This window comes from Cydia pomonella, chromosome 6 (assembly GCF_033807575.1).
Source record: "Cydia pomonella isolate Wapato2018A chromosome 6, ilCydPomo1, whole genome shotgun sequence".
NCBI lineage: Eukaryota > Metazoa > Arthropoda > Insecta > Lepidoptera > Tortricidae > Cydia > Cydia pomonella.
Genome location: NC_084708.1, coordinates 23,679,816 through 23,751,904, shown reverse-complemented (window position 1 = coordinate 23,751,904; position 72,089 = coordinate 23,679,816). Strand labels below are relative to the sequence as shown.

The 72,089-nt window shown below is 38.4% G+C and overlaps 5 protein-coding genes across 6 annotated transcripts in view; 1 reads left to right on the top strand and 4 right to left on the bottom strand.

Annotated features, from left to right (window-relative positions):
* The window catches only part of LOC133519329 (adenylate kinase isoenzyme 6), a 9,466-nt gene extending 107 nt beyond the window's left edge, over positions 1–9,359 (bottom strand). The window contains exons 1-4 of the mRNA XM_061853369.1: positions 9,172–9,359; positions 4,603–4,754; positions 3,620–3,765; positions 1–116 (exon numbers count right to left, since the gene is read on the bottom strand). The exon at positions 1–116 is cut by the window's left edge and continues 107 nt beyond it. Of these exons, the coding sequence (XP_061709353.1) occupies positions 1–116; positions 3,620–3,765; positions 4,603–4,754; positions 9,172–9,214 (457 nt within the window). The 5' untranslated portion in view covers positions 9,215–9,359. The remainder of the gene's footprint in view (positions 117–3,619; positions 3,766–4,602; positions 4,755–9,171) is intronic.
* Positions 9,360–12,754: 3,395 nt separating this feature from the next.
* LOC133519328 (elongation factor 1-alpha) lies at positions 12,755–15,238 on the bottom strand. Of its 2 annotated transcripts, none has more exons than XM_061853367.1 (2): positions 15,114–15,238; positions 12,755–14,487 (listed from the first exon to the last, which is right to left on the bottom strand). In XM_061853367.1, exon 2 carries the CDS (start codon positions 14,474–14,476, stop codon positions 13,085–13,087), a length of 1,392 nt encoding a protein of 463 aa, XP_061709351.1. In that variant the 5' UTR covers positions 14,477–14,487; positions 15,114–15,238; the 3' UTR covers positions 12,755–13,084. The 2 variants fall into 2 exon arrangements, with proteins under 2 accessions (XP_061709351.1, XP_061709352.1); XM_061853368.1 differs by having other exon boundaries at positions 15,075–15,173.
* A 2,143-nt stretch (positions 15,239–17,381) lies between these two features.
* Positions 17,382–47,524, top strand: LOC133519341 (FERM domain-containing protein 5). The gene is made up of 12 exons (XM_061853378.1): positions 17,382–17,884; positions 17,965–18,069; positions 18,150–18,192; positions 19,010–19,186; positions 21,452–21,552; positions 23,301–23,441; positions 24,459–24,611; positions 27,817–27,905; positions 32,827–32,962; positions 34,405–34,477; positions 37,525–37,683; positions 44,085–47,524. The coding sequence occupies exons 1-12, from the start codon at positions 17,801–17,803 to the stop codon at positions 44,408–44,410; spliced, it is 1,587 nt and encodes a 528-aa protein (XP_061709362.1). The 5' UTR covers positions 17,382–17,800; the 3' UTR covers positions 44,411–47,524.
* A 6,478-nt stretch (positions 47,525–54,002) lies between these two features.
* On the bottom strand, positions 54,003–62,782 carry LOC133519342 (STE20/SPS1-related proline-alanine-rich protein kinase-like). The gene is made up of 3 exons (XM_061853379.1): positions 61,795–62,782; positions 61,039–61,381; positions 54,003–60,280 (listed from the first exon to the last, which is right to left on the bottom strand). The coding sequence occupies exons 1-3, from the start codon at positions 62,780–62,782 to the stop codon at positions 60,109–60,111; spliced, it is 1,503 nt and encodes a 500-aa protein (XP_061709363.1). The 3' UTR covers positions 54,003–60,108.
* A 35-nt stretch (positions 62,783–62,817) lies between these two features.
* Positions 62,818–71,560, bottom strand: LOC133519346 (acyl-coenzyme A diphosphatase NUDT19-like). The gene is made up of 5 exons (XM_061853382.1): positions 71,211–71,560; positions 66,805–66,949; positions 65,103–65,300; positions 63,492–63,699; positions 62,818–63,017 (listed from the first exon to the last, which is right to left on the bottom strand). The coding sequence occupies exons 1-5, from the start codon at positions 71,504–71,506 to the stop codon at positions 62,818–62,820; spliced, it is 1,047 nt and encodes a 348-aa protein (XP_061709366.1). The 5' UTR covers positions 71,507–71,560.
* Positions 71,561–72,089: the final 529 nt, after the last annotated feature.

Here is a 72,089-nt window from a genome sequence, read left to right as displayed (position 1 = left end):
TCTCGTTCTGAAGCTGAATAACTATTTCCGGTTTGTATGATGACTGCGCTTCTTCTAATAGAATCTCGAATATTTCGCATTGTATGTTGTCTTCTAACTTCTTACCAGTGTATCCCCTGCAAAAAAAGTTATACTTTGGACCATATTTTTTGAATGTACCTAGTAACAAACCAAATAAAAATTGTGTAGTATACTAGACAATATAGAAAACTCGGGAGGCATTTTCCTGCAGTATAATATAAATACACCTACTTCAGCTGATATTGATAGAGTTGGCAGCGATTTTGCTAGCCCAGCAAGTGTTACATCATAATTTCATAAAGTGACCTGACCAGTAATATATAATATATATATATCTTATACCTTTAAACGAGCAGTTCTTGTATATATATATGTATATATATTTCCGGGATCTCGGAAACGGCTCTAACGATTTCGCTGAAATTTGGTATATGGGGGTTTTTGGGGGTATACAATCGATCTAGATTAGTCTTATGAGTGGGAAAACGCGTGTTTTCGAGTTTTCATGCGTTTTTCTTTCGACGCAGAATATGGTCGCTAATTTCGTGTTGCCGGCAGGGGCGGATTAAGAAGGCGCGGGGCCCTTAGCACAATAGCTCGCGGGGCCCCGTGGTTTGAAAAAAAAAGATTAAGTCCTAGTCGGACTCGCACCCCGAGGATTCAGTACCATCACAATGTTTTTACGATGTCTTAATTTTTTTCGACCCGTTCTCGATTAGTTTTTAACATGTTATGCAGTGTATGTTTATAAAATCTATACAAAAAAATTAGGGTACCTCCCATACAAAATGTTTTTAATTTGATTTTTTTTTGCTTTGATGATAGTGTCATAGTGTGGCGTATGGTTGGATGAGGTCTTTCAAAACGAATAACGGTCTCCAAAAATCTTTTTTTATAAAGTTATTATTTTCGGAAATAATCGCTCCGAAAGAAAAAAAATATGTGACCCATGGGCCCAAAAAATATGAAAAAAATCGTGAAACAAAAGCTTAATAAATACTTTAAATGAAAACTGTAGCGAAAATGATCGGTTTAGTCGCTTTTGGGTTATTACAAAAAATCTTCTCTTCTTACTAAAAAGACGTACAAAGCGCTGCAAAGGTTACTCCCTTATGCTTATAATGTTATGTAAATGATACTTACAAATAGGCTTTCATCATCATATCAGGTCGATTTTGCCAAATTTTGACAAATGGTCAAAAAAATAGTTTGTAAGGAAAGCAGAGCCTAGAATGAAACCAATGCCATAGTGTGAAGGAGGCCGTAGGCCGAGCTCCGTATAAGGGCGGAGACCCGAAGCGTTCTATCGCGGCGCGCCACCATGCAAAGGCTGAATTGTAGGAGAACAGAGTTTGGAATTGAACCAATGTGAACTCGGCGCGCCTGCTGTTCGGCCTTAGTTCTTGCTCGAAAGTGCGACTTGCTGGGATGCTTTGGGTATAGATCATATGTATCACGGCTTTGCAGCAACTCGGCATATATTATTTTGGGCGCCCGGCCAGCCGTAGAGGAGCGAGTCATTTGGCCTCCTACGGGCTCAAAGCTGATCATCATTAGGCATTAGTTGTAAGGTGCAATTTGTTATTTGAAATAGTAATATAAATAAATCATCCTTCCTTGCTTTTCACTAATATGTTTTTAAACACAGTATCTTCTTTTGTTCGTTTCCGAGCTATGCTGTTTCCTGCAGCTGCCATGCACCAAAGTTTTGGGACACTCTGCATCTTCGGTTTTATGCTAAACTCTGTTCTTGGTCTTTGCGTAAGCCAAAAAATTCTTTAAATTTGGTATCGTCATAAAGAAAAATAGACAGGATAATAACAAATAATAATAATTGTTACCGACTTACGAAAAAAATACATTGTAAATAAAATGTGGTGGTACAGGATCTGCGGAGTGCGAGTTCTACTTTTTGAACTTGGCCGATTCCGCATGCCGAAATCGCATGGTCAGGGTCGGAGCGCGGGGCCCCCCCCTAGGCGCGGGGCCCTTAGCATATGCTTTTTCTGCTGTTCGGTTAATCCGCCACTCGTTGCCGGCCACTGTCCGTCTGGTCCAGCGGGTTAAGACGCGGACTGCTAAACGAGTGTTATGGGTTCGAATCTCGCCCGGGTGACTAACTTTTGTTTTTTTTTATATGTTCAAGTTTATATATAATGTTTGAATTTTTATTGTTTTAGACAAGTTTAATTTAGTAAAAAAATGTAGTTAAGATTATCACCTATACACCACCATATTACAATAAATAGTTATAACCGAGCAAAGCTCGGTCGCCCAGGTACTAAATATATATATATATATATGAGTAATATATATATATATATATATATATATGATCACGCGTCATGTTGCGGAATTTCAGTGGAACTAATTTTTCCATAGTTAACTGAGCTGTCACCCTATACATGAGAATAACTGTGCCCTCTTGACAATGATCATATATTTGTGGTCGGGCTTTAGAAGTTTGTCGTATGAAATAACACTTGCACTGTCTGGGCTGCCAAAATCGCTGCCAACTTATATTGGTCTGACTTTATGATGTTTTTAACTAAATGTTCAAAGATGATGATGATTAAAGCTTATATTATAACACATCAATAGTTGAGGAACTAATTATTTGTATTAGTACTAGATATTAGATTGAAAACCAAGGTCTGCAAATTATGTTTTTATATGGTTTATTCATTATGAAAAAGCGCTGGTGGCCTGCTAGCGCTAAGAGCGTGTGACTTGCAATCCGGAGGTCACGGGTTCAAACCCCCGGCTCGTACCAATGAGTTTTTCGGAACTTATGTACGAAATATCATTTGATATTTACCAGTCGCCTTTCGGTGAAGGAAAACATCGTGAGGAAACCGGACTAATCCCAACAAGGCCTAGTTTACCCTCTGGGTTGGAAGGTCAGATGACAGTCGCTTTTGTAAAAATGAGTGCCTACGCCAAATTTCGGGATTAGTTGCCAAGTGGACCCCAGGCTCCCATGAGCCGTGGCAAAATGCGGGGCAACGCGAGGAAGAAGAAGATGGTTTATTCATTATAAATGTTATATATATATATTTAGACACACATTCGGCATATGCCTCCAAATTTCGATAACATGTGACTTATAACACAAACATCTTAGAAATTGATGGAATATGATTCTAATGAGATGGGGACACCATAGTCTAGAAGTGAGGGCCTACTGCGAAAGACGAAAATCGAAAAATTGTGCAGGCTGTTTTTTTTTTATACCACTTGGTGGCAAACCAGCAGTGGTTGATTGTTATTCAAACTTTTACTGTACAACTACATGCATTAAGGCATTCCACGCCAGTAAAAGAAATGGCTAAACTGCAGGAACTTATACAAGGTAAACTAAAACTATCAACAAAATAGGCGGGTCCACACAGAGCGAGCGAGCAAGTACGTGCGAGGCAATTTCCTCACGCACAAACCGGCCAGTGCCCGAGCGCGCCGCCTCCGCCAAGGCACGTCTACACTAGCCGTATTGTGCGTTAGGAAATTGCCTCGCACGTATGCTGGCTCTGTGTGGACCCGGCTAATAGTGTAAAATATAAATAAAATACTTAAATAAATGTGTTGAATAGTGTATTACCGAGCAGAAAGTCTGTCATACAGCACTGTATTGCTAGTTCTGATGACGAAAACTGCATCAAACCAACGCTCGGGGAAGAACTCGCAGCCATGGTAGTCCACAATGTTGCCGCCTTTCGCCATCAACCCTTCCATCATGTCCAGTAACTGAAAAAGTAATGAATGTATAGTTAGGACAGGATAACACAGGCATTCTTCACGGAAAGGCGAAGCTTAATAGTAGTAGGATTGCTATAGGATGGCTATAATGGTGTATTCGTATAGATCGTATAGATGTGCGCCCATGAGAAACAGAACATATTATTCAACATGACAAAATTAAAAACACATTCTTGACAACATACTAATAACCTATGTAATTTGGTTGGGTTCATTGCTACCCATTAATGCATTCACTGCCAGGGGGTGCGGCCTAGGAACAAACTTGTTTAAAAAAAGGTTGGCAACGAAAAAACATCTACATCACTTAGGACCTTATAGAAGTAGGCAGAAAGGACAAGTGACACTATGTCAAGGACAAACGATGATAGCGCTTTCTTTGCTACTCCTGCCGAAAGATACATAAGAGTATCCCATTCTGTCAGTTCCCCCCACCATTCATTTCTAATTGTACTCTTCTTTGTTTTTAAGACAAGACTATTTTATAATTTTACTCCCTTAATTTAAGACGCTTAATACCCGAACATCTGGAACAAATTCTGGTCGTTTACTTTAACAATAGTAAATGGGACATTCACGAAGAAAAAAATTGGGATGAGTAAAATTATAAAATTGTCTTGTCTTAAAAACGAAGAAGAGTACATTGAGTTATTATTTAATTATTATTTTTACTCTTAATAAAAACGTATTTTTACAAGCAAACCCTTGAGTGATCACTAGTATATAGAACTAGCATTGATAATCGAGTTTATCGATACAGGAACTCCCTACTTGTCAAACAACTTTGCCCCACGGATTCCTATGTCTGCTGATAATCAAATTTACCTTATCCTCGTTGAGATATGGACACTGGTAATCGGGGTCATACTCGTCTAAACAATGGTATTCTTCAGCCAGTTTGGAAACTTCTCTCCAGGTAAACTTGGTCCTATCTGCCACCAACTTTGACAACGTGGATTTGCCTACACCAGGGGTACCTAGAACATAAATTTAATAGAATAATTATCTGATACTCCTAAGGAGTCTTAAAGTTTTGTTTATTTTATATTTCCACGTGATGGTGGAAAGCAGTGACGAAATAATAGGAATATATTGATGCAATATTGATTAGGTTTATTCAGAGAGAAAATCAACACATGTTACACGATCGATATAATGACATCAAAATAGAAACCATGTCAAGAAAACAAATTCAAATATTCCCGCGATCATAGACAATATGAACAGCCAGCACTTTCCAACACCTTCTCCTGGTGGATGCTCATGTGGCTGCAGTATGGCACTATCCACACATTAACGTCTCACAGTGTCCAGCAAACTTCACTTTACCCAATGGCTTTGTCATTATGTCTGCTAACTGTACTTCGGTTGGGCAGTAGCTTATGTTGATCAGCCCTTGCACAAAGTGTTCGTGTATGAAATGGTATCGCACGTCTATATGCTTAGATCTTTTGTTGCAGGAACCAGATTTTACTAGCTGTATCGAGCTTTGGTTGTCGACATGAAGATTTATTTTTGCTTCTATATCTGTTATTTCCTTTAAAAACGATTTTAAGTATAACGCTTCTTTACAGCATTCTGCTGCAGCAATAAATTCAGCTTCTGTAGATGAAAGGGACACTATGGGTTGTCTCTTGGATGCCCATGAAACAGGTCCATTTGCTATCATAAGTACTGAGCCAGATGTGCTTCGTCTCGTCTTCGGATCTCCCGCATAGTCAGAATCCGAGTAGGCATTTATAATTTCTAACGGGCTATTTCTTTTAAACAGTATGCCCTTCTCTTTCGTTCCAACTAGATATCTGAATATTCTCTTCACTTTTACGACATCTTGTTTAGTCGGATTTTCAACATTTCTGCTAACTAAATTTACAGCCTGTGCAATGTCAGGTCTCGTTCTGGTCGATAGATACAGTAGACTCCCCACTGCCTCTCTATAGGGGTATTCCTTCTCCTGAGGAGTTTCCTGTGTCGACTTGGCATCGTTGCTTCCAGGTGTGTCACAAGATTTAGCATTTTTCATATTATATTTTTCCAGAGTATCGTTAATATAGGTCTTCTGTGTCAACCTTATTCCTTCTTTGGAGTTATGAATTTCCATACCCAGGTAAGTATTTGGATTTTCATTTCTTTTCATCTCGAATTTTGTTTCAAGTTTTTTCAATAAGCAGTCTATCTTTTTTCGGTCTTTTCCTATGACCAGTCCATCGTCAACAAACAATCCAATTATTATTGACTTGTCTTCGTTTACGAATACGCATCTTTCGGTTTTTATTGTCTTGAACCCTAAATCAAACATCGCTCGGGTAAAGGTTTTATTCCATGTGAACGGAGCTTGTTTTAATCCGTATAGTGATTTTCGTAATCGACAAACTTTTTCCGTTCCATTTTGGCCAATGTCATAGCCAACAGGTAGTTTCATGTAAACTGCATCTGTCAGTTCGCCATATAAGAAAGCGGTCTTGACATCAAAAGTCATGAAGTAGTAATTTTTAGATGCGGCAACGGCTAATAATGTCTTTAGAGCAGATTGACTTACAACTGGGCTATAAATTTCTTCAAAATCCAGGTTACCCTTCTGCTCGCAGCCACGTACGACTAATCTCGCCTTGTACGTACCGTCATCTTTTATTCTAAATACCCATTTGTTGGACAGAATCTTGTGTCCTTTGGCTTCTGACTTGTCAACTATTACCCACGTGTTGTTCTTTTCGAGTGAATCCTTCTCAGATTGAATTGCCTTCTCCCAATTTCGCTTGTCCGTGCTTGTCACAGCTTCTTCATAAGTAAGTAGCGAGCAGTCAGTTTTATTTTCAGACGCAGACATAGTAACACAACTACTTAGCTCGTAATCTCGTGTCCATTTTGGCGGCCTCACTACTCTCTGTGGTCTTGCACTTGGAGCAGGGTCAGGTATCTCAAATGGCTCTGAAATTTCTGGATCAGCAACAACAGGTTGGAAAAAAGACTCTGAATCAGAAGAAAATTGATTAGGTTCCTGAAAAGGTAAGTAATTATTAGTTTTACAAGGTTCTAATTCAATTTCAATTTCTTCTTTTTTAGATTCTGGACGTGCTCGTTGAATATTTTCATATTGTTCATCAGTATTAATTTTGAAATGCATCTTCTCCATTATTCGTACATCTCTGCTGATAACAATGTCATTTTTCGCCGGTATGTATATTCTGAAACCTTTTGCGTTTCTCGCATATCCTATAAACACTCCTTCAATAGCTTTCGCAGTCAATTTTCCTCTGCGATTTTTATTCAAAACAAACGCTCTGTTTCCGAATACATGTAGGTGATTTCCTGATGGTATTCTTCCTGTCCACTTCTCGTAGGGCGAACTTCCTTTCAGAGCTCTTGCTGGGCTTCTGTTTATCAGGTAATTAGCAGTGTTCACTGCCTCTGCCCATAAATATGGAGGGACATTGGAGTCAAGCATTAGACATCTTGTTTTTTCCATCAGAGATCTGTTTTTTCTCTCGCTACACCCGTTCGATTGAGGTGTGTAAGGAGTAGTCAGTCTTCTGTTTATACCATACTCTTTGAGGAGGTTGTCGAAAGATTTTGATCGGTACTCACCACCATTGTCTGTATGGAGGTTCTGTATCTTGGTTTTATGGAATAGTTCGACGTTCTTCTTATACTCCTTGAATTTTTCGATAACAGTATCTTGTGAAGTCGTCTATGAACGTGACGTAATACTTCGAACCGCCCAATGATTGATGCTCGAAAGGACCGCATACATCACTGTATATTATCTGTAGAGGCTCAGTAGAGAATATTTCACCATAGCTTTGAAATGGTAGAGTTGACATTTTACCTTTGATACAGGTTTCACATGGTTCAAGAGATTTTTCTTTGAAATCAAGTCCTCTTATCATCTCATTTCTTTGCATTAGTTTCAGGTCTCTCTCATTAGCATGACCTAATTTTTTATGCCACTTCATAATTTCGCTTTCTACTACAGGCGTGAAATTTGCTGTCTCCGTCGACTCTTCAAGTTCAAGGTAGTATAACCCATCTCTTCTCTTTGCTTTTAAGATTACACTTTCGTCTTCTAGTACACTAGCTTGATTCTTTTCAAATAAGACTTTAAAGCCATTATCTGTTATTTTGCTTACTGACATTAGATTATTTGTCAAGTCCGGAACGTAAAGCGTATTTTTTAAAATATATTCGTACTCATCAGCATGTAGTACCACTTTTCCTTTACCTTCTACATTTGCAGTATGCTTCTCTGACGCCAATCGTAATTTATCAGACACAGGGATTAGGTTTGTCAACAAATCTTCTTCTCCTGTCATGTGCGACGTACAGCCGCTGTCTAGACACCACGATCCATTTTTGAATTTTGACGTATCAGTACTTTCAGTTGTCAGACATACATTGAAGCTCTTTTGTTGATTTTTGTTTACGTTTTTCTTTTGTTTTATCTTCGACCAACAATCTTCCGTTGAATGCCCTTTTTTATTACAATTGCTGCACATTAAACTCTTTTTCTTTGCTTTCACGTAGAATGCCTCTGAAGTTTGGGACTTAGATTGCCTCCTTGCTTCATGTTCTTCGATTATTTTTACCTTGAGAGTTTCAGGGCTAGGCAAAGTATCTCTCGACTCAATCGCCGTTCTAAAGCTGTCGAAATTTGTAGGCAGACTGTACAACATCATTATGCTTAGCAGCTCTGAGTTGATAGTGACTTTCATGTCTTCTAGTTTACCTACGACATCCATGAAGTTGTTGAGATGGTCTCTTACATCTTCTTGAGGTGACATTTTTTTCAAAACTAATTGTTTTAATAGGGTAGCTTTTCTGGCTGGTCCCGAGCTTTGATAGATGGATACTAATTTATCCCATACCTCTTTTGACGTGTTGCAACCTTTAATTTGCTTAAGTTCTGCTGGAGATATTAGCAGTAATAACTCAGACCTTGCTTTCCTATCTTCTTTTTCAAAAACACTTTTTTCATCAGTAGTCGCGGTCTCCAATAACTTTTTTTCGCCGCTCGCGTATTCCCACAAGTCACTTCTTATTAAGATTGCTTGTGCTTGTAGGCACCATGTGTCGTAATTAGATTTCGTTAATGTTTCGATGTTACGAAAATTCGAACCCATTTTTCTTTTCTCACTTTTACACTTTTTTATTCTTCCATTTTATTTATCACTTTTATTTTACTAACCACGCTCTGCTACCACTGATGGTGGAAAGCAGTGACGAAATAATAGGAATATATTGATGCAATATTGATTAGGTTTATTCAGAGAGAAAATCAACACATGTTACACGATCGATATAATGACATCAAAATAGAAACCATGTCAAGAAAACAAATTCAAATATTCCCGCGATCATAGACAATATGAACAGCCAGCACTTTCCAACACCACGCACCTGTTATTAAAATATTCGGGACCTGCCTTGGATGGGATGCCATGCTGCTATTGTTATCTCATTAATGTAGCTTAATTAAAGTACCAACTGAGTTTTGTAACAGTATATTAAATTTATTATAATTTCCCATTTACACTTCAACGCCGAATACCCACGTTGAGATACTTGATTATAATTATTATTGTCAAAGTGACATTGACGGATATGCTACGTTTAGGAACTCACGACTAAATATTTTATTTTTTTTTTATTGACAATAACAATATACATAATGGATATATACAGATGATTACTATAACTAGCTTATATCTAAAATAGGCCCTTGAGGCATTGTACCAAGGATGCTGGCGGCATTTCCTCGTTGTATCGCAATACTGATACGTTGTGCGAGGAAGCCGCCAGCTCTTCGGTCACCAGTTACGTCAACCAGACGTTTCGCGATTTCTCCAAAAAACTTGTGCGCGCTGGGACCCCATGGACCTAGAGTTTCAACGCCAAAATTATGTTACGATATATCTTTTTTATTCACTTAAGGGTTTGTTAAACGCTATGACACAATAATTTAAAAAAAAAGGAAGCGGCGGAGCAGACGGGCAGCCGCGCCCCTAAAATTTACATAAAATTCAGAATTAAAATGTAATGTCAAAAAGATACTTCCGGTTATAAGATTTACTAAAAACGCCCCAATAAATTTTGTAGGTTATATTGTGATATAACCTATAATAATTTTATGTTAAAATGTTATTTATAGACTCAAAACATATTTTGCGCTGAAAAAATATTAGTGAAGAATTTAATTAATTAGTGTGAGAACGTTAATATGCGAATCTATAGACCAAGAGGCATAACAAGAAGTCAGATTATTCTCGTATCAGTTTTGGGTGTTTTTGGCGGGGTTTATATCTGGAGACCGCTTTTTGAAGAGCATTTCCCCAAGAAGAAGCATACCTCACAGCCTGAGCCAGTTGTGGAAGTTAAATAACTATGGAGGCCGTCAAACGTTGGTTCAAGACTTCCAGCCCGCTGGTGAAAACTTTGATGGCTGTATCTGTCACATCTGGCCTGGTTGTGGTCCATAGGCTAGTGTACGCGCCCCATGTGCAAAAGAAAAGGTATCGGCAAGCCGAGGAATGGGCTAACATGATCATAGAACAAGAAGAGGCGGCTGAAGCCGCGCGCCTGGGTGAACAACGTAACTCTTACTAACCTGATATTAGTTTACTTTAGCTTAGTATTTTAATTAATATATTTAAATGTTGTAGTTTCATTTTGTTTTATTTACCTTCTTCTACCTTAGAAATATCATTTATTGGGGTTGTATTGGCTACTCTCCAGTCATCATTCACCGGGAGGTAAGGTCATTGACATTGCACAGAGTAGTCGCGGGCGTTCACGGTCATTGATTTAGGTACATCTAATTAGATAGTTCGCGTAGTTTCAAGAGATAAAGTAGGAGATAAATGGATTGTTCAATTAACCCTTTTGTCAGAAACACTAGTTTATCTAACATAATATTTTTTTCTATTTTCATATTTTATCTATGAATAGGTTTTATGTTAGTTCCTTTTTTTACGAATGCGGAAGTACCTAACTATTGTGTGTAACTTTTTTACGGTTATACTGCTGAACTTATTTTGATGAGATTAAGCTTGTACTTATAAAGCTTAAAGGTAGAACATGTACTACTTAATCTTTAGAAATCCACCCTCTGGACAGGGAGGGTATATTACTTCAAATTCCACACGGACGGAGCGCTGCGGGCACAGCTGAAATTTTAGACAGGTCCTTCACAGTTCACACAACCTGAGTAAATAGGTAATAAAATAATGTAAAAAATCTCAACACGAGCTAGGCGCGCAGGACCGGGTAAAATGGCGTGCTCTTGTGTTGCAGGCAGACTCATTTTGGGTCATTGCGCCAAATTAGTAGTAAGCAGTAGCTAGAGCCCGTTATTTATTACCCTTACTATTAGCCTATAACATGTTATGTTACATAGTAGTTTTATTAGATACAGGTGGTGCAAGTGTTATGTAAACATAATCTCATAGAAGTTTGACGTTTAAAATAACACTTACACCACCTGGGCTATCAAAATCGCTGCCAACTTAGCTTGGTCTAATTCTATCAAAATTAGTTACTTACCTATACCGTTGGCAAATAGTAATTTAATTTATTTATATCAACTTAATCAATTTTAATCATTATTAAAATTGGCATTGAGATCATGACTGTGTGTAACAACACTAGTAAACCTATGATTTGCAACCAAATTCTGAAAAAAAAACTGACCTGAATATACAATATAACGCCCCAAAAAGTTTTTGTATAAGTGCCCATGGACACCCGCAACACCAGAGTGATTGTAAGTGCGTTGCCGGCTTTAAGATTAGAGTACGCTCTTGCCACGTGGCCGTGCATATGAATTTCATGAACTTGTTGGCAAAAGGTTACATGGGCGTAGGCAGGTACAATGTATGCTCCTCGCGGCGTCTGCCCACCCCCTAGGCTTCCGGCAATATCAACTTGCCCCCCCCCCCTACCCAGTTCACTGGCTGGCTACGCCCTTGAAAGGTTATCAAATCTGCTATGAAATCATGTAAGAATCTGGGAATAAGGATATAGGTATTTTAAAACGGGTTTCTTACGTCCAGCAGAGGACTGAAACGATACAGTTACGAACAATAATATCACTAGGTGTTCAAAACTGTGCAGTAATAATTACTGCCGACTACCGTGCCTGTTTATTACCAGCGGCCTGATTAAGATTATTCATACACTGTGATTAATAGTTCGCCAGAAGATGATAGGCAATTCCATTTGTCACATACAATTCAAAATGATGTAAGTATTTAAGCGAATAATCAGAACAAGAGGTTCAAAAACATCAAGCATACATATTTGTTAGATAAATAGTGTAATTATGAACACTTGCAATTATATAGGAAATATATTTTTGTCTAATCTTGCCTACTTATTTTCCAGATCGTTTTTATCAGACACTTACCTATAAAATCTTATCAGGCAATGCATCTTTCTAGATACCTACACATATGTTGCACTCACCAACCCCTACCTGGGATCCCAGCAATGTTACTTTTCGCTAATGCCAAAAATAGACTACACTACTTGACATGCGCGGGCCGAGCTCCTGAATGACCTCGGGCTAGGCTCCAGACACCCCTCTGTACCTACTACTACCTATCTAGAAAATCCAGACTGCGTATTGATTATTTTGAGTGTCCTGTTTTGATGTAACAGGTCGGTTATACATTTTGTCAATATATACTTTCTCTTCGTTTGTGAGAGGACAAGAATTGGGCATTCACATTTATGTACTGACAAATTGATAGAGTGAAATCAATTACTTTTGAATTTACTTTGAAGAGATTCCTTTCACAAAGTAAAAAAAAAAAGGAATTTAAAATTTTCAATTAGTTTGGACTATTTCAAAAATTAACTTTCATATGGGTAATTAATGATGGTTAAATTCAAGTATTGAGTGATAATAAGGTGACAAAACATGGAGTACCTATTATATCACTTGATACTTGAAAGTCAGGCTAGATGAAATAATATGGAAAGATGTCTGGAAATTTAAATTTATTTGTGTACCATTACTTAAAACAAAAATAAATTATTTACTGCATCTATTTCAAGGTCTTAAAGAAATGATACAATTCTGTACTGGAGGCTACCTTTATTTCTATGAATTTACACTTTCAGTTGCAGTCATAACAAAATATTTCAGATATATGTATAACCACCTTATATAAATTATAAAATAATGTTACAGTATAAGCCTTGTAAAAAATATAGAAAAGGAATGAGTTTGTAGCCCTTCTTTCCTTCTGAACACCTTTCGGTGAATGAAGTATCGCAGTTGGATGAAAAATTGTGCTGTTAAAAGGCCTAGCTACTTCTTGCCCTTGGTGGCCTTCTCGGCAGCTTTGGTGACCTTGCCACCACCAGCCTCCTTGAAGTTGACAGCCTTGATGACACCTACAGCGACCGTCTGCCTCATGTCACGCACGGCGAAACGACCGAGAGGAGGGAACTCCTGGAAGGACTCCACGCACAGAGGCTTGGAGGGGACCAGGTTGACGATGGCAGCATCTCCCGATTTGATGGATTTGGGGTTATCTTCAGTGGATTTGCCGGTACGACGGTCAACCTTCTCTTTGATTTCTGCGAATTTGCAGGCAATGTGGGCTGTGTGGCAATCGAGCACAGGCGTGTAGCCGTTTGAAATCTGTCCGGGGTGGTTGAGCACGATGACCTGTGCGGTGAAGTCTGCGGCACCCTTAGGGGGGTTGTTCTTGGAGTCGCCAGCGACGTAGCCACGACGCAGCTCCTTAACGGACACGTTCTTGACGTTGAAACCGACGTTGTCGCCGGGCACGGCCTCCTGGAGGGCCTCGTGGTGCATCTCCACGGACTTTACTTCAGTGGTGATGTTGGCGGGCGCGAACACGACGATGGTGCCAGGCTTGAGAATACCAGTCTCGACACGGCCTACGGGCACCGTACCAATACCGCCGATTTTGTACACGTCCTGCAGGGGCAGACGCAGGGCCTTGTCTGTGGGGCGGGCAGGGGGCAGGATGGCGTCAAGAGCCTCGATGAGGCACTTGCCTTCAGCCTTGCCTTCCTTGCGCTCAATCTGCCATCCCTTGAACCAGGGCATCTTAGTGGACGCCTCCAGCATGTTGTCTCCGTGCCAGCCAGAAATGGGTACGAAAGCGACGGCAGCTGGGTTGTAACCAATCTTCTTGATGTACGAGGAGACTTCCTTCTTGATTTCCTCGAAACGGGACTCACTGTATGGGGGCTCAGTGGAGTCCATCTTGTTGACGCCCACGATCAGCTGCTTCACACCAAGGGTGAAGGCAAGCAGGGCGTGCTCGCGGGTCTGGCCGTTCTTGGAGATACCGGCCTCGAACTCACCAGTACCGGCGGCAACGATGAGCACGGCGCAATCAGCCTGTGAGGTACCAGTGATCATGTTTTTGATGAAATCCCTGTGTCCAGGAGCATCGATGATGGTCACGTAGTACTTGGCGGTCTCGAACTTCCACAGGGCGATATCGATGGTGATACCACGCTCACGCTCAGCCTTAAGCTTGTCCAACACCCACGCGTACTTGAAGGAGCCCTTACCCATCTCCTGGGCCTCCTTCTCGAACTTCTCGATGGTACGTTTGTCGATACCACCGCATTTGTAGATCAAGTGGCCGGTGGTGGTGGACTTGCCGGAGTCGACGTGTCCGATCACGACGATGTTAATGTGAATCTTTTCCTTGCCCATTTTTGGTTAGTCTAAAACAAAACGAAAAGATAACGTTAATAAAGTGCAATAAATTTTAAGACGACGATAGGATGCACACAAGGTCGGATGGTGCCTCATGTACAAGATATGCGACCGGCAATATGGCGGCCGCATGGCCGCCTCGCCCTATCTTGACATCTCACAATGGATGTCAGCCATTACAGCTTGTGGAAAGTTATTGATTCAATTAAATTATTTTCACAAACAGTTTTAAACATACGATTACATTGAAATACTTGAATGCAAAACGAGTATACAGAAAACAAATCTTTTCCACTACCACGTGGTGCAACGCATGCCGGTGCGCAAGTGTGACGCGTAAGCATATTGAAAGTTATTGAAATTGGAATTATTTAACGTGGTTTACAGTAATAAAACATATGAAAGCTACAAAAGATCAATTTAAAACCGAACAAAAGAATTCCACGTTGTTAACTTGACAAATCGACAGGTTTTGAATTACACCACAGTGGCAAACTTTCCAGCGAAATTGGAAAATAACTCGTTTGCGGAAAATTAAGTCGCAGCCAATACGGCCTAAATACTAACACTATTTAACAAAAGTTTAGATAATTACACTTTTCACTGCACTTAACTATTTTCTTCTGACACTCACCACGGATTACTACGTGTAATATCCGAGATAGACTCCAACAGAATGGCCGAGAAATGATTTTTCCTTCAGCTGGAAGGACGAGTCCCATTTCCGGTTCTCCACCGAATGTAGCCATAATATAAAAAACATTTACCCTATTTCTCTACTGCAAACCATAATATGTCAAATTGAACAGATATGTCATATAAAAGTAAAACCTCTACAGTAAATGTCATGTCAAAGTATTACAATAAAAACGTAGAATTTGTTTTGACCGATGTCAATTGTGTGTAGGTTATTTTAACTTTTCAAGACCAAGATAACTCTGCAGCGATTTTTATAGCACAGACGTGCAAGTGTAATTTAAACGACATTATTTCATAGAAGATTGACGTTTATGATTAAAATAACACTTTAGCCGACTCACCTTAGTCTCACGTTACTATACTTACCAACTTTCAAAAGTTGTTATTGCAAAAAAATATATACTTACATTGGTAGATGTTTTCATTAAATGTATACAAATATTATACTTATAGTCCTAGTGTTCGCCTGATATTTATTTGTTATAGTAAAAATAATACAGTTAATTGCAAACCATGTTGCTAGGAATTGGTATAATGCATACATGACATCAAATGGCATCCTGGTATGGTTATACGGTATGGTAATTTTCCTTTAAGCTACATTAACTTAACTCACCTGAACCTGATATAAATAACTAAAAAACGTCTGTTTACAGAAACGTCTGTTATTAGATCCACATTATCCTTACTTGCGAACGGATCAGATCCAAGGGTCGTTTTCCGTTTAAATAAATATTATAGGACATTATTACACAAATTGACTAAGTCCCACAGTAAGCTCAAGAAGGCTTGTGTTGAGGGTACTTAGACAACGATATATATAATATATAAATATTTATAACAGGAACAAATATCCATGCTCATCACACGAATAAATGCCCTTACCAGGATTTGAACCCGGGACCATCAGGGGGCCTACCGGGAAAATCGAAATTCGCAAATTGCGGGGATCTTTCTCTTCACTACGACGTAATTAGAGTGACAGTGAAAAATGCCCGCAATTGACGAACTTCGATTTTCGTGGTAGGCCTCCTGCTTCGTAGGCAGCGTCACTACCCACTAGGCCAAACCGGTCGTCAAAATACGGCCGTTTCACGAAATATCTGCACATCCGTAACAATATATGAAATTAAAAAAAGAGTCCAAGTGCAAAAATATTAAACATTGAATTCACATTTTTGTAAAATCGAGACAAAGTATTTTTTACAAGTCAAATACGTGAACGATGGTCTTATATTTTGTGGAACGGAAAATGACCCTTGCTAGCGCCCGACATAATCATAAATCATAAAATCAAGTATGAATATGAACCTGTAGTGTAATGTATATAATAGGAGCCTCGTCTGCCAACAAACCACACTGTGGTTTGGCAGAAGAATATTGTAAATAGTCGTAAGCATGATATGTGAATAAACGTTTTTTTTTTTCATACTAGCGACTAGTAATGCGCAATTGCGATATATTGCGGAATTTGATCGATCGTTTGTACCTATTCGTTGGCCCTATGTCGCGTCGGCAATCATGTAGTCGGGTATCACATACTATTTGTTGCAGGGTCTGTATATAAATAGAAAACGATAAAGATATTTCGTCTATCATTCTCCTTAAATCAATAGGGATAATAGTAGGTAATTTTTGATTTATGGATTTTCTTTGTTCTCAAACATATCCTTGATTAAATTTAAAAATCAAAATTATGTATTTTAATCAAAATATGATTATTATGTTATGTAAATTGTAAATAAAAATAAGTTTTTCTCGAAAAAAAAAATCCTTAACTCTAGAGTTAGTATAAGAACATTATGTTTTTATTTGCATGATTGTTAATGTTAATTTGTTGTATAAGTTTAACTGCTCTTTGTAAAACAAAATTTAAATAAAATAAAATATGTAAAACTTCTAAATTCGAATAAAGCAAATTTTTCATATTTTCATACATAGGTACATAAATATTTATCTAAAGAAAAATTATCCGTTTCAGCTGGAACACGGACCAAGTACCTATATATTTCCCTTATACTGGGTAATAATTTTTCACACTGGTAACTACAGAACGTTTATGACGTCACTACCTGTAAGAGGCAGGTTAAATCAATACGTTCGGAAATAACGATTAATAATATGTTAAAATTAACACATCGAAATGTTTAATTAATCCACCTAATTACATTATTTTAACTACTTTCTAAACTTACAATCGATTTAATGAGTAAGAAATGACACATCCGTGCCATTAACGGTCATAAATAGAGATTTTTTTAAATTGAACTATATTGATAAATTGAAATATAAGCATATAAAAAACAGTTTTATTCTTTTTTTATTTCACTGCTTCATGGAATTACAATACATTATTGTCTCGAGGACGTTATTAAAAAAAATGCTCTCCTTTTTAATTCTGAACGAGAGCCATCCAAGAAATGTCATCATCTTCCCCTTCCCCGCCCCACACCTCAATCATACAAAAAAATTCTAATGCGAAAATTGTGAAACAAATGAAAATAACCACTAATTTATAAATGGAACCAAAACAAAGTTAATGCAGTGGATTTAATTAAAAATGTTAAATAATTAAATGTAAGCTTGTATAATAAAAAACACGTGTAAACAGCGCAAAACGACATGTTCAAAAGTCGAGGCGATATTGTTTATAAATGTACGGTGCGACTTTTAGAGGATACCGAGATATTAGAATGTGAATTCCACGTAAGTAATACTTCACTAATATTGTTTATTCTTAAGTAATATTAAAAATGTTGTGTACTGATGGCAGGTTTACGTTTCAGCCGAGTTATAAGGGCAAGTATTTGCTAGAGCATGTGTGCCAACAATTGAACCTCACGGAGACTGATTATTTTGGGCTCCGATATGTAGACGCCGGCGGCCAAAGGGTGAGGCAACCACAAACACTATCCTGTAAATATTTTGTATATTTAAATTATTGATCATTAATTAATCTACTGTTTTTCAGCACTGGCTGCATATGGCAAAGTTAATATTAAAACAAGTTAAAGGTACCTGTTGTTTATATTTACAAATACAATAATAAAGCTAATATATAAATAGCTTTAAATAAGTCCCCAATTTAATGTTAACTTCTAGTAGTCCACCTTACAAGAAAAATTGGCAGTTAAATTTGAATTAATGGTACTAGAAAATATTTATTTATTTATTTTATTTATATTAAATTTGTTAAAAAAAAGCAACTCTTGAGGGCTTACCGCAAACCATGTTCGACGTGTTGCCTCCCTGTCACACTTACATACGCAATTATAAGTGCAACAGAGAGGCAACACGTCAAATGTGGTTCGCGGTAGGCCCTCTGTTCCAATAATGACTTAAATTAAATTTTAGTTAATTTGTACTAGTATTAAAACTATGACACTAGAGTGGGCATCACTAAAAGGTGAATCACGGTACACATCGGGACCGCCAACCTTTTTTGTGCTACATATTTATATTATTATAGCTTTATTTGCTCAGTGCATTGCACTGATCCCTACTGGGTGAAAGCCTCAATACCATTCCGTTTCTCTCTGTTTTTTGCTGTTTCCATCCAGTTCTTTCCAGCTAGTTTTATGATGTTGTCTGCCCATCGTTTCTTAGGTTTTCCCTTTCCTCTTTTTTTTTTGTGCTACACATTACATTTGCTTATTTAATAAACTGAGACCGCGATGATCATTTTATCTTTTAAACCAGACCTCTGAAAAAACTGATTGGTAACCCCTGCTCAAGAGGTTAAAGATAACATGAAATTACAATTACCAACAGTTCATGGACTTTTTACGTTCAATAACTTTATTTGTTGATTACGATTCCCATGGTTCACAGATGCCTCGCCAATATTATTTAGTTTCCGAGTGAAGTTCTACCCGCCCAACCCACTGCTGCTCAAAGAGGATGTGACCAGGTTCCAGATCTACCTCCAGCTGAAGAGGGACCTCCTGCATGGGAGACTTTATTGCACTTCAAACGAGGCAGCTATGCTTGGAGCCCTAATTATACAAAGTATGAATTCACGGTTCTTTACTTGCATATTTAACATTTATTTGAAAAAACCTTGCCTCTAGTAACTAGTTGAAATAGGTTTTGTCTCTTTTTAATACAAGACGGACAAGGAAAATTTAAATTTAAAATCATTATAATATAAGTTTGTTCTGTGTTTATGAATTAAAACCATAATAGTATTTTGCTAAATTGTTGAGGTAAATTTTAATAATTGAGGATAATATACTTATAGAAATTACTTAAGAATAGTGAACGGGTGGAAAAGGTACTGGTCCCTGAAAGAAGTCTTCAAAGATAAACAACTCCACTCTAAGACAAAGGGTAAACTATTTAACACATGTGTTCTTCCCGTCCTAATGAAGTTTTTTTAACTACATATATTGTAGAGGTCATTCATTAATTACGTCACACGATTTTCTAAGTAGGTGTTTTGATCCCTCCCCACCTCCTTGTCACACTTGGTCATATTTGGCAAACCTCCTCCCCTCTGGTGTCACGTCACATTTTTGGCAATTTTGTTTTCAAGGAAATCGGCAAATCGAATTAGATATTATTAATATTTTATCAAAATATTTTTGATAGCAAATTAGACAAATAAAAACGCTGATCGTTCCAAAAACTTGTTATTTAACTGTATAGCGAATATATATTTTTAAATACATTTTCGGTTCCTGATGAAGTTAAAGTGACTTCACACAGTTTGTGACTCCCCCCTCCCCCTTGTCACAACATGTCGCACTTTTTGACCCCGTCCCTCCCCCTAAATGTGTGATGTAATTAATGGATGAGAATAATTTAAGCATTTTCAGTTAAATAGTGCAGCAGGCATAATATTATTCTCTCTTAACATATTAAGTATTACTGTTGAAACGCTTACCCCGTAAACAAGTTAGGTAAGTCTAACAAACCCTTACCCTAACAAATGGTTAATTTTGGAACGGCTTAAGCCCCAAAAGCGCTTAAGGTAAAGAAGGGGTTATCCAGTCCCTGATTTTAACATGTTTGTAATTTTCATTTTGTACCTTTTTTTTTTTTTTTTCTAGGGGGGAAAATGCATTCCGCATACCCCCCGGGTGCGGGGGGTGACCCGAGTGGTTATGTGGGACTCCCGTCTAGGCTAATGAGGCCCACGGTATTCCCACTAAAAACCCCCCATATGCCACCTCGCCGCCTTATTGGTGGGGTTACAGGAACGCTTGCGTACTCATCCGCGACCCCACCGGCGGCAGCCGCCCGCGAGCGGCTCCTTCGCGAATGCCCGAAGGCCCTTCACGCGAGGCGCGCCAGATGGTTCGACGCGCCTTCCTCCTCGGCCTCCGTCCTGCAGTGTAGCGCACCCTCCCCCCCCCCCGAGCCCGCCACAAGGAGGCCACGGGCGCCAGAAAACTCCCAGCGCCCGGCGGAAGATGAGGTCCATGGTTCTGCCGCAAACCACAAACTCGGCTGCAGAGGACAGGGAGAACGGCACACCGTAATACCGACACTCCTCTTCCTCTGCAGCCCCACCAACGCCGCTACTGCGGAACGGCCCCGCCAAGGTCGCAGGGGATAGGGAGAGTGGCGCATCGTGATACCATCACGCCTCTTCCCCTGCGATCCCACCTCGGCCGTCGAGGATAGGGAGAACGGCTCACCGCAATACCGACACTCCTCTTCCTCGACGGTCCACCTCCAGCGCGTCACAAGCGGGCTCACCAAGCCCACTTGGAGCGTCCTCCTCGGGCCAGCCCGCACCTCAAACAGGCCGGCCCTGGTTGCCTCTTCGCTTCACCGTGGGTGACCAAGCCACGGCTACTAAGCCCCTCCACCACGACAAGGTGGGCAACCCGCGGGGGGTTTCATTTTGTACCTAAGCCAACGCTCCTCAATGTCAACCAATATCTCTAAGTTCTTTCTACATCCAAACTAACCTTATTTTTGTTTATTATTGTATTGTTCTTCCCTCATTACTGTGACGGTAATTTATAATCAGTGTTTTGACGGTTATGTTGTCTCTCGCTTAGTTTTAGTTGAGATGTAGCATAGTTTTAAGTTAGGTACACACTGAAAATCAGCGCCATGGCTTGCCGTGGAAATACGTTGATTGGGGATCCTGTTTAACATCTATGTAATTTGTGTTGTGTGTGTTATTTTACAGTTTTGTCAAATAATGACGTTAATAAATGTATTTTCTTTCTTTCTTTATTTGAAAAATTGGTCAAAGTCGAAGGTAATTTTGATGTTTAATTATAGAGTTAAAAAATGTTAATTTCGTACTTTTTTCAGTTGAGCTTGGTGACTATGACCCGAACATCCATGTGGGTAATTACGTGACAGAAATGAGACTGCTGCTCAGACAAACAGACGCCATTGAAGCTAGGATACAAGTAAGTTCCTTTTTATACACATTTTCAGGTAATAGGTGCATTACTGTTTAAATATTTAGTGCAGTGCAGTTTTGACTAGTGATAAACATTAACTGCCATTAGGCCTGCCCGCCTTTTTCGGACTGTTCGTTTCGTAGGCTTTTCACTCATTTTTCTCGTGTTATCGATTACGCTCGTGGCTTGCGCTGGCACTGAACGTGTTCAGTAATATTTGTTAAAATAAAAGACCCAAGTCTCAATTATGTACGTGTTTTTTTTCTTCAAAACTAAAAAAAAAAAATGGTGACAGTTGATTCCTTACATTTGATTGAAAAATTTATTGTACGCCAAATATTATATGTATAAGTGTGTATATAGGTACTAAAAAGATATTTCACAGTCCAAATAGCAATTTTAACCTTATTTTAAGACTGCTCCTACTCAGGGGTGACGTCACGTCTAAGAGAGACCCCTCACTAGCGTCTTTTAAGCGTCGGCGACTATTCAGTGCTATGGAATTTGGCTGTTGTATTTATAAATATTGCTATGTATTTTTTATGTCACTATATGATGTTACTATAATGTTGTACTGACTTGTAAAAGAGCCCTAGAGGCCTACTTGCAAAAAATTTTTTTGAATTTTGTATTTTGAAAAAAGCGTCGCTGCGCAGTTGCGCCAACATTGCGTCGAGCAGCGGCCATAGAGTTGGCTAGGCGCCGACGCTCGGGAGACGCCATTGTAGGGCGTCCCTAAGTATTATATTTCTGACTTTCGCATTGCTTTAATGCCAAGGGCATTAATATAGGCATTAGATCCTCAAAACAAATCGGACTGATTATTGACTATACCATAAACCCTTTGAACGCCAAAAACCCTTTAAGGCGTTGTAAGAAATGGTGCCTGTGGTGCCAAGAACGCTTATAAGTGCTATGGTGTACGTTGTCAAAATAACCTTCAATGTTGTCAAAGTAACCTGGAACATAATTTGCAAAATGCGCTTATATAACTCATGTGTATTATATGTATGTGCACCTCCTAGTTTTAAGTTAGTTTTAAATACTTGCTGTGCCCTAATAGGGTTCATGTGTGAGCCTACCCTATATTATGCAATAAATGAATTATGTTTCCAATACGGTTTATATTTGCGGGCTTATTCCAGACATATTGGCGTGTGCATGACGTGCTTGGGTTCGAAAGGTTAATAAAAACTTGTCACCTAGATTATTAATATTGTATCTCCTTGGATTTCACGGGCCTATAAATCCTGGTCTTTTGATAGGCTTGCGTGGGGATATAGATACAACACGTAGAGGCCCCTTGGAGAGCTTTAATGTCATGTAGAACGCCTGATTGAACCCGTTCACAGGTCCAAAAATAGACACCCATGAACCGGTCGCAGCAGGCATTGGGACTATTGTAGCAAAAGTGAACAGTATAACGGTCTATGGATTGAAGTTTGGGTGGAAAATGAGACTGGTATTGCAAAGACGTCCGGACACCTGCCATAACAATGTTTTCACTAGTTATCGAGGCAGGCGGTGACTCGCCGCCCACTAGATGGACTCCTGAAACTGCCGTCGTGAAGACGACCAGGAGCAACACCGGTGTGAGCGGCTCAGTAGTGTCGAGAGGTGTGCGCCGCTTTCTTCCCAGTGGCGGATAACTTCCACTGTGCCAACTCGCGTCTTATGCAAGTTTTCACTTCCACCCCTGGAGCATTTAGCTCTTTATTAATATTATTATTAGTATAATTATAATCTGATTGCAGGAATTACATCGGGAGCCAGTGGAGGGTACTCCGGGGGGCAGCGGGGGCGTCAAAGGCATGTCCACACAGGAGGCCGAGCGCACTTTCCTCAAAATTGCGTGCCAACTTGATACTTATGGTGTCGATCCACATCCCGTCAAGGTAAAATATATTGTTTTTCTGTCAAAAATCGTACGAAACTTAAAGTGAGAAACATACCTATTATACTAATTCCATATGGCGTTATTGAGCAAAGGAAGGAATACTAATATACGACCTTCACTTGCCGTTCGCTCCGGTCGCTAGCATTAAGTGTAACAGTGTAATTTTTTTTTATACTACGCCGGTGGCAAATAGGCATACGGCCTGCCTGATAGTAAGCAGTCTCCTAGCCTATGTACGCCTGCAACTCCAGGGGAGTAAATTGTGTATGATGAAATATTCGAGCAGACTACTATTTAATGCTTCGCAATCCATCATGAACCTTGCTGTAAAATTACGTACCTATGTAAAACGTAAGTTTTTCTGCATGTACCCAGTGATATGTTTAAATAGTGGCTTCCATATAGTGTATATTGATCAATGCTTTATGGAAATCACTAGAGTTTCACCAAGCTAATTTGGCAAAGATATTGATAGCACAGACTGTACGTGTTCTTTTAAACGTCAAACATCCATGAAATCATGATATTCACAGTCACAGTCTGTGCTATCAAAATCGTTGCCGAATTAGCTTGGTCTGACTCGATCGACCTATCTAATAAAAAAATCGGCCAAGTGAGAGTCGGACTCGCCCACCGAGGGTTCCGTACTTTTTAGTATTTGTTGTTATAGCGGCAACAGAAATACATCATCTGTGAAAATTTCAACTGTCTAGCTATCACGGTTCATGAGATACAGCCTGGTGACAGACGGACGGACGGACGGACAGCGGAGTCTTAGTAATGGGGTCCTGTTACTCCTGTTTTACCATTTGGTTACGGAACCCTAAAAATCAATGATATGGAAATACGTACATACCTTATGAAGTTTGAGTCGCTTGAAAACTTATTGGAATAATTGTTTAATCGTTTAATTCAATTCATATCATCGGTGCTTCACTTGAAGTAGCTGAAACAACGCCAATGATTGACTCATCTCCCTTTACCCTAACTAAACTATTAACTTCTTTGTCGCCAGGATCACAGAAGCAACCAGCTTTACCTGGGTATCAACCACAGCGGAATCCTCACGTTTCAGGGCAGTAGAAAGACGCACCATTTTAAGTGGAACGAAGTGCACAAGATCAACTTTGAGGGCCGGATGTTTATTGTACACCTCAACTATCCGGAGGTAAGATTATTATATAAATAATTATTTAGATACATTTAAAAAATAATAAGATGCCATGAAATAATATGAGATTACCGATCACGACTAAAATTGCAGTAAAAAAAAACCGGCCAAGGGCGAGTAGACTCGCGCACGAAGGGTTCCGTACCATTATCTATAAAGACGGCAAAAAAAATATGTTTGTTGTATGGGAGGACCCTTAGATATTTATTTTATTCTGTTTTTTAGTCTTTGTTATAGTGGCAACAGAAATATATCGTCTGTGAAAATTTCAACTGTCTAACTGTCACGGTTCATGAGATACAGCCTGGTGACAGACGGACGGACAGCGGAGTGTTAGTAACAGGGTATGGAACCCTAAAAAGAACTATTTTAAACGCTATGAGTTTTTTTAATTTATTTATTAAATAAAAAATAGATTTCTTTATTACAGTATTTTCATTACAGTAATGATTTGAATTAATGAACAGCCATTAGGGGTCATCCATTAATTACATCACACGTTTAGGGGGTGGGAGGGGGTCAAGAAAATGTGACATGTTGTGACACGGGGGAGGGGGGAGTCACCAACCGTGTGACGTCACTTTAACTTCATCAGTAACCGATTTTTTTTATACGCTGTATATTTAAATAACAAGTTTTTAGAAGGATAATAATTTTTATTCGTTTAATGTTCAATCATAATGGGTTGTGATATATAATTACTAATATTTTCTTATCTAAAATATTTCGATAAAATATTAATAAATAAAACCTAATTTGATTTGCCGAATTTTTTGAAAACAAAATGGCCAAAAATGTGACGTCACATCGACGGGGTATGGGTTTGCCAAATGTGACCAAGTGTGACTAGGTCGACAAGGAGAGGGAAGGGGTCAACAAAGCTAGATATTCGTGTGACCTAATTAATGGATGACCTCTTACTGTAATAAACATAATTTTCTATAAATAGCCCAGTTAAGTATATTAAATAGATGAAACCTATTTTTTATTTAACGCATTCTCTGCCTGGGGGCGTGGCCTAGGAACAAACTTGTATGACGGTGAACGCATATATGCGTCGGTGGCAGTGAATGCGTTAATCTCCGAGTCTCATTTTGACGTTTGTATAAAACTTGCAATTTTGAATTGAATTATTTGAAACCATAAAAAATGTCATATCTTATGACGCGTGGCACGTGTTCAGACTGTCCAGTGTTGTGAAACTACTAAATAATAATTTACAGAAATGTTATGCAATATTATTGTTGTGAAACATGCGTAAATAGTAGAGTCATGATAACATCTCGAGAATCGTAGGGTGAATCATGATTGTTTGCATTTCATAACATTAACAAAATTAAAATCTTGCAAGTTTCGTTTAAAATAAATAAAAATAAAAATCATTTATTTCAGACAACACTGTTACACAGGGTCCATATGTTACAAAAAAAAAAACTAAAACTATGACCTAAGCCTATACTTATAAAATAAATGGCCTCCTTGGTCCCCACCCTCCCTGCCCGCCTCTCCGATTAGGTTGTACATGCAGATCAGTGAACCGGGCAAGGACGGCAGAGTCCAGCCTATCTGCTATCATCTTTAGGATCCCGTTTCCGCTCGCCCACATTCGCCGTACAATGGACGCCGACTTTTTCCGCATTATTGCATAAAAATCATCAACCGCTGCGTCAGCGAACATTCCCGAAGCGCTACAAAAGCGGGGGAGCCGAAACAGGGCCCTAAAGACATTATTATATTGCACTCTCAATGCGTTATACGCTCTCTGACTAAAGTGTACCCATCAACCACTTGTATAGAAACTTTGGCAATAAGCAGTAAAAGAGTTAGTTTTACAGGCACAGAACAACGCGTAAATCTATGAGCCAACATATTTCCTCGCACAGACAAAGACCTACGTTCTCGTTCCAAGTCCTTGTCATCTTTGAGATCATCAGTCAATATATGGCCCAAATATTTGAACTGTGACACCTGCTTGATAGGCATATTGCTTAAGAGAAGTGGTGGAATGTAATAAGAAAATTTATTTTTACCTTTAAAAATCATGAACTCACTTTTCCTAACATTATACTTCAAGCCATGTGTCTCAGCATATTCCACACATACATTTACCAACTTTTGTAAGCCGTAGAACGACGGGCTGAGCAGCACCATGTCGTCAGCATAACTTATGTTGTTTACACTTACATTATCTATACGGCATCCAACATACATGCTGCTCAACTCCCCGATCAGCTTATTGACATAAGTTAAACAATCTTGGCGATGTTAATCCGCCCTGTCTAACACCACAGTTAAGTGTGTACTCATCTGAATAAGCATTTGCCCATTTAACCTTATTCCTTTGATTACTATACCAATATGAAAAAATATCAACAACCTCTGGTGCTACGCCTGTCTCCCTTAGCTTGTCCCAAAGTAAGTCATAGGATACTAGATCAAAAGCTTTTGTCAAGTCTAAGAAGCATGCATATACATTTGATTTACTCTTGGTATAGTAGTCAACGGTGTGCTTAAGTGTTACAATTGCACTTTCAGTAGACAGACCTTCCTGAAATCCAACATGTGCATCACAAAGTTGTATATGTTGGCTAAGATGCTTATCCAATATTTTTTATATTTTTTATTACATTAGTTTAAGAATACAATCAATCAATCAAAACGTAAACACAGGTACATAATAAATAGGTCTTATAATTATAGAAGTGTATAACTGGTCCAAGATCCCAGAGCCGCCAGACCTTACTAATTTTCTCATGAATAAAATGTATGGGATAATGTTAGTATGTACTTTTAATGTCTGCATACTTGCTATATTGGCCCGACGGCCATTTGTACAAGGTGCTAAAGGTAGGTAAAATAATACTAACTTTTCTTGAATTCTGTTTTGACGACCTGTCTGGCCTAGTTAGTGACCCTGCCTATAAAGCCAATGGTCCCGGGTTCAAATCCTGGTAAGGGCATTTATTTGTGTGATGAGCATGGATATTTGTTTTGAGTCATAGGTGTTTTCTATGTATTTAAGTATTTATAAATATTTATATATTATATATATCGTTGTCTAAATACCCTCAACACTAGCTTTATTGAGCTTACTGTGGGACTTAGTCAATTTGTGTAACCATGTCCTATGTGTCCGCGACTTACATAATATATGTGTAGATATGTGTAGTGTGCAAAAATTAAAAAGCCCTTTTGTTTTCAGAAAAAGCACACAGTGGGTTTCAAATGTCCGAACGGTCCGGCGTGCCGCCACGTGTGGTGCTGCGCCATCGAGCAGATGCTGTTCTTTACGTGAGTCTAGTGCATAGTCGACTCTATTGAAAAGTAATAAGGTTTATTTTGCCTGTATTAGGTTAAAAACTATTAAAACCTATTATATACAAGAGTTTGTGATTGTGACTTATGGGTAGTTTTCGTATACAATAATATTATGCGCACGTCAAAATGCATGCACGTGCGAAAATATCGTATCATTTTTTTTTAGCTTAGAACACCTGCATACTTATTTACTGTACTTAAAATAACCTAACCGAAGAAAGAGAACCGACTTCACAAAAGAGTAAAAATGTAAAGAAATTAATAGAATTAAAAAAAAACCATTTGTATAAAAAGCAGGGTTTATATCCCGGTCGATTTAAGTGTAGTGAAACTAACCGTGAATCATTCAAAACTGCTAACAAAGATCCTATCGAATTGAAAACCTCTTCCTGCGAAATCTTAAGGTGGTTCGATTTTCATACAAAAAACAATCGCTATTTATTAATTAATTACACAATATTATTACATAAATAGTTGCGCATCTATCTACTTTCGAATATTCATTTGCGCTAAATTAATAGAAAAACTTTGTTTCATACAGAAATCATGGAATAATCAACGTTATATTTTTATAAATTTTACTCATGTGTGTGTGACAAATGTCGTGTACAAATACATTGCGGCGTTGCCACCCCGCCTCGGACGGCCATCGGCGCGACGTTGCGATGTTTGACGCGTTTTTAGCTGACTCTGTCGACACTGACACTCAGTGTGACCAGGCGTACGATAATTGTCGTACATGTACGATAATTTGGGCCCCGGTATGACGTAATGTTCCAAAGAGCATTATCGTACACTAAAGTACTATAATTTCAGCCCTTGGATGATGCCACCTTAAAAGTCTAGTAATTTGAAGCAAAATATGATACTTTCTCTCAGAAATAGGCTAAAATTAATATCTTTTGGGTGTTCGGCTCCTTGGTGTAAGTTTAAAGTTTAAAATGTCACAATTTCCTGTATACCGTTTGAGTCTATCCCAAAAATACACAAACATAAACAGATTTTTTGTGCAATTTAGACGAAAATTGTCTTTTTTTTATTATTAATTGGAAATTTAAGCTTATTTTGCTAGACATTTGTAGGAGCTGCCTTTTTGATTGGCGTACGATATTTTTTTCAACGGTACAATAATATTGACACTCAAGTACGATAATTCTCTTCCGCTCACCTGGCAACACTGCTGAAACTTGACAGGACCTGGGGGCCTACCGCGAAAACCTAAATTCGCAAATTGCGGGGATCTTTCTCTTTTACTCTCACTAAGACGTAATTAGAATGACAGAGAAAAATGCCCGAAATTGATGAATTTCGATTTTCCCGGTAGCCGCCCTTCAGGTACTTGATAGAAAACAACGCTGCCGCATGTTCTGAATTGTGATTTTATGTGTTTTTGGATTGAAAATGATAGCAACGTCTAAATCAAGTTACAAAAATCATCGATATTCTGGTCCGCGAAAAACCAGGAAAAGTGTAACTGTAATTGGAGTCTACATGACCAATTCATAGAAAATATGAACTAGAAATTAGTTCACTTTTATAAAACTCAATTTTGCCCGAGATTGTACTTAGGCGAATACCTAAGGGAGCTAAGTGTATTGATCTTGAATAATTAGTTGGCTAATACATATATGACTCCAACATGATATGGACATTTACATCATAACTATTATACCTAGTTGGTTACTAAGTTCTGTTACTCGATTTCTTTCTTTCTTCCTAGCGTTGTCCCAGCATATTGCCACGGCTCAATGGAGCTTGGGGTCCGCTTTGACAACTAATCCCAAGATTTGGCGTAGGCACTAGTTTTTACGAAAGCCACTGCCATCCGACCTTCCAACCCAGAGGGTAAAACTAAGCTTTGTTGGGATTAGTCCAGTTTCCTCACGATGTTTTCCTTCACCGAAAAGCGACTGGTAAATATCAAATGATATCTGTTCTGAAGTTCTGGTACTCGATTTGCAACCTCTTTATTTCCGTTAAAACAAATGCTACCGAAAAAATAAAAAATGACATAATGTGGTGGATTTGTGACCTATAATTATATACCACACATAACGCTTATCTCGTCGTATCTATAATGAATTGGGGCCTAAAAGAGAATCGTATTCCAATTTTTTTAAACGCTTGTATTACTTTCTGTATTAACTAAAAGTTGCCTTAAAATTCAGCTTTTATACTAAAAACGGCTTTAAATATGTTAAATTAACAAAATATATTTTGACAGATGCTTTCGCGCCCAAAACGCTCTTTGAAAATTGTGTGACGTCACAGTTTATGGTTTGACACATAACTACATACACACGTAGAAGATACGAACTGTCAACTGATATTTGTCATTTGTTGTTAATCGCCTAACTGTCAACAGTGTCAATCCGAGAGTTGTGACGTCATCAGAATCTTCAATGACGTTTCGAGTTTGGTCACGTGACGTGTGCCAAAAGATATTTTAAATTCAATATTTACAAAAATATGGTCATTACAGGTCCCCTAAAAGTAGTTTAACATGTTCTTATAATCCAAAAGAATTTTTTGGGATACAATTATGCCCTAAGATTTGTAGATGGAAACAACCCTATTGCGTTGCACAAATGTGGGCACCCGCCAAACATGATTTTGAGTGTGTCATACTCAGGGCTAACACAGATTCATTTCTGTGAAAAAGGTGTGAAAACCGGAAACTGGAAACCGTTCTCGAACCAATAGTGAAGCCCTTAAGCCACACCCTATTTCAAAACCAGCCATGGATCTTTGAACAGGACTCAGCTCCTGCACATAAGGCAAAAACAACTCAAGCCTGGTTTCGAAGGAACAAAATTGACTTTATTGCCCACGAAGACTGGCCGTCCTCCAGCCCGGACCTTAGCCCCCTGGATTATGCCATATAGCAGGTTATTGAGGAGAAAGCCTGTGCTAAACCCCACACAAATCTTAACTCCCTCAAGCGGGCCATAGTTAAGACAGTGACGGAATTAGGCATGACAATCGTGCGTGCCGCTATTGATGACTGGCCTCGTCGTTTGAGGACCTGTGTCAAAGCCAGAGGAGGCGATTTTGAATGGTATTGTCATATGTAATTCCTGATTTTGTGTACTTCATTTTAATATATACTTTATTAAACTTTCGTTGGTATATTTTATGTAGATAAAGATTATTGCAGTAACAGAATTTAATAACCAACTAGGTAGAAAACAATGCAATACATAAACACATAAATTGGATATGATGTGATCCGTTGAATGAAATTGACAATAAATAAAATAAATAAATAATTTTCTATCTCTAGGCATTGTGTGAAATTTCTAGTTGTGTCAAAATATCGGGAAATCAATAATATAAACAAACATGGTAAATATCTCATTTCTTTTTATAATGGTTATAAATAGAAGGCCATGCAATTTTGTAACTCACTGTAATTTAATTAAATGTATCGTAAAAAAAATGTTTTAATTCTACTGTAAAATAGTACCTACTTTTTTAAAGGCTGGGCAGTAAGGGATTGCTTTAATTTTAGAACAAAACAGCGTTTTTTTTTTTTGAAAAAAATTCCGGAAAATCTGACTTACAAATTTGGACTTTCTTAGGTTCATTCTACTTAGAATCTTCTCCACCCTAGCATTAAAAAAAGATATCCTAAAATATCCATACCATTACGTCACATTTTAGTGTGAAAGAAATTTCAATGTAAAACTAAAATTTCAATACAAATTTTCGGGTTTTTTTAGCACGAGGACTGATTATGCTAGTGATTCTGAGTTGGAAGAACCCAAAAATATCATGATGTGTGAGAATCAGATTTTTAATATTTTTATGGAAAATGCTCATATTTCTCATAAAATAATTTTACAGTACATATGGGGCTACTTTATAGCACTAGTGCGAGAAGTAGCATATTATGTTACTGTGTCGAACATTTAAAGGGCCATATGTACTGTAAAACGTTGTACGATACATGTGCGAATAGGTAATTCGCAACTCGTGTCGATTTAAAACACTCCCTTCGGTCGTGTTTTAATTTATCGCCACTCGTTTCGAATTTCCTATTTTTCGCACTTGTATCGTAATGTACTATATTAATAATAGGTACTTGATAATACTGATAACAAAAAAAAAATTGAGTCTCGAACCCACATCCTCTTGCATGTATTTCCACGTACATACCGCAACGCTATTGAAGCCTACTCACGCTGTGCCAAATTGTCTACTACAAGGATCCCAGTAAGACTGTTTGAATGTGTGAGTGATACTTAGAAATAGAGTCAAGAAACATTCTGTCGACATTAAGGGGTAGTTTTTGTACAATGAAGTGTTCAATGTTTGTTGTAATAGTTCAATATTTATTTAAAGAGTGCGCTAAACATAATTTACAGTATAGAAATACCAAGACTACTCCACAAAAAAATTAAAACTCAAAATTTGCAATTGTGGCGCCATCTAGTGAGGTTTAAGCTTTGGGTAACCTAGTCGAACCACCTTAAAGTTGATTAAAAATTACGTATTTTAACATTTTTAACACTGTACTTATATCAAAACACACATTGCTAATCCACGAAATAATAACGTGCTAGGCAATTAGTGGTGAGTTGCTAACCCGCTATACCTTCTTGGCGTATTTTTTGCATGCAATAAATGTAAATAAAAAAAATACGCAAATAAACAAAACAAACCACCACCAAAAATACAAAACTCGACACGTGTTTCGCCTCTAGGCATCACTGACTGAGACTATCTATTAGGGAATGCAAACCGGTTTTTAATTGTATGGGAAAACCGGTTTATAACCGAAGTTTCACACCAATAAACACCGGTTTGCATTCCCTTTCTATCTATTTCACAAGCTTACGCCTATAATTTTAGATTGTGAATAACGCAAAGTTTTTTTTATACATTTGTTCAGGTTGGCGTCATCATCAGACGCATGTGTCTACTCCGGAGGAGGTCTGTTTTCCTGGGGTACTAAATTCAAGTACGTAGGACGTACAGAGCGAGAAATATTGGAACGTGATGGACTACTAGCGCCAAGGGACTCACAGGTTAGCTTAGTTATTTATGAGAATTTCTGGATAATTTTTTCATGAGATCTACTGTATGAATTTTATGAGATGATTTTTTCGGCTCGACAAAAGGCATTGTTTCCTTTATGTTGTCTGGACAAATTAAGAAAACTGGATTATGAGCATTTTAAAATTTGTATTAAAGCTGTTTTTCGCTCCTAATTTTTACAATGATCGAAAAAATTAATAAAGTCGAACATAGGGGTATAGTTATGGTTAATATACATTAAATTATGTAAAAATATTTTCCATTATGTCGATATCCCGAGAGGAAAATGAGGACTACGTTTGTATGGAGAAACGGCCGTCTCCTTTCCTCGTGAGACGGGAGCTGACCGCGCTGCATAAAAATAAAAAAAAACTTGTTTAACAGAATAGGGCCGAAAAAAAAAATTATCTCATAAAATTCACCCTACTAACAATTCACCCTGTTTTTATGCCAATTCGGTACTAAATTCACAGATTGGTCGGACAAATTGAGCTAATATCCAACAAGTTTTCATAACAGATAACATCGAATGATATCTTATCTGACCTGTCTGGCCTAGTGGGTAGTGTCCCCGCCTATGATTCCGGGTTCGAATCCCGCTAAGGGCATTTATATGTGTGATGAGCACAGATATTAATCCCTGAGTCATGGGAGTTTTCTATGTATATAAATATGCATTTATCTATATACGTATGGATATCGTCGTCTAGTACCCATAGTACAAGCTTTGCTTATACTCTGTATCTTTAGGTATTAAAATAAAATTTTATTGGTTAATCAACCAAATACAAAACCGCCCGGATCTGTCACCGAACGACCTGACCTTAACCTACATTATTTAATCATGTAATATTTTCATCTACCCTCAACTGGCTTAAAGAGCCATTTGAGGGTAGATTTTGTTTACTTTTATTTAAATACTCGTACCTAAAGATACAGAGTATAACAAAACTTCCGCGAGACACAGACTTATTATAGTACATTACGATACAAGTGCGAAAAATAGGAAATTTGAAACAAGTGCCGATAAATTAAAACACGACCGAAGGGAGTGTTTTAAATCGACACGAGTTGCGAATTACCTATTCGCATATGTATCGTACAACGTTTCACAGTACATATGGCCCTTTAAATGTTCGACACAGTAACGTATTATGCAAATTTTCGCACTAGTGGGGTAAAGTAGCACCATATGTACTGTAAAATATATTAAAACGGGTCATTCACGTATTTTAAGTCGAAAACGCTCGGCATGTTTCACTCCGTACCGAGGAGTGTCGTCAGGAGCTTGCGTTGAAACAAGTCGAGCGTTTTCGACTTAAAATACGTGAGTGACCCGTTTTAACATATTTAATATACAGAGTATAGTTTCGGGCTAGGTCGATCTTTATATAAAATATTTATTTATATTTATTTACATACGTACATTCAGGAGGAGGGCGGCGGCAAGCGGAAAGCGTCAAGCGTCCCCGCGACCCCGTCCACTCCCATGACGGGGGACTTCGGTAAACACACGATACATGTCGTCATACACAAGTTCTATGTCAGCTCGCTCACTGAACCTAATGGTGCTGCCTAAACTTCCTTTTATATTAGAAGATAAGCACGCTCCATATATGCTTACATAAGTTCTATGCCAGCACGCTTGGGTCAAACACATTTAAATGTGTGTAAGGCCTGAGTGGACGCTCGCTCGGCACGGCGTGCAGCGTGGCGTCGGGCTCACGTGCTGCGAGCAGCGCGCAGTGCGGCCGCTCCTGTACGTTTGCATTTGTTGAATATGCACGCCGCACGCCCCGCTGCACGCCCAGCTCGAGCGTCCACTCAGGCCTTACACTTGGAAAAAAGGCGACTTCTGTGAACAATGCAATAAACATTAACGACTCTGGGCCCTGGACGGAAAGTGCCAGTACATATGGTGCTACTTTAACGCACTAGTGCGATTAAAGCATATTACGTAACTATCTTAAGTTTGCGGTGTCTACTGGAAATTCGCGAACGTGTTAAGCATAAAATGTGTTTGGCCCGCTTTACTCAACCTAACGAGCATATACGACCCCACTCTTAACAGTCCGGCTGAAGTCTCTGGTTCAATATCGTTTTATGCCAGCACGCTTACTGAAACTAACACGGTTGTTTAACTCTATAAGGCCCGCTGTCAGGGCCGGATTTCTGCCTAGGCCCACAAGGCCCGGGCCTGGGGGCCCAGGCAATTTAGCAATTTAGCAATTTCAGATGGAGAAGGGGGGCCCAAATGCGATATACCTAGTGCCTAGGGGCCCTCTGTCTCTAAATCCGAGCCCGCTGTTCAATCATTGTGGCGAAATTCTAGTAATAATCATAACCATCACGAGGTTGTTTCGGAGAAAATTAGACGTTAACAGTAAAATCAGAAAGTCCTCTTTTCAAGACATTGAGTTCTTATTTTATGTCTTTAAATGCCACGCCTATCGAGTGCGGTGCGTTATCGTGACCGTCGCTGTACGCGAGGCGGGGACTAATGGGGCGCCAATTCCCACCTGGGCCTGGCGGGAACAAAATGGGAATACACCGAAGGTTGATGTTGGGCTGTACCCGCACGCGTCAGTTGACGTTTTTGGCCTTTGTCCGCTAAAAATCGTTATAAATGGATTGGGCGTTACGCGGTTAACATTTTGATCGCCAAAAACGTCATATGACGCGCGCGGCTACAGCCCAATATCAACCTTCATGCGTACCGACAAGGTTCACGATTACGCGCCGCTTACGATAGGCGTGGCGTTCAAAAGGTTAACGCGAGTAGTTCGTCATATATCTACTATCTGAATTCTTAACAAAAAAACGTAATGGACTACAAAGAAAGACAGTAATTCAGAGCAGTATTGCATGCGACCAAAAGTTTCATTGGTTTTGATGTTAATTCTAGTCAGAATGTCTTATTATAAGCAATATTTTTGCGTTGATTATAGGATTCTGTTTTGTGAATTTAATTGCCATTATATATCTAGTCATTTTTTTGTAATGCTTGCCATTCGTGCATTCTTTTATATTTTTTATAAATTTGACGTTCTTAAGAAAAATGTACCACATTGTCGCATGCCATAAGGGCGCTTTTACAGGTTATTCGTATGAATGTACAAGCAAATATCCTTTCTTTCCTTATGGTAAGTGACAAAGTGGTACCTTTTGCTTAAACGTTAAAAATAAGTAGATAACAAATTTCTTGTAAGCTTTAATAGTTATTAGAAAACTATTGCTTTATTATTATGTCATAAATAAAACACTACAATACCTTAATTTCTGTATTATTTTCTATTTTGTGTGATGTTTCTATTAAGTCTAGATATTTGTCTCAATTTTATAACCTAAAAATAATTAAACTTCTATTATGTTCTAACTTTAATTTATTTTGAATAAGTATATGCGCTTTGCACCATCTCTATTTGGAATCTACCACAAAATTTTCTTTTGCCACATTGTTTCATAAAATATTTAATTAGCACCTTTCAAGATTCTCTGGCTCTACTATTTACAAGCATGTTACATCTACTTCATCGACATTTGTCATAAGGTAAGATATTGATCAATTGCTTGCTTATATAGTAAATACTTTAAGAAAATTCATCGCCTGGCAGTGCAACCATTACTATTTAAGTTTTTTTGCAAATTTAATTTCCTTTATTAATTTAACTTATTTTGCTTATTAGCTTTAACTTTAGTGTAAAATTAATTGTAGTTAAGTAGTTTTGGGCTTTCCTTTTAAGAGGGAAGAATAGCTTTGCGATATAACGGTATTTTTTCCATGAAATTCTATTTTTGGAGAAAACGTTTTCCACTAACTAAATCTTAACAAATCACTTTGATTTTGATGTCGATCGCTTCAGCATAATATATTCTAGGTTTATAGGTTTTGTAGCCGCCGTGCAGGTCAGGATCTTGACGACTCAAATAAAACTTAAATTTATAATGAAGTGTTAGGTATTATCTTCCAAAAGGTACTGGTTTACAAGGGTTCTTGCCAAAACGGTTAAATGTAGAAAGTGGGTGTTGATAGTATGGAGGATGATGAAAGAGTGATCTTGCAATATTTGATCGGTAAAAAAAGTGGTTTAAATTTAGGTGCTTCCAATTGGCCGCGATGCAGAATATGTGAAGCGCTCCTATTGGTGCTTTTGAAAAGCCTCCGAATACTAGCCGAGCCCGACGGCTGCGTTTAGCTACTGCATTGGGAATATTTGTATATAATAATAAGTTGCTTTCGCAACAGGTTTCAATAAAAAAAATTGTTTTGACAATTTTGAAAAAAAAAACCTATAAACCTAGTTTTTCATTGTGTCAATAACATAAAATATTTAGAAGTGGAAATAACGTTTTCTCTTTTTGTATCACGTAGTATACTTCCCTCTTAAGGGTAAATTAAATAAATTAATAAAAAACGACAAAATCAAATAAGAAAAAAGAAGGTTCTAAGTTCTAAACTACTAATATGACTCTGGACTTAGGGTACATATTTATTTACAGTAACATACTTAACTATCACGGGTTTTCACAACACTTGTTCATAAACTTATAGGGTACAGCAGCCTACCTCGATCAACGCATAGTGCGCCTTTAGAAGAAAGTGGGGGCTTAGCAGGAGGGGCCGAGATGTGCAACGGGGCTTGCCTACTGGCTGGTCCTGCCGTGGACATAGCACTGGCCCCACAGGAACTGAGGACTCAGGAGAAACAGGGTGAGTTGTAGGGATTGTAAACCGGATTGGTTTTCAATCCGGCCGGATCCGGCCGGATTTTGGCCGTAGTCCGGCCGGATCCGGCCGGACCGGATCCGGTTTGGCATAGGGATATAAAAGTTAATTACATGAGATATTTTTCTAGTTTTTTGCGTAATACGTATTCCTAAATCTAATAATTTGAAGTTAATAAATAACTTCTTAACAATAAAATAGAACTTGGTAGTAAAAAGTGTCACAATCTCAATATCACTTTAAAAATAAAATTTGTAATCGGTAATTTATTATATTTAACCGTGATTTAACCATTTAAAAGTGCTCAAATTTTCATTTACAATTATAAATTTGATTAGTTTGCAAAGCCTGATGATGGGATGTGGGGTCACGGGGGTGGGAATTGGAGCTCCTTGAAAGGACAAGTTTTCGTAACTGTTCTTTGATTGAATTCTTTGTAGAGTCTGTTCGGAAAGAGAAGTCGTGGAATGTATTGGGCCCCATACATTCCACGACTCTTCTCTTTCCTCACAAACACTAACATTGACATCCATTCTAGCATAGAGAAATAAGAAGTACATAGAGTGCTCACTCCATACATCAGTTTTGGTACCAAAACGCTTATTATTTTTATAGTCGACATCTAGCATCGAGTAGCGGAACTCTCAGTACTGCTACTCGACAATAGATATCGTGGCAAACAAGAGTAACCGGAACTCTATTTTCAACTCCTACGCTTACTATTATTTATTACTTTTAACGAAGAAATTTTACTTTTAACCAATTATGATATTAAATGCGCTCTAGTATTATCTTGCTCTAATTTTTTTATCCGAAAAAGTAGTAGACTGTATGATTTAAAAAAAAAAATTACTTTTTTAAATTTATAGAAAAGTATATTGGTCAAATTATAGGGAACAACACACGACACGACGATCTCATGCGAAAAATAATAGAATGCAGGATTGAAAACCATCGCGGAAAGGGACTCCGTAAGAAAAGTTACATAGATCAAATAAAGAATTGGCTAGACGTAGAGTAGCATGTACCAGGAGATGAAGGAAATTGCATAAGATTGGATGAAATTGTAAAGACAAAAGATTCTCTCTTAAATTTGAATAGAAAATAATCTATATTTTATCATATATATAGATATATCGGAGAAAACTAAAGATTATCAATATTATCATATATTTTTCATTCACACATATTGATGAGCCCAACTGTAGTCGGTTGAGTACCGCCGACTTAATCCTGCTCACTTGTTTACTTTTAATCTCCTATCACAACATTACGACACGACATTAACCTTGTCTTTAGCATAAATTACAAATGCCTTCCATGGCATCTCCATCCTTTCATTTTTCCTTCTATTACAGTATTTATGTAATCGTCATATCGTGCCACCAACATGAAAGAAGAAGAAATCCTCTTCTGTTCCCAGTCATCGTCATAATAAATATATTTTTATCTTACTAAATTTAAACTTTTTCATTTGTTTTTTGTTCTGTTCAACTTCATACCTTGTATCCGTTGCCTTTTCCTCATCTGAAACGCACAGCGCGTGCTGTATTTAGGCGTTTTTTTATTTTACCGGATCCGGTCCGGATCCGGTGATTTTTAACGGATCCGGTAGCTCCTGAAAAGTGCCGGATCCGGCCGGATTACCGGATCCGCCGGACCGGATTGCAATCCCTAGTGAGTTGCTAGCAGGGACCGGACCCGCTTACCCTAACCCGTTCAAAAACCCGGGTTATTGTAAAGCTGTGTTCCAAAAACCGCTTCATTTCGGTAAGCTTTTGATTGGCTTACCGGTTAAGAAACTAATCCTTTTATTTGAATTAATTCAGGTTAGCGCTTACCGATATTAAAAACCCGGGAAAGGGTTATCGCTTCAAGCGCTGATTAAATACGAACAAGCTGTTTTAGCTTTTACGTAAATTGCATATGGTCTATTAACGTAGCGCCCGACGCGAAACACGGCGGTTCCTTTCCCTACGTGCGCGTGCGAGTGCGCGGCGCGGCGCGGCGGCAGTCGGTATTTGTCAAAGGCTTTGTAATTTGCCGACCTAATATTGCTAATTCAAACAAAAGTGTACGTTAAGTCAAGTAGCGCACAACGTAGATTTCAAAACACATGATAAGGTTTAAGGCAAATTACCTAATATGGTAAGGCGTTGCATTGATTTTGGTATATTTTTGTTTAGTACCTATTACTCCTATTATTGTCACTTTCTTTATCGTTTGCTGTCTGTGCACATCTCCTTTGTCAGTGGAACTCATCAATGGCTTCTAATAATTTTATCGAGTTAGGGCTCATTTTAAAGGTCTTGACGAGTTCTTTACGATACACATGGTGGAGAGGGTCTGATGGTGGAATCGGAAGGTGTCGATGGAACTCATAGATAACTACTAGTAATGCTATCGAGCTTGGGCTCATTTTAAATGTCTTGACGAGTTCTTTATGATACACATAGTGGCGAGGGTCTGATGGTGGAATCGGAAGGTGTCGATGGAACTCATCGATAACTACTAGTAATGCTATCGAGTTTGGGCTCATTTTAAAGGTCTAGACGAGTTCTTTACGATACACATGTTGGCGAGGGTCTGATGGTGGAATCGGAAGGTGTCAGTGGAACTCATCGATAACTACTAGTAATGCTATCGAGTTTTGGCTCATTTTAAATGTCTTGAAGAGTTCTTTACGATATACATGGTGGCGAGGGTCTGATGGTGGAATCGGAAGGTGTTGATGGAACTCATCGATAACTACTAGTAATGCTATCGAGTTTGGGCTCATTTTAAATGTCTTGGAGAGTTCTTTACGATACACATGGTGGCGAGGGTCTGATGGTGGAATCGGAAGGTGTCAGTGGAACTCATCGATAACTACTAGTAATGCTATCGAGTTTTGGCTCATTTTAAATGGCTTGATGAGTTCTTTACGATAATCATGGTGGCGAGGGTCTGATGGTGAAATCGGAAGTTGTCAATGGAACTCATCGATGACTTCCCATAATGCTATCAAGTTTAGGCTTATTTTAAATGTCTTGACGAGTTCTTTACGATACACGTGGTTGAGGTTTATCATTTTTGAACACATTCCCTAAAACCTATAAAACGACATCCATGACGATTTTATGACATAGTACATGGTCACCATCTTGGACTCCATCCATGACGACTTTTATGACAAATTACATGGCCGCCATCTTGGATTCCAAAACAGTCATGATTTTCGAAATCTACACTCCCTAAAACCTATATAACGACACCCATGACGATTTTTATGACATTGTACATGTTCACCATCTTGGACTCCAAAATGGTCATCTTTTTCGAAATCTGCACTCCCTAAAACGTATAAAACGACATCCATGACGATTTTTATGACAAATTGCATGGCCGCCATCTTGGATTCCATAATAGCCATGATTTTCGAAATCCGCACTCCCTAAAACCTATAAAACGACATCCATGAAGACTTTTATGACAAATTGCATGGCCGCCATCTTGGACTCCAAAATGGTCATCATTTTCGAAATCCGCACTCCCTAAAACGTATGAAACGACATCCATGACGACTTTTATGACATAGTACATGGTCACCATCTTGGATTCCAAAACAGTCATGATTTTCGAAATCCGCACTCCCTAAAACCTATAAAACGACATCCATGACGATTTTTATGACATAGTACATGATCACCATCTTGGACTCTAAAATGGTCATCTTTTTCGAAATCTGCACTCCCTAAAACGTATAAAACGACATCCATGACGACTTTTATGACAAATTGCATGGCCGCCATCTTGGATTCCAAAATAGCCATGATTTTCGAAATCCGCACTTCCTAAAACCTATAAAACGACATCCATGTAGACTTTTATGACAAATTGCATGGCCGCCATCTTGGACTCCAAAATGGTCATCATTTTCGAAATCCGCACTCCCTAAAACGTATAAAACGACATCCATGACGACTTTTATGACAAATTGCATGGCCGCCATCTTGGATTCCAAAACAGTCATGATTTACGAAATCCGCACTCCCTAAAACCTATAAAACGACATCCATGACGATTTTTATGACATAGTACATGATCACCATCTTGGACTCCAAAATGGTCATCATTTTCGAAATCCGCACTCCCTAAAACGTATAAAGCGACATCCATGACGACTTTTATGACAAATTGCATGGCCGCCATCTTGGATTCCAAAATAGTCATGATTTTCGAAATCCGCACTCCCTAAAACCTATAAAACGACATCCATGACGATTTTTATGACATAGTACATGGTCACCATCTTGGACACCAAAATGGTCATCTTTTTCGAAATCTGCCCTCCCATAAACCTAAAAACCGATTTACATGACGACTTTTATGACTTACTGCATAGCCGCCATCTTGGATTCCAAAATCGTCATCATTTTCTAAATCGGAACTCCCTAAAACCTAAAATGATGATTTTTATGACAAAGTGTGTGGCCGCCATCTTACTAAAACCTGTTATAAACCGGATACAAATAAGCATCTATATAGTAAGTCAACATTAACGAAATAGTACATTACGATACAAGTGCGAAAAATAGGAAATTCGAAACGAGTGGCGATAAATTAAAACACGACCGAAGGGAGTGTTTTAAATCGACACGAGTTGCGAATTACCTATTCGCACATGTATCGTACAACGTTTTACAGTACATATGGCCCTTTAAATGTTCGACACAGTAACATAATATGCTACTTCTCGCACTAGTGCTATAAAGTAGCCCCATATGTACTGTAAAGTACTTTTACGTCGGTAGTTACAATATAGCTATCGAATCAATTACGTAATGCCCATCTCTGCCGCGGTGCCGCAGCGGTGGGGGAAAGGCGCGGGAGAGGGGTAAGGCTTACCCTAAACCGAAAGGTTACCGGTTAGTACACGCAAAACACAAACCGAATCAGCTCCTGTAAGCGGTAACCACTTGTTACGATTAGGTTAATCTGAATAATACGGGTTATCATTATTGTTGGGTAACCGGTTGAACGGGTTACCCAAACGATTAGCTTATCATATGAAGGGGTTACCCATTTGAACGGGTAAGGCAAATGAACGGGTTTTCCGGTCCCTGGTTGCTAGTATACATACAGAAATGTAAGGGGGCTTAGTAGGAGAGAGATGTGCAACGGGGCTTGCCTACTGGCTGGGCCTGTGGGCTCAGGAGAAACCGGGTAAATTATTAGTATATATTCTAAAGTTTAGAAAGTAGGGCAAAAGCGTAGGCCATAGATAACTGGACTAGCCTTTTAGTAACTTACCTCTTTCAAAAACCTTGCACAATGTGCGTTTGCATGCGTCAAAACGAGAATGTGTTAATTTTTAATAATATGCGCGTGTGTCGCTTCGTGTTGCGACACATTCCACTATTCCTGTTGTATGTTCTAAGAGCAAAAGTGGTTGCAATTACTAAATTTATTTATTTTATAGCTATAAAATCTTGTCTGTGTCAAATCAGTATGGACACTTCGCAAATTCTAAATAAACAGTATATAGTAGACATTTGTGATGAAGATGATATTCTTTTAATTTTTTAAATAAAAGGTCATGAACATTACAAACTTCTCCTTCTGATAGAAGCCATGAAAACAGCAAAGAACCCTTGTAACTACGAGTATCATTAACTGCTGAAATCGATCATGGCCGACCTAATCAAATATGGATCAGATTTTTTTTGGGAATGTTTCCCAATATCTCCAAAACGAAATTAGACTAAGTATTCTAGTTTCGCTTTTCTGTAAAGGATTTGTGATACATCAGTGATTTATCTTATATATTAATCTCAAAAGACTCCACTGTTATAATTCCATTGAAGGTTATTAAATGTAAAGATAGTTTATATTATAGATAGCACATATTACTATGTGCTTATGAACGTCAAATAAAGCTATGCCGGGTCTAGCCCTACATCTATGACCCGAGAAGATTTAAACCCCTCCTAAATTGTAGGAGGGTATCCCAATATCTACCGGCAAGAACCTCGGCGGGACAAATCTTTTCGAAAGGTTGCATCTTATAATTAACATGCATTAAATAAGAAAAAAAACAAAATTTATAGAAATTTGAAATCACAACATCAAAGCTTTCTATCAAAAAACATATCGCATTTTCACAAAAAAACGAAACTAAAATTATTTAAGAAAAAGAAATGAGAATATATATTATATAAATCTGACTGATGTTATGAAAATACCTACATAAATTATTTGATGTGCTTTTTTAACTGAGCTGTGTCACCTAACTCTACACATAATACAATGATTTTAATTACTACTTGTTTTTATTACAGTTTCTGGTTTGGACCATGCATGTTTTTCTGTCAAGTAATTCTAACCTAATATTTCGTTTGTTCCAGCCCCCTGCGCCGCCGAATACGTCCTGCGCGACTCGTGCTCCCCCTCCTCGTCGTCGTCGGGCGGCACGGGGGCGCCGCCCCCCGACGACTGGCGTCCCCCTCCCGCCCTCCAGCCGCCCCCTCGCCCCTTCTCCCTCTTACGAACCTTCATACCCTCCTTCCTCTTCGTATGGCTGTCGTTGGCTTTAGTCGCCTTGCTCGTGTTCGAGACGGATTGGGCGCTGTTCAGACCGTTGAAGAGGAAACCGGAGTTGGTTTCGTTGAGGCATCATTACTATGCGCCGTTGAAGGAGTATTTCAAGAAAAAGGTGTTGGAGTTTTTCTGATTTTATCGAGGTAGGAGGTTGAATTTGCGCGTAGTAGGGTACTAATATTAACCCTCGTCGTAGCACGAAGGTTGATTGGCTGTAACCGCGCGCATCTTTTGAAGTTTTTGACGGTCAAAAGGTCTCTGATTAGGGATGGCAGCTTACTAGGCTAAAAGCGTAAGTTTATAGAGGTGATTTCATAGTTCTACCCAGTTCGTGTCATCCACGATGACGCGCAGATCTTTCGCGTCATAGTGAATGACACGATCTATAAGTAATAATAGGGTCGCGCGGTCTAACCAAGTGATATAATATACTCTAGCAAGCCAGCTTTGCGAATAACGGCAAATTTGAAAAGTGTACACGCGAAGCATCGATTTCCGATACTGAATATCGCGCCTTTTTCTGCCACAAAGTTCGCTTGCCAAAGTAGGAATAGTAGCGTCATCTTGTGCGCAGTTTTTTGACTTTCCTTCTAATCATCTTGCTTGAATGATATGTAGGTACCTAATACAGTTTAATAAACAATGTAAATAAGAAATAACTCACTTCTATAAATTTATACTTTTGTTAACAATTTTTTGCGTAAATAAGACCAGTCAACGGAGACTTTAAAAATGAGGTTGTCATTTCCAAAAAAATCCATGCCATGTGAGATTTGTACGATAGGATAAAAGAAGTCGATTGTAAAATATAATATAGCACGGAGATATTTTACTAGGAGTACGTATTTTCGAACGCTGGTATGAGAATGTCGGAAAATCTAACGCTTTTGAGAAAAAATGTCGTGACTTTCATTTGTGTTTAAGGACGAATGTCAAATTTAAGTCAAGCTGCAAATGTGACGGAATCCCGGTGCTTTTAAATCTGTTGAGTCTGTCTGATAATTTTCCGTTATTAGGAATCTTTTGTTCCTTGTGATTAAAAAAAAATGTTAGTGGTTTAAAATAATAAAAATGCACAAAAAAGTTAGATACTAGATAAAACACACAGTTTAAAGTTAGAAATATCTTAGTAACCTCAGGATAAATAATAAATATATGGCCGAAAAAATTATTAATGGCAGGTTTTGGCCAAAATGGCCGTTATGAAAATATGCTTTATAATTATACGACAGCTTTTAATAAAATAGACTCAGATTTAAAAACAAACTTAGTATATTGCCTTAGCCGAGAGAAATGAAAGTCATTTTATTTTTTCCTAAAAATCTCTAACAAATCTTTCATCGACCTTCTATTCAAGCTTTTGCCAAACAAGAACCATGATATAGCAAAGAAATTATACTCAGTTTTTTTTCAGTTTAGTAATTTTATAACCTCAAATATAGTGGTAACTTTATTCCTCCAAAATTAAATCTTAATAACTATGCACTGAATTATAGTGTCGTTTATATATTATTGAAATGCAATATTAAATATCATAGGAACATAGCATTTCGGAAGATAAAGTTAATTTAATTTACTTTTGAGATTAGAAAAATTGTATTTAAAAAAAACTGTCCCGAAATACAATGTTTTAAATGTTCGAAGAAGATTCCGGAAGTGATTATATAGGCTTTAATAAGTACCAAATTCGAATCTGACTGGCCATGTGACTATACTCCTATTATAACAAATAAAAAAAACTACACATTCTCTCCTTAGAAAAAACTAATGGCGTTATTCACAAAAGTGCTACAAGTCTCAATTAGCTATTCATCGTTTATCTTTATCGGTCACTTTGACTTATGTATTAGCAAGAGAGGGATGAATAATAAATTCACTAATTACTACTACTACTACTACTACTACTACTACTACTTAATGGCGCAGCGACACAAAATGAATCTTGGCCTCCGACACGAGTACACGCCAGTTGTCTCGATCCTGTGCCGTCTCCCGCCAGTTATCGGCCTGGAGATCGCGCAAGTCCGCTTCAACAGCATCGCCCCAGCGATATCTGGGACGTCCGATAGGCCTCCGCCCTACCGGGCGTCCCTTGCCCTTGCCCTTTTAGCGCCGCGATCCTCCTCCATTCTCAAAACGTGGCCAAGCCAGCGGAGACGGTGAGCTTTTGTTTCGCCGACAATATTGGCCGATAATTTGAGTATTGAGGCTTGTAAAGTTTTATAAATAAAGCGCGCGGTTGTTTTGTGCGATAAACGCAGCGTTCAACAGTAGGGCTAAGATGGTCGGCTCTTTATCATTTGTCACCATGCCTGTCACGTTCTAACAAGTATGTAAGCGCAAAAGTGACGGGCCTAGTGACAAGTGATAAAAATGGAACCATATGCCACCGCTGAATGTAGGAAAAATGACAATGCGCTTACCGCAATTATCTGATTTAAATGGGTGTGTGGCAAACGCATCGCGTTTAACGCTGCATTTATCGCAGAAAACATCCGCTCGTTTAAGAGGGTAAAATTATACAAAGTGACTTGTAATTCATCACATCTCCGCTCAAAAAACAAAATGTTTAAAAATACTAAAATTAGACCCCCAGTTGACTGGTCTAAAAACCTTGCATACAAAACAAATCTATATAAATCTAATATATATAGCAAATACGTCGAATTGGTCGTCAAATGAATGTGTTTTAGGATTCGAATTTGGTATTTGACTAAGAAAAAGAACAGAGTAACGTTTTGAGGAACGGAATGATTCCAAAGTGTCAAATTTTTCTGACACGTTTTGACAGTTTTCCTAGTACTTATATAGATTTATAAGACTTGATTTTCAAAACTTAAAATAGTCTGCAAAATAGGTTAGGTCACCGCTATACGCTTTTTTACAGTACAATTAATTATATTAAAAATAGCGCAAACATTTTAATCTAAGCACAACCTTTTGTGATGGTCGCTTGTTTATTATCAGGTCATTGTTATGTGTATTATGTTTAAATAATGATTGAAATGTATACATGTTAACACATGCGTAGCGTAGCCGATAACATGGCTTTTCCGCTTTGTAGCGAAAAGCGACTACGAACAGGGAACCCGCTGACAGCGAATGAGTTAATGCTTTCCATTGTACGTCTGACTTTTTTTTTCCAATCATGGCCTGGATGCGAGTCCTTTAAGCCAGTACGTCTGACATGCAATAGGTATTTTACTGTTGTATGGTAATTTTGTTGAAATCGACCCTTTTGTGTGTAGGTAAACAATATAAGACGCACACAGTAACAGTATAGTAGGGGGGATAAGACGAACATATTTATTTATTTTGCTCGGGGCAAGACAAACCGTATGAGGATTCCATATAAGTGTTTGTCTTGTCCTCGAGACAGTCTTACCCCACCTTACCTACAAAATACTTGTATCTTTATTTTTTGTAATTGTTGATATTATGCAGGTTGTATTAGAATCTTGATGATATGACTAAGATCATAATCGGTAGTCGGTACCTATCTTATTTAGACTACGAAAAATTAGTAGAATGTTAGTGTAAGTTTTTTTTTTCTGGGAGTTCGCATATTTTGACCAATAAAACCAAACAAAAAAAGCGTAATTAATTGTACACCTGTGTGTCTATTTTGTGTAACTGTCATGTAACCTATTCATTTAATGATACGTTTAAAATACACAATCTCAGCTTTATCGCAATTCATGAAGGTTCATTTTTAACTGGACACGTCATGTACTCATGTATAGCGGTGAGTGGGTTACTATAATTGTTAATTATGTTTATTTAATTCTAGTTTAGTATATTAAATTAAAGGAAACTCTAAATATAAAAAGATCACAACCATTAACTAAGTAAAAAAAAATCTTAATCGCACAAATTTTTGAGTTGTGACACTTTACATTGGAAATGCATTGACTATGAATCTCATGCTTGCTTTTTTGTTACATTCCACTTGGCAATAGTCTTCCAAGTTTTTTTTTATTAGACATAATTTACGCAGAGCATTTATTTTGTATTAACGAAATCCTACTTAAAATTTATTGAATAACTCAGGATTTAAGTATTGTTAAGTCAGCCGGGACAAGTGCGTCCATAAGGTTCATCATGGTGCAACTTAACCTAACCTTTTGTTAACAGGTAGGCGCAGTTGACCCAACTGACTTTATCAATGTGTAAAATGGGGTTTCTACACGGTCAATATTATTGTGCCATAAGGAATTTCACGCTAGTCATACTGAAAATATAATATAATTGACAAATGTAGGTATAGATCTTTTTAAACGTTTCTCGAGGTTTATTTTATTTTTATAGCATTTAAGCTTATTATTAATAAAATAAATGCACAATTATTGACATTAAACAGTTTTAATAACTGAGGAATTGTAATGAAAGTACTTATTATTTTTATTTGTTGTTACTTGACTTGCTGTGTTTATATTTTATTATTTGTTTATTGTTAATAACGCCTTATTAGAGTGAGTGTTTTAGAGTAAAGTGTAAGACTTCGCCTAGTCACGCGGTTTTATAGAATTTCTGGATACTGGCTGAGCAATGCAATGGTAGTCTAAAAAAAAAAAAAACTTTCCAGAGATGCTCGAAAAAACTACGGAAGGTAGAGGCAAGGAACAGAAACTCCTTAGGCAGAATTGTTGCAAAAGTGTCCAGCTGTCAGCTATAAATAATAGTTCCAAATCTATCCAGAGGTGCTAAGAACCTAGGCGTTATTGACAGAGTGAAGCGCGCTGTCTATGATTCGATTTTTTTCTCAAGTATTCTAGGTATTGTAGCGCCACCTATTTATGGTTTTCTGTCGGACACTTTTTGGTATATGGAGATTTTGTTCCTTGCCTCTACCTTCCACAGAAAAAACATGTTTACATGACTGCTAGAGTCAGACTAAAGCTAAGTTGCAAGCAATTTTGAGTTTTAGGTAAACGTCATAATTTCATAGAAGTTGACGTTGAAAATAACACTTGCACTGTCTGGGCTGTCAAAATCGCTGCCAGCTTATCTTGGCTTCGTATCTCTACAATCGTAAAATCACAATTATTTAAATTAATCAGGTAAAATCTTTTTAATAATAAATAAAATTCGGATAAAAATCTACCATGGCGTTGCTGATCCTGTTTTTCAGAAAAAGTCCTGTACGCACACAGTAATACTCGTCTGATTTTCTCTCTGAGCTTATGCCGATAATCAAAGTAATTTGATATTGTTAGTAAATTAAATATGGACATGTACCTATTAATATAGTTGTTGGAAGTTGAGCCAAAATGTTTTTTTGGTTTGTAGCATACTTTGGATGTTTTACCCTACAAGTAAAGAATCTCGGACAGGTACCTGATTCTCTCAGTTCTTGACTTATTAGATTCTCACTATTCAGAATCCTTGATCTAATGCTGAATGGCTTTGACGACCGGTTTGGCCTAGTGGGTAGTGACCCTGCCTACGAAGCTGATGGTCCCGGGTTCAAATCCTGGTAAGGGCATGTATTTGTGTGATGAGCATGGATATTTGTTCCTGAGTCATGGGTGTTTTCTATGTATTTAAGTATTTATAGATATTTATATATTATATATATCGTTGTCTAAGTACCCTCAACACAAGCCTTATTGAGCTTAGTGTGGGACTTAGTCAATTTGTGTAATAATGTCCTATAATAATTATTTATTTTAAAAGAGAAATTTTGTTTAAAAATATCCACTACGTAAACCCTTGCAAATGAGAAAAGTTCAAAACGCGACGCAATGGATCTGACGAATATACCTAAGGCCTAAAAAGGTGTCCCATTTCAATTTGAATCTTTACTTTGACAAATTTAAATTCCATTTTTCTTGGCAAGGTTTGATGTCGGGTCTAGATGAAAAAGTCCAGATCCGTGAGAAGGAGAAACAGCATAAACTATTTTTTTTAACACTAGGTTTGGTTCGACTTTCAGTAGCTTATAATTTTATTTAGATAACGCTGTAGACCTAGACACGGCGACTAGATTTTCGCAGTGGGTTGTTTTCTCCATGGACCAACGGCTAAAGAATTAAGTTGATATTTATACAAAACTTATTTTTATATTCTCATTCCTTTACGCCGACTTGCAGTTAGCGTCAACTGTACATTCTGTCAATGTGGCACACACTGTCAATAAATAATGACAATATCCTTGCTTTATCGTATACCTGTCAGTACTACACTCGCATAACGAATGAATTTAATTACAGCTAATACGTCAATAAACAACAAAATGCTCAAAAATATCTACACATTTTGGCTTTATTTTAACAAGGGTATCTATAAGCTTATACTTACACAAAGTCGTAACCTTCTTTTTAGCAGTCGGGTTAAAGTATAGCTAGTTCTACGCCTGAATAATTTCGTTTAAATAAATCATAATTCAGCCTATATAAGTCCCAATGCTGAACACAAAAAAAAAAATAGTTAAAATATTCTACGAAAACCTTTAAAGCGGGTGGTAAATACATGAATCAACTGCCTATAAGTGCTTGAGCATTTTATGTTTTACGACTAGTATTAATTTTGGGTACATGTAAATTGTGAAAATCGCCATTTAAGGTTCTAAACTTCTTTTCAGGTTCTAAACTCACCTACGACATGTCATCGTATAGCATATAGCTCTGTCGTCCATACTTTCGTCATTACTTTTCAAACAGAAGTAACTTTATTGACAGTGTGTGGCCACAAATTATAAGTAGTTGAACTAAGACTAGGTAGTTAGTTACGGTAAGGTTTTGGAAAATCTTAGAGGTTTTGAATAAAATACCCTGCCGAAAAGTTTATTTGTTTTATTATTCAAAATACCTCAAAATAAGCAACAAACAAATAACAATGTAAACCGTGGTTCGAAATAGAACCGCGCGTGGGCGGGAGAGAGAAAGCTTTAGTAGTGTTAATTCAATGAAGTATTGTAAAAAGAACCTTACAACTTTAGCTGTACCGACACGACCGATTATTTTAAAAGGTACAAGTCCCATAACTAGACATGTAAGAATACTAGAAAAAGGTACGATGGGGCTGGCATAATCATGTAACTGATTTAAGTCCCTAAATAATAAATTTAGGTTATTTTGAAATGGTTTGTGCCGATCAACCACCTTTTCAACATTATTTGGATTCTGAAATTGGTTATCGAAATATCTCATATTAGTCCCCATTTCTCGAATGGTATTAGACTAATATTATTAGTCCACGAACTGTCAAGTCGTTTGGGTTACCATGGCAACACACTAATACTATTAGACTAATACCGTTCGGGAAATGGGCGCCGGAACTCTTATAGAATATTAGACTAATAAAATTAGCGTGTTGTCGTGGTAACTAATAAAAAATACAGTTAACTAATATTTCTAATAGGTACAGTTTGATATTTAAAAAATACTATAGCTTATAAATAAAGCATCCTTTCTCCCGCCAACTCCAATGTGCATGTCATAGTACATATAATAGGAAACATCTATATCGTTACTATAATACTAGATCTACCAACCCCTAGCGCCTAGCGTATTTCATATAAAATTCTTAAATGTCTCATTTTGTTTTCAATAGGTGGCAGCACCATCAGTAATGATATTTTAAATCCTCAAAAGTGCATAAATTGCATACAAGCGACTTTAATGCCCACTTTGCTTCCTTTTGTGGGTGTTCCACAGTCAAGATGGTATACTTGTTTTTTTTTAAATAAAATTCCAATATATTAAACCATAAATACAAAATTGGGGACAATCTTACACAGATCCACTTAGCCCCAATCTAAGCAAAGCTTGTATTATGGGTACTAAGTCACGATATACGTAGATACATAAACATCCATAACTCAGGAAGAATGTGTTATTCTCAAGCAAAAGGTACCACATTGTAGCTTACCATAAGGACGAAGTTTGCTCGTATCTTTATACGAATAACCTGCCAGAGCGTCCTTATGGCAAGCGACAATATGGTACCTTTTGCTTGAGAACGACACAAATATTCGTGATAAACACACAAATAAATGGCCTGACCGGGATTCGAATTCGAGACCCCCTGCTTCATAGGCAGGGACACTGTCGACTAGGTTAGGAGGCCACCATTGGTTACTGAACCGATATTTCAGATCATATATAATAACGTGTTTTTATTACAATTTTCAGTTAATATTATTACTGACAATGTCCACTCTATTATGGCACTTGCACAAGTTATATGAAGAGCCTTCGTAATACAAAATGTATGACGACATGATATGAAGCAGTCACAACGTCTCGTAATACTCTATTGCCGTCCTTTTCCACTTGTAAGGTCAATGTGGACAAGACCTACATGCTTCTTCGTCGCTTTTAACTCTTTCGTGTCATTCACGAAGACGCGTGCTTTGATTCGTATTGTAATGATATTAAAGGTTAGATTTGACAACACACCGTGGATGACACGAACTATACGTTTGTTGTACAGTCAAGGTATTGAATGTCGACACGGTCAAAGTGCCAAAAATATGTACACACTACTTTAAGCAACATTATTCAGAGCTTTCTGCACTTCCCTCTATACCTGCTGCCTGTGGGCGCAGTATACGCAACGGGCTTATGGGGCCCTCCGTGTACAATACAATAACGCATTCAGGGTGTTGATGGGACTGCCCCGTTTCTGTAGCGCGTCAGGTATGTTCGCTGCGGCGCGCGTAAATTGCTTTCACACGGTAATGCGCGGGCGCACCGCATCCCTGATGCGTCGGGTGCGGAGCAGTCCCAACATCATTCTGAAGATGATAGCCGCGAGGGTGGATTGTGTATATTTATCACACTGTGGAAGATTACACTCTCCCACTAGTACTGTCAAATGGTGAAGCCCTTTAATAAATTAAGATTTTTAAAATTTAGAAATTTAGATTTTTAGTTGGCTTTAGTTAGTTTAAGAAGATATGTGTCTCTTGTTACACGAAATAAAAGATTTTTATTTTTATTTATTTTATTTATTTAATGTATGGGTAATAAGGTCGTGTATACATATTTTTGGCACTTTGTCCGTGTCGATATTTAATACCTTGACTGTACATAAGTACTCCACTTACAGGTCAGTAGAAAAGAATCCTTTCTGACTGTCTGACGTACAGTACCGGTCGATAATATATCACCTCCATTTTTTTACGGTAGAACTTATTTTTTATTTTTAAGTAATTTTCACCTCACTACTTTAGGTAGTCCTTTGTGTGATCGATGAGAAAATTTGGTCTCATATACTTTTTTAAAGTTTTTTTTTTGTTTTAATATACAGGATGATTCAGGAGACGTGAGCAGGATCAAGCCTGCATATTCTGTAAATTATCAGCAACTGTTTGGTACCAGTATTTGTGAGATTAACGTTAATTTAATTTTTACTGTTCAAAAAAAAGAGTTTTATTTTATTTACGATATTTATGGTCACCCTCTTTGTTTTATCCATAATAAGTGACAAATTGAATGTCATCGGAGTCTGGTTACTTTTATAAAATCGTATCTCACTCAAGTGTGACATTTTATTTTCTTCATAATCAAAGTGCTGTCATAACGGTTAAAGAGGTTTTATCTTTGTTAATTAAGTGTTGTAGGGTGTCCATGATTGTAGATAATCAAATTTGTCCTTAAGAAAAAGTTAAATAACAGATAAAAAGCGTGATTGTTTTACTTAAATATGATGGTGAACGATTCATTAACATTTACTGATTGTGTAGGCTTAGTCCAGCTCACGTCTCATGAATCACCCTGTATAGTCAACTTAATTTTTGTATTAGAGCTTTTTTAGTAATATGCTGAATCCCCTATTGTAATTCACAGTATTTCCGTGCAGTATTCATCATATATTTGTATAAAATGATTAGTAAAATATACAATCTACAAACTAACCTATATTGTTTACTCTATGCATGTTCATACAAAAAAACACAAAGGCGATATATTATTGGCCGGTACTGTACGTATATAAATACAAGAATTCTTGCCTTATGTCGCTCTTCCCAACCAAAAATTTGATATGCCGATCTTTCCCACATTGACCGATTGATCTTAATTATTAATGACAAAAATATCTGTGCATCTTTAGTTTTACAATTACTTATTATTGTCAACTTTGTCCATATATTGTTGACTTAGTACTTTCCCTACTAAAGTAAAGGCTGAAGAAGAACGCAGTGATGTTTAGAAAGAGATAGTAATAATTTAATGAAATACCGTATTCCAGGGGCCCATTTCTCGAACGGTATTAGACTAATATTAGCCTACGAACTGTCAAATCGTATGGGTTACCATGGCAACACACTAATAATATTAAACTAATACCGTTCGAGAAATGGGCCCCAGCAATGCAAATATTTAAGTTGTTTTGAAGATTTACAGAATTAGACTTCTGACAAAAATTATTAGTTTAAAAAGTAACATTTTATTTTTATTTTAAGATATATTTTTTGCATTATTATAAGTCAATCTCTCTTGCACCACACATATCTGTATGTTTTTGCCTTTATTTGTAATCTTACACGGAAGAAGGCATTGGCTAAGGCAGTATTTAATACAAGCGAGAAAAATGGAAATTATTTAAGATGAATTTATTTTACACAAACCTTTTATGATGACGAACAATAAATTAAACCGAATTCAAACTGTCGTGAGACATACAACAAAAAGCTAATTTTACGCCCTAGGTCACATATATTTAGTAACTCGCGCGACATGTTTCGAAGAGCCTAGGTCTGCTTTCAACCACTAACGGTGCGAATAGCGTTCACGATGGCCGCGCTTCGCGTACTGCTGCGCGCGCGTTGAAAGAACCGGTTGGGGGAGGTCTTGCGCTTTCGTTGTAGGGAAAAGGAGACCTAGGGCTCTCCAAAACATGCCGTGCGAGTTACTTCGTAAAATTAGCTTATAGTACATTGTGCAACGAGGGGCTAAGTGAAATTTTGGATACGATTTGGTAATTCCCGATAGCCGCAGGCTGGAGGGAATTAAAGACCCGAGTTTGCAATATTCTTACCCCCGGAGTTACACATGTTTTCATCACACTTGCGAAGAAAAAACTAAATTTTAAGCAAAATAATTCTTAAATACGGTGACATATCAAACATTCGTCCGCCATTTTGTAATTTCTTGGCAGGTGAGGAATCGAAGGCACGGACCTATTCGGCATTCCGCCACGATTGAAAATTATGTAAAAAATATTTTAAAAGGCTGTTAAATTAATCAAATTAAATAATACATAAACAAAAATATTAAATTATAAACGTCAGTATTTTGAAAGTAAAACTCATTTATGCTACTTGGTTTGTATGAATAAGTGACATAATTAAAGACTAACTCCCGCGGGAACAAAATGGGCCTTTGTCCTTCAGCACACCTGCATGAAATAATATCTTTTTCGAGCAAGTGTGATGAAAACAAATTAAACGTAAAGAATAATTGAATAAAGATTATTTATTCCAGTTCAGTTCCTGTATTCAAAATCATCGGGATAATGATTGGGTCTTAGAGATAATCTAAGGGAGTTTATATTTCGACCAATTTATATTTTTGCTCCCGTTTTCCTTAACAAGTTCATCTCATCTCATCAAACGAAATGCTTCCATAAAGAATTATTGTCGGGGACATATTAATTTTATTTACAAAGCTATGAAAATGCGCTTAAAATATGGCCATTCCCAAAACTAAATCATAGTTAATAGAGAAAAGCAGGTGACTCTAAAGCAAAACCAACAAAATCAGTCCTTTTTTTTACTACGTCTGTGGCAAACAAGCATACGGCCCGCCTGATGGTAAGCAGTCTCCGTAGTCTATGTACGGAGCTACATGCTCGTTGTCGACCCTAACACTCCGCACCCTCGTTGAGCTCTGGCAACCTTACTCACCGGCAGGAACACAACACTATGAGTAGGGTCTAGTGTCATTTGGCTGCTGTTTTCTGTAAGGTGGAGGTACTTCCCCAGTTGGGCTCTGCTCTAGATCTGGAATGACATCCGCTGTGCTGTGCCCTACCACACAAAGCGAGATGAGATTCACAATGACCATACCTTTCTCCTCCTCAAAGATATTTAGTACTAGGTACAGTCAGCGTCAAATACTTCGTAGCAGTCAAAGTAGCCAAATAGTTCGGTACACCATATATTTAGTATGGTGTACCGAACTATTTGGCCACTCTGACTGCTACAAAGTATTTGATGCTGACTGTACAGGCGAGGTAAACTCCGCGATTTTGTCGCGCCGTTACAAGTACATGCGGTCCATACCAATTTTGGTGTCTAACAGTGGTTGCCGCGCACCGCTACGAAACGGATAATTTTATATATGTATATGCCAGATTATTGACATTTGCGAACATTTTTTTGTTTTGTTTTATTTTCACCTGTTTATGTGCAATAAAGTAACATACATACATTATACAGGGTGTCTGCCATTATGGGCTTTAAATGCAGGGATCGATTCTACTCGCTACAGCTACTTTTATTATGGGACCAACCTCGAAAACGCGTTTTTTTTTACTTTTTTACACATTTTGGCCGGCGATTTCCGGGTTTGTACCATAGTACAAGTAGCTCGATTTAGGATCATTCCACGGGCTGTCCCGTACGGACGCATTTTATTTCCTATATTTTTGGTGTTTAAAGCAGGCGATAATTTTTCTATGCATATTTTTGAACATTAGTCACAGAAAAGTAAACTTGTACCTGCAAATGTTTGGAAATTCGCGTTTGTAAGGGGTAATGGTAGACAATTTCATGGAATGCTCCTTTAGCGAGTAGGATCCCTGCATTTAAAGCCCTATGGTGGGAGACATACTGTATTGTTAGTAGGCTAAGGATTGTATTTATTTCCTTGTTCAATTTAAGGAATTAAATAAGGAAAAAAAAGGAATTTAAGGAAGTGAATATATAATTTGTCAAGTTGGTCTTGCTTTAGTTTTAGACGAGTGCAATAAAAGCGCATTGGAAATGGCGCATTAAAATAACCTACTTCATCTGTCACTATGGCTAATCGTAGGAACTAACAGCGATAGAAACCATCGTATTCATAATGTCATAAAGTAAAACCGATCTTAAAATGAACGCTCCTCCACGTTAAGCTGGCTATCCACACTAGGGTATACCTGTGCAGTTTTGCCTGTACAGTTCAACTGCACAAGTAAGTTGTTTAAGAAACTGCACAGTCGTATGCCACACGCACTCCGTTTTACCTGTGCAGTTGACAAAACTGCGCAGGCATCCCCTCGTGTGTATGGCCAGCTTTAGCTTAGATCCCATGAATCCGGATAATTCCATACTAGTTGACAAGTTGTAATAGGTACTTAACCTTTTGAACGCCAAAGAACACCTAAAGTCGTCGTTACTAGTCGTGGCCACAGCGCCAAGAACAACTATAGGCGTTATGGCGGACACTGTCAAAGTAACCTTCACACTTTCGAGTACCTAAGGTTTATATTGGCGTTCAAAGGGTTAAATCCAATCCTTTCAGATATGAGCGTAAAAAGCGTACCGTAGAGGCGAGTTGATTTTAACATTAGATACGCTTTCATCTAAGCGGTTTTTAACAGCATATAACCCAAAAAATCGTTCAGTAATTCATACTTTGAGCTAAAAACAATAAAACTATCATAAATCCTTTATTCACCAATAAAATGTGTACTCGGAGCGTAAACAAAATGTAACTTAACTAGTTATAGATATATGCAGACTGGACGCGCCGGGCGTCGAAAATAGGTACCCTATCGTTGGCATCCCACCCATGGTTGGCAATTTGACATTGGCAACTCTAGCCTTATGTAAAAGCAGAGATTTTTTTACAAAATAGGTGCTAATAACGACAAAATTCCAGTGCCAATCAATGGGTTTATTCTACTCGTCACGTCACTAAAAATCGAGACATGTTTTTTGTTTTTAATGTAATTTTGATTATAGAGTGTTGTAGAGTAGTTTTTATACTAAAGATGTAAAAAATATTTTTATATATTTATTTTATGTGATGCATTGTAATTTATGACCGAATAAATATTATCTTAGGTATATTAGGACTTTTATATACAATTTGCTTTTTAGCGGAATGCATAATACGTAATGTTTATCGAGGGCTAAATAGCTCAATATAATAAAATAATAACTAAAACATTAAAACATACTAGTTTTTTGACATGGCTAAACACCTAAAATATATAACTACATTTAACAATATACACATGGTTCCGATTAAGTAAGCGTTAACGTAATTCAATAATTAAATGCCATCTCAACAACACTCCATAATCTAGTCACAACATAGTAAAAAAAATGCACAAAGCGAATTCGCTCGATTTGTTAGACCTGTACCCCAAAAGCATAAAATTGTTGTAGTAATTCACCGAATCGCATTTCACCTCGATCTCATATTTAATTTTCGCATTGTGTCTCAATAGTTTTTTTTTCTAGTGGCTATAAGTTTTAGTCGCATTTCACCTCGACCGTGCATTTAAACATCGCGTTGTGACTCAATCGTTTATTACTTTAGTCGCATTTCACCTCGATCGTGTATTGTATTGGCGACGTGATTCAACGCAACGTCAACGTCACATAGATAAAATTTTAATGAGTTTGATAGCACTTGAGGCTTAATCCTACAAGTACAAAACGTGTTTAAAAAAACACTTAATTTTAGTGCAAGCATCAAATTAACGTATCAAGTTAAATAGAGTCCCAAACAAACGTCGATCGCGGCGAAATGCCTCTTCGGTAACATACTACACGAAAAATTAAATACTACAAATTAATTATACTAATGTCAAAGGCTACGGGAAAAAGTGCGTCAAGTAAAAAAATCCAGTGATATCTTTTTCATTCAAGGTGAAATGCGATTCGGTGAATTACTACAACAATTTTATGATTTTGGGGTACAGGTCTAACAAATCATTCGCTCAAGCATCATGTGCCACCTTGTATAATGGATGGCATATGCATTATATAAGGTGGCCAAAAAATATGTGCATTCCTGTTGCCAGAGAGGTTTTGGGATTATACTGAGCAAGTTTTACTATGGGACCCACCCCGACATCGCGATATTTTTTTTTTACCCTCCCATAGAAAATGGACCAGCTAAAATCTACACCGGCTAAAACAGCTAGAAAAATTGTTCGCGATTTCGGGGCTGGTCCCATAGTAAAAGTTGCTCAGTATAAGCCCAAAACCTCCCATCCCATAAAATAATTTCTAAGTGTCAACCCTACTATTATTTTGTCGGAGACTGCGATCATCGACCCTTCAAGCGCGAGGTTGTTTGCGATAAACGCAACGTTGAACATCACGGTACGTAGGAAAAATGATAATGCGCTTACCGCTGCGATTGTCGAGTAAAACAATATATAGTCATTAGATTATCTGATGTAAAATGGGTCTGCGACAAACGCATTGCGTTTAACGCTGCGCTTATCGCATAAAATAACCACGTGCTTCAAATAATCAAAAGCTTGCCGCAAAGATATGATTAGTTGAGTGTTGCTGTGAGCACACTAGTAAAGTTTACAAGACAACTTTCTATAGTACTTCGTGTGTTAAGGGCGGTAAACAAGAATTTACGAACGAGCGGGACTTGAAACCCGAAGCCGACGGCGAGGACGTAATTAAGACGAGTTCGTAATTCCCATATCGCCCGGGGCACACACAATGTATCTTAACACACAAAAAAGGGTAAATATATTTATACTAAGGTCGTGTAAATATATTTTTCTTATCGTAAATCTTGTTACGAATACAACAGGTGCACCGATGGTCAGTCGCTGATATGCCAGTCGACATAGAAATCTGCCTCTCTTGGGATGGCAAAGTCGCCGTTATGTCGAGGCCCCACGGTCCGTCGTGTCGGCGGGCTAGTCGACGATGGAGATCTGCGCGTACCCCACCAGCCCCTTCTCGTCGGGCGGCTGCGCGGGCGCCGCGTCCAGCCGGAACGTGGCCGAGCGCGCCGCGCCCGCCCCCGCCGCCCCGCCCGCCCCCGCCGCCCCGCCCGCCCCCGCAGGCGACAACCATGCGTCAACCAACCTGCACATTCAATCAACCATATTTCATCTCATAGATATACACGACAAAAACCCGTGAGTCGGACTCGCGCACGAAAGGTTCCGTACTTTTTAGTATTTGTTAATATAGCGGCAACAGAAGTGCATCATCTGTGAAAATTTCAATTATCTAGCTATCACGGTTCATGAGATACAGCCTGGTGACAGACGCACGGACGGACGGACAGCGGAGTCTTAGTAATAGGGTCCCATTTTACCCTTTGGGTACTGAACCCTAAAAACGAGCAAAAAATCACGTTTCTTGAATGGAAGCCCCCTTAAATATTTATTTTATTTTGTTTTTTAGTATTTGTTGTTATAGCGGCAACAAAAATACAATCAATCAATACTTTATTTGTTACATCATCTGTGATAAATCCTTCCCCGGAGCAAACTCGAATCGGATATCATTCAGCTCATTTCTGTCATTCCTCATCCGGAGCACCAGGTTTATAAGTGGGGGTTCCTCGGTACTGGTTCCAAGGGAGCCTATGGTGAAGCTTACAGCACCGGTGGTTAGCTCATCCTTGTCGTCCAAGGAGTCGGCTTGGGCGAGGCTGTTCATGGGTACCATTGAAATTATAGCTAGTAACTTACCTAGGTAAATGCACTGCTACAGCGCTAGCATCTCTCTGCTCCACTAACCCAGCACCAACCAGCTCCGTAGCAATACCATCTGCAAAATCCTTCCCCGGAGCAAACTCGTACCAAATATCATTGAACTTATAACTAGTAACTCACCTTTGTAAGTGCACCGCCACAGCGCTAGCATCTCTCTGCTCCACTAACCCAGCACCAACCAGCTCCGTGGCGATACCATCCGCAGAATCCTTCCCCGGAGCGAACTCGAACCGGATATCATTCAGCTCATTTCTATCATTCCTCATCCGGAGCACCAGGTTTATAAGTGGTGGTTCTTCAGTACTGGTTCCAAGGGAGCCTATGGTGAAGCTTCCGGCACCGGTGGTTGGTTCATCCTCGTCATCGGAGGAGTCGGCGCGGGCGAGCGTGTTCATGGGGCGGTCGCGGGCGGCGTTTTCTTCGTCGTCGTCGTTTTCGTCGTCGCTTTCCCATACCCATTCGCCTGGAAATTGTATAATGGTTTGGTCACACTGTTAACTGATAATTTGTAAATTTATTGAGAAGACTAAACGACCATCAATGGTCATAGTTGCTGTTGAGCACTCTAAAGATAAAGATAATTTATTTTCCAAGTAGGCATATTACAATGCGCTTATGAACGTCAAATAAAGCTACGCCGGCTCTAACCCTACACCTCTGACCCGAGAAGACTTAAATCCCTCCTAAATTGTAGGAGGGTTTCAAAACTTCAGCATCTAACATAATTGGTATTTTCTGCGATAACATTTCAATGATAAAGAAAAATAACATTCCAATTTCAATTTTATTTCAGAAACTAAAAAATGTAAGCAAGGCCCCTCGCCACCAGCGTCTGCACCAGGTATTGTCCTTGGCCTTCTCGAAGACAACACGTACCTGTCTCCATCCGATGCAGGCGGCCCGAGGCGCCGGGCTGGCGGCGCGACGCCTTGTGCGCGCGCGTCTCCATGCTGGGGCCCGTCGCCACCAGCGTCTGCACCAGGTACTTCCTGTCCTTGGCCTTCTTGAAGAACGCGTGCTTCAGCAACTCCGTCGACGACGGCCGCTTCGTCGGGTCCTTTTGCAAGCACTCGGAAATCATTTTCCTAAACGTCTTCCCGTACGCTTTATACTGATCCTTTTCCTCCGCCCCTGTGTCGAGAGTGGGAGGGTCGTTTTGAAGAGTTAACATCAAAACTTTCATAGGAGGATACTTGTGGTACGGCGCTGTGCCGGTAGCCATTTCTATAGCAGTTATTCCGAACGACCATATGTCCGCTTTGAAGTCGTACCCGTGGTTCTGCTCCATAACTTCGGGCGCCATCCAGCATGGGGTGCCTACGAATGTGTGGCGGACTTTTTGTCGGGACAAATCCCGACCGGTTGCCAGCCAAGCTGATACTCCGAAGTCGGCTATCTGTACCGCCCCATCGTCGCCTAGAAGTATGTTCCCCGCTTTGATATCTCGGTGGATCTGCCCGTTCTGATGGAAATATTCAAGACCGCGTAGGACTTCTTTAAGAACTGTAGCTATTGTGGCTTCATCGAAAACGCCGTGCCGACAATTAGTCGCGCGGACTTTATGCTTTATGATATCGAGCAGCGAACCGCCTTCTAAAAGTCGTAGAACTAACCAGAGCTCCTCACGGACGACAAATGATGTGTAATACGTTACTACGTTCTCGTGGTTACATGAGGACATAGCTTGGATTTCTTTTAAAAGCTCGTCCATGGAAGTATTCCATTTGTCGAGATTAATCCGCTTGATGGCACATTTCTCGTTTCTAGGTTTACACAAAGCCGCATGAACAACAGCGGTTGCACCAACACCAATAACTTCTAACAACTCATAGTCTTCTTGGCTATTTGGCCAAGCGCTCGCCATTTTGAACACTACACTAAAGTTTATATAAATAATAGTTATGCTACAGGGATGACCCGATCTCCCATATCTATATGGTTGTCAAGTTTGCAGTTTTTAATGACAAACTGCTTAGGGGTGCTTGCTTCGAAACGGTGTATTGTGTGACAGCTCTCTCTTATTTCTTGCACTGTCTTGTTTTTTTGTATGATTTGACCATCATTTATGTAGTCTACATTTGACGGATAGAGCTCGTCACCTGAAAATATGTGGATTATTTCAGCTGCTGTCAAGAAGGAAGAGAGTTTGAATATTGTATCAATATGTACCAATTTTGTCTTTATTTTTATCAATGGTTGGAAACGGAATAAGTTTTTGGCAAAAATTAATTTTTGGTACAAGTTTTTATCGCTTACTGTACTTTTCTTTCCACAGGCAACTAATACTCATCGAGAAAATTCTAAAAACCCCAAACACAATTAGGTTGCGTTGTTTTATCACAGAGTTCCTACGGCTACCTCCTGTCTCCATTATCAGATCAGCTTGATGGTACCATAATATTGCATTGTCACCTGAATATGTATGCAAATTTTCAGCTTCATCGGAAACCGGGTCAAATTTAACTTGCCAGATTTGTCCCATACATACTAACAGGGCAAGTTAAATAAAAGCTTGTAATTTGTCCTTTTAAAAGGAACTCGGAACTCAGGAGGATATTTTTATGGATTTATACCTGGCAATAGATGTAGCACGCCATCGCTAGCCTTTAGGATTACAGGGTAAAGCAGGGCATTCCCCTCAGAACTTCGTTTCGCCGCGAACTGTATGAGTTCTTCACAGTCCGGGGCGAGACGTAGGCGGTTTAACTCGTAGCTCTGTGGTTGGAAGAGTACCAGCTCGTTCTTGTGGTACTTCGCTAGGATGTCGTCAGGGCTGGCCCACTGGAAAATGAAAAATTCAATCAGTCATCCAAGCATGTAAATGACTTTCTAAGTTAGAAGAAAAAGTAGGTTTTTTGGATTTAGTGCGGATTCTTTACGACATTTTTTCTTTCCTACAAAGCAATTGGTAAATACCAGATTCTGCTCTACTAACCAAATAGCGCTATCGCAAAAGAAAGTTCATTGTTTACTTACACTTTAATTTCTATAGCTAATAATTCCATTTGCAAAATGTGTTATTGAGATAGCACTATTTGAGTTGGGGGGCAGAATTTGCTTCGTAGGGAAGAAAAAATGGTGAATCATTTAATGATATTTTGTGAAATAAGCACACGGAAAGTCTTTGGTAAGACATGGATTTCAAATCGTCATTTTCCGGTTTAAAGGGCGCACGCCTAGTCCTAAAATGGTCAAATGTGTACCTATGTCTCCTTAAAAAAAAACTTAGAATTAATATGAAAGAAGGTAAGTAAATATCTAAAAGCACGTAAGAATACTGCATAGAAATAACGCTAAATGCAAACTGAATTAAACTCCGAGTTGACAGCCAAATATGTACCGCCAAATCTACCTCCTCCTGACGCAATGATTCCACAGAGTGACGTGATAGTTCTGTTGATTTTGGGAAGAAGCCCGTTCTAATTCACCTCATAACGTCACAAATCAGGAACATTTTAACGGCAGAATTATATCAATTATGAGTCAAATGTGGATGTTCCTTGTGAATCGCCCACTCAGGATGAAATGGACGGAAATGGTACGTGAAAACGTGAATATGAGAAGTAGGACGAGTTTTGTCCATATAATTGGTTCCCGCATTACTTTTCGCAGACACAATCTTAACGAGTCATAGTTATAGAAACCGGCCAAGTGCGTGTCGATGTCATGCCATCCATAATGGAGGGACTGTCCATCCGTCCGTCTGTCTGTCATAAATGCCACAGCCATTTTACTCGAATCCTAAAATTTAAATTAAATTTGGAACATAGGTGTATTTTGTGAGCCGCTACTTAGTTGAAGTTAAAATTACTAATAACAAATTTTAGTACACATATAGTATTGACGAATTGGCGTTAACCTAGTCCACAAACGTACTAATTACGGCGAAAATTTTGTTGCAAATAGTACCATAGTGCGCAAACATAAGGTCTATATTACGACCAAAATTCCCCGTAATTAATACGATTCTGAATTAGGGTGACGATATGAATTTGTACCTGAACAATTAACATGTACGACTTCGCTTCGTGACTTAAGTCTTCAGGTCGCTGTTCAGGTAATTTGTCCAAACTGATTATGAAAGAATATTGTGTCGAACCTCTTCGGGAAGTGTAGGTACTGGAGTCAGCCAGTTGTAGTGCAGAGACCAGATATTGGGTTAGCTGTCGAGGGTGAATTTGTACCTGCACATGAACTACTTCGTTGCTAGACTCCAAGTCTTCAGGCCTCTTGTCTAAACTAGTGACGAAGAAGGCTGTGTCGAACCTCTTCGGGAAGTGTACCGGAGTCAGCCAGTTGCTCCAGTAGTGAAGTGACCAGATGTCGGGGTAGCAGCCGAGGGTCCTGCACAGGGTTAGGAGTTCCTCCGGGTTCTTGCTTATCTGGGAATGTTTAAAATGTGACTTTAGAAATAAGCACGCCTATAGATCGTGTCATTCACGCCGCCGCGTGCCTTGACTCGTAATGTCATGTTATCAAAGCTTAGATTTGACAAAACTGCGCGTCATCGAGGATGACACGAACTATATCTTGTGCGGCGAGCGGCGCGGTATAGTGAACCTTTTCGGAATGCACAAGGTTGATATTGATTGGGCTAAATTATGAAGTTATAAAACCACAACACAATTCTTATTTTTATACTCCGTCTAGACCGCGGGCCAGAAGCATATTTCGTCAGTCATCGCCTCCCGGCTGATACTTTGTTAGATGATAGGTTAGATGCTGTTTTAAACTTTAAAAACCGTCAGCCGGTTCTATCGCGGTGGAATGACCGTCAGCTGTAAAATGAACATGTAAAAAATATGTGCCTACCACTTTATGTGCGGCAAAGTATGCGTAATGTGTAAATTGCGTAATCCGTTGATGGATTTTCCGTCGATTACGCCTGATGAAATGCTACATGCAAAGTTTCATGATTTGTTTTTGCTATCATAAAAGGTATAGCGCTTATTTTTTACATGTTCATGCGACCAGCTTATGTTCTTACTACCGCGATATAACCGGCTGATGATTTTTAAAATTAATAACAGCATTTGAACTATCATTTGACAAACTATCAAACGGGAGGCGACGACAATTTTTTTTTGTTTTACGTTTTTCGGTGGCTGCCATTCCCCAAACCACGAGGGTTCATCATACCTAGCCGTTAACCACTACACGAGTTTTCAGCCGGGAGGCGATTGGTCATGGAAATTGTTCCTGGCTCGCGGTCTAGTCGGTGGCAAACAAGCATACGACACGCCTGATGGTAAGCAGTCTCTGTAGCCTATGGTTATATGGGCTTACAATTCCAGAGGTGTTACATGCGCGTTGCCGATCCTAACAATCCGCACCCTCGCATTTATTAAGCATCCCTTACTACAGTTCGTTTTTAACAATGAAAAATCAGTAACAGTGAAAGTCATTACTTGTGAAAGCAAAATAATGTGAATGATCGTATAATGATTGTTACATATTTGCCTTACTTATTTTTCAAAAGTATTTCTAATAAAAAGACACGTCAAAATCCCTTATGCTTTCTAATGCAAAAAAAAATTATATTATAATTGAACACTTTGTCGTTTGCCATAAGGACGCCTTACAGTTCGTTTTTTAAAAATCAGTAACAGTGAAAGTCATTACTTGTGAAAGCAAAATAATGTTAATGATCGTATAATGATTAATGATTGTTACATATTTGCCTTACTTATTTTTCAAAAGTATTTCCAATAAAAAGACACGTCAAAATCCCTTATTCTTTCTAATACAAAAAAAAAATATTGAACACTTTGTCGTTTGCCATAAGGACGCCTTGTCAGGTTATTCGTATAAACTACAAGCAAATTTCGTCCTTAATGGCAAACGACAAAGTGGGACGTTTTGCCGGCAGCGGTCACATATCCATACCTTGCTCTGCCAATGTTTGACGTCAAGAGCTGGCAGGATGCTGGCTGAGAGGTTGCTCCTATCTTTTTGATGTTCTGTACTGGCCAGGAGAAGGCCTAGCTCTTCAAATGTCTCTCGGATTGCAGTTATCCTCAATGCAATATGTCTACAACAATAGAAAAAATACACGGTGTTTTTTTTAAGTCCGTTAATTTAAAGGGTGCATTCCTAGGCTTAAATTAAGTAACTTTCTCAAAGAAACCGGTATTCTAGTTAATTGCATTATGGAGATAATCAATTTTTTATTTATTTGATAAGGCCCCTAAGAGCGTGTACACTTGCCTTAGGGCCTGTTTACATATTGACACTAGTCAGTCACGTATTTTAGGTCGAAAAACTTCACTCCGGACCGAGGAGTGTCTGGTGGAGCTTGCGTTGACGGACCGGCGCAGACCCGGCGCGGGCGCCGGTGGCGGCAGGGGGGGGCGAGAAAGTACCCTCGTTTACGGCATTATTGTGAAATAATCGAACGCTACGTCATTCGCTAATGGTTCGTCCACACTGTCCACCGACGTAGTACCCAACACATCCTGCACCGTCTGCAGCTGTCTGCGCCATTCCGTCAACGCAAGCTCCTGACGATACTCCTCGGTACGAAGTGAAACATGTCGAGCATTTTCGACTTAAAATATGGGAGTGACCCGCTTGTAATATATTTACGCCATTAATTACTTTAACATTCAGTTTCTTTAAATGTACTTAGCCATACCCCGAAGTTAACGGAGTTTAAATAAACGCCGTGTATTAGAAACACCCGATTATGCGATTCATCTTATTTTTATTTATTTATATAAAAACAATACAAAGCTACTAAGTATTCACTATTTATAAATACAAAATAACATAAGAATGGTTTTCCCGACCAGCGTTTAAAGACATACCCCCTTATTCATAAACGTGTACTAAAGTTACGATGCCGCCGATCATAGTTTGTCCCTTTCCATCATACCAATACGTCGGAAAGGGACAAACGATGATTAGCGGCAACGTAACTTTAGTACACGTTTATGAATAAGGGGGATAGTGTGCAGTAACAGCCCAAAAAGACCGAAGCCTGTGCTAGGGCTAGTTACAAATCTTGTGATATATTCAGAGTGGCTAAAACCATTTTTAATAAACAAAAAATCTATGTATACACGTCAATTAGCGAAGATCTGCGTATAAAATGTTTGGTTGGAAACACCGTCGTAGGCAATCCCGAATTCGCTCAGACACAGTCAAAAAGGAAGAGCTTTGCTCCTTCTGCTCCACCAACCTGTTAGTGGAGTATGGGTACAAATGACAGAGATAGAAGCAACAAAATAGTTTGTAGACGGTCTTTCCCATATTGACCCCAAGCAAGGCTCCGAAACCGGTAAAATTTCCAAACCGTTACAATCTGCTAGGCGCAAAACCTTTTAATTTCGGTTTCGTTGGTAAAACCGGTTTTTAGAACATTTCCATAAAGTTCTTGTGAGATTAACCGGTTTAGAACAATAAAAACCGGTTTCTTCTTATGGGGTGTCTTTTTTTACGCGGCACACCACCACGCCGGACGGCCGACTCGTCGCTCGTCGAATAAGCCAGTTTATTTAGGTTACAATATAAATAAATAAATATAATAGGAAATTATTACACAAATTGACTAAGTCCCACAGTAAGCTCAATAAGGCTTGTGTTGCCCTCAACACAACACTTACTTACTTAGACAACGATATATATAATATATGAATATTTATAAATACTTAAATACATAGAAAACACCCATGACTCAGGAACAAATATCCATGTCATCACACAAGTAAATGCCCTTACCAGGATTTGAACCCGGGACCATCAGCTTCGTAGGCAGGGTCACTACTCACTAGGTCAAACCGGTCGTCAAACAATAAAGTTCTTAAAACGTTCTTATGAAAGTTCGGAGTAAAACCAAAATAAACCGGTATTTACCGCTGTTTTACCGGTTCTCAGCCTTATGGTGTTACAAAAAAATGAGCTGATTTTAGTGAATGAGATAAATTTGTTTTTACTAGCTTTTATTTAACTTGCCCTGTTAGTATGTAAGTTTGTTAGTTAGTGTGGGTCAAATCTTGAAAGCTAAATTTGACCCACTTGAGCTGATCTGATGATAGACACAGGAGGTGGCCATAGGAACTCTGTGATGAAACAACGCAACCTAATTGTGTTTGGGGCTTTTAGATTTGTCTCGATGAGTATTAGTTGCATGTGGTAAGGAAAGTACAGTCAGTGATAAAAGCTTGTACCAAAAATCAAATTTATGCCAAAAAAATATTAGAATGTGGGTAACATAGAGGAATTTATCAAGTTACTTTAAATGAGGAGGTATTACATGAAGAAAAAAAAATTGCTATACTTACGGTTAAAGTAGTTAAAATGTTTCAAATGCTTATGCAGTTTTGTTGCGGTGACACAAATGCAGTCACACTTATTTATATTTTATTTTATAATATCATACTCTTTAGCCTTTTGATCTCAATGTCAATACACAATAAGACATGTAAACTCTTTGTGTCAAGAACCTTGGAAAAGTTTGCCTTTTGCAGAACTGAAAATTGAAGGTTGTTTCTACATTGTGTTTCAGATATTGACATTGAGGATGTTTGTGATAAGATGAATGGTTATGACTACCTTACATAGTTGGTACAGTACTGTTGCAGTAAAGTTGGTACAGTACTGTTGCAGTAAAGTTTTACTCTAGCATCATCAGCTCGTCTACTGTTCGCCACGGACACACTTCACCTGCATGGCTTGTGGTTGTGTTTGTCGCTCCTGTATTGGCTTAGACAGCCATGAAAAATGCTGTCTACCTGACACTGTTTAAACAGTCTCTTTTTTTTTGAGCACCCGAGCAAACTGTACACCACACGGTATTTGACTGTCCTCTAACCAAATACCATGGGCAAGTGGAGGATTTTACCAGATTTTAAGCAAAGAAGTGGTACGGTCTTAAAAACTGTAAAACTTTGAAGTACAGCAACACAAAAAGCCATACGAAAAAAAAAGAATAGTCTCTAATAGACTCAAAGACCAATAATGACATAGTTGTACCTATATCAGTTTTTTTGATTAGTATTTAGTATTAATTAAAAATACAAACAAATATACAGATATTATTTTCAACATAGGTACAGTAAAGGTTTTATATTCTTATTTTTGTCAAAGAAGACTAGCAAATGTAAGATGACTAAGAATAGAAGCCAGGGGTACCCTAAATATTATCTGTACATATTCCTAAGGAATTTTCTTGATGAGTGGAAAAAACAATGCAACCACATAATTTTAGGTCTTAAAAGGGAAGAATAGCTTTGCGATCCTAGCGGAATAACGGTAACTTTTTCTATGAAATTCCATTTCGGGAAAAAACGTTATCCACTCACTAAATCATAACAAATCATTTTCATTTTGATCACTTCAGCATAATAATTGTATTCTAGGTTTATAGGATTTGCTATTAACAAAAAAAAAATTTGTTATAAGCTGCTTGTCAAACCTGGTTTTTCATTGTGTCAATAGCCGGGTCCACACAGAGCGAGCATACGGATGAGGCAATTTCCTCACGCACAAACCGGCCCGTGTAGACGTGCCTTGGCGTGAGGCGGCACGCTCGGGCGAGGAAAACGCACGCGCCGTTTCGGCCGAGGCACGTCTACACTGGCCGGTTTGTGCATGAGGAAATTCTCTCGCATATACATGCTCATTCTGTGTGAACCCGTCTAATAACATATTAAAAAATCATGGAGAATGGAAAATATTTAAAAGTGGAAAAGGGAGGGAGTCCGGGGGACAAAATTTCATTGAAATACTGATTTTATGGTACTTAAATATATCAAACTTGCGTTTTTGTGGTCGTTATAACCAATGTCCATGATGGGCCCCCTACTAAGCATGTTAATAGAACAGCATACAACGTCTCTTCAAACAAACTGTGCCACAGTTGTCCCTTGGACCACGGGACAGGATAACAAAACAAAAAAAGTTGATTCACCCGAAAACATTTTCTGTTTTTGTAACATGATTATGTGGTATACCTACTTTCCTCTTAAATCAGCATATACACAACTAAACATTTTTATATAAAATTTGCCTTATTTTTAGATATTTGAAAACACAATGACTATAAATATGCATGTAATTTGTTTGATCAGGTATATTTGATCATACTCACAAATGCATTGAGATTTAGCCGATAGGAGGTTTGGTATTTACTTAGGCACAGAATAAACACAGATAATTGTAAAACCAAATATACCTAGATGAAAAACAGTTCCTTGCAAGGATTAGCTGTTTTAACACTCCTTGAACTGTATTAACACTTGATTATCATCTGTAAAGGCCTACACTTTAAATTAAAGCAATGTTTACATTACCTTTTGACAGGGTTATCACGTAATATCGGTGTGACCGGAGCCCCGGGGCCGTGGAACGCCTCAAAGTGCCTCTGCCCGTAGCCGAAACTCCTAAACAACTTCAGCCACTCGTCACTCGCATCCGAGGGCTCTGTAACACCCCCGGGGAATACCACGCTGTTTGCGAATGAAGCGCTCGCCGAACGAGTCTGGAACAGTATGTCGTAGTTTACACCCTCACGCGGAACCGCAACCTTCTTACTGAGCACTATTAACGTCGCAGCGTCACGCCAACTGGTTCTAATGACATTATTCATAATGAGCAGCCGATACTGCGCCGAAAACTTGGTAAATAACCAGCCTACAAGGTCTCATAATCTGTTACGTAGCAGTTGGCGTTCGGTACTTACCTACACAAATAGTACGTCAGCCTAACGAAAATTCTTATCATTAGTTTGTTTCTAAGATGGCATAGCGTAGAGACCAATACAAAAATAGCATACAATTGACATTCACTCACATTTTTATAATTCCAGAAACTTTTTATTTGTTTTATTCCACTTGCAAGAATCCCGTACGGGTACCTTATAGAAATTGAAATAGAGTACGGGGAATTCGTTTTTAACTACTTGTAATAAGCGCTTTATTACAATGGCACAAAATGGGCTATATTGATCAGAGAGTGACGTAATTAGCGTCACTCTGATTTATTACTTTTTAGTCAATACAGAGGCACAGGCATTTATTGGTACAGCCAAGTGAAAAAATATAAAAATAAAAGAATTGTTGTTTTTTTATTTATTTGATATATCATAACATCAAATAAAAAAAAACTACTTTTCTAAAAATTATTTGCATACAATAATATGGAAACATTTTTGAGATATAAATGTGAGGTAT

What these genes read in the sequence shown, in the direction of transcription:
- LOC133519328 (XM_061853367.1), bottom strand. Translation starts at nt 14,476, where the DNA reads ATGGGCAAGGAAAAGATTCACATTAACATCGTCGTGATCGGACACGTC.
- LOC133519341 (XM_061853378.1), top strand. Translation starts at nt 17,801, where the DNA reads ATGTTCAAAAGTCGAGGCGATATTGTTTATAAATGTACGGTGCGACTT. An exon ending in AATATTAAAACAAGTTAAAG is followed by an intron (nt 18,193 to 19,009) that starts GTACCTGTTGTT and finishes CATGGTTCACAG; the next exon opens with ATGCCTCGCCAATATTATTT. An exon ending in TCCCATGACGGGGGACTTCG is followed by an intron (nt 34,478 to 37,524) that starts GTAAACACACGA and finishes ATAAACTTATAG; the next exon opens with GGTACAGCAGCCTACCTCGA.
- LOC133519342 (XM_061853379.1), bottom strand. Translation starts at nt 62,782, where the DNA reads ATGGCGAGCGCTTGGCCAAATAGCCAAGAAGACTATGAGTTGTTAGAA. An exon ending in CCTGCATCGGATGGAGACAG is followed by an intron (nt 61,382 to 61,794) that starts GTACGTGTTGTC and finishes TACAATTTCCAG; the next exon opens with GCGAATGGGTATGGGAAAGC. An exon ending in GTGGCGGTGCACTTACAAAG is followed by an intron (nt 60,281 to 61,038) that starts GTGAGTTACTAG and finishes TTGAATGTGCAG; the next exon opens with GTTGGTTGACGCATGGTTGT.
- LOC133519346 (XM_061853382.1), bottom strand. Translation starts at nt 71,506, where the DNA reads ATGAATAATGTCATTAGAACCAGTTGGCGTGACGCTGCGACGTTAATA. An exon ending in ACGAAGTAGTTCATGTGCAG is followed by an intron (nt 63,700 to 65,102) that starts GTACAAATTCAC and finishes TTCATTTTCCAG; the next exon opens with TGGGCCAGCCCTGACGACAT. An exon ending in CGTGCTACATCTATTGCCAG is followed by an intron (nt 63,018 to 63,491) that starts GTATAAATCCAT and finishes ACATATTTTCAG; the next exon opens with GTGACGAGCTCTATCCGTCA.